A 60,948-nucleotide genomic window follows, 5' to 3' on the forward strand; every position below is an offset into this window, starting at 1 on the left:
TTATGAAAATAATTGAATTTTGGGTGAATTTTATCAATTTTTTTTAAATAATTCAATTTTTTTGCGAAATTTTATAAGAATGATAGATATTGAAAATAATTGAATTTCGAATATTTTTTGAAAACAATTAAATCTTTTTAAAGAATTTGATTAAATATTTTTTAAGAATATATTTTTGATTTCTAGTATTAGCGAATTTAAAGTAGTGGAAATTCTCAGAAAAGAAAAAAAAAAAAAAAAAAAAAAAAAAAAAAAAGTAAAGTAAAGTAAAGTAGCTTTTAGTGGATGAAATTTAAAAAAAAGTACCGAAATAGTAGCGTAACGTAAAAAAAGTAGTAAATAGTAGGTTTTAGATATGGGTGCGAAGTCTGCAAAAAAAGTAATGAAATAATTTCTTTAAATCAAAGAAATTTTTCTTTGACTATAAGAATGCTCTTTCATTTATGATTTAACTAAAATTCTGCAGAGTATTCACTAGCTTTTTTATTCTGTTTTTGATGATCTGCAAAATAATAAAGTTCTGTTGAACTTTATTTTTGAAAATTTATTTTTATTTTTGAAAATTTTTTGTTGCTATTTTTTAATAAAAATTTTAAAGAATTTATTTTAACAGTATCATTAAAAAAGTACATTTTATCAACTTTAGTTTTTTGTTTCGTCAATTTAATATATTTTATTTTTAAATTTAACGCTATTCTTTTCTTCAGTAGGGGATTTTTTTGTTTTGCACTATTATTCATATTCTGAATTTGGATAGGAGATGAAATATGAAGAAGAGGCAACTTATCACTGACAGTTGTGCATGGAACAGAGTACAAAACTATAATGAAGAAGAAAAATGGGATACATTCCAAGTGACTTGTTCATATGCAAAAGAATAAAGAATCTCCTCTGCATTATTCGGATTTTGATTTAGGTTTTTGCTACATAGCTAAAACAAGAGTTTTAAACTTAAGTTTTCAAACTTAAATTCAACCAATTTTGATAGTAAATAAGTCTGTCCTCATATGAACCTTGGGGGCCGACTTTGTTGACATCGTGAATTCATCCTCAAAAGTGGACTGAAATCAAGACTTTAGTTTTTTTGTCTGAAACTTCAGTGAAATGCAGTAAGAGTTCGACCGAGTAACTTCTTATTGCTTGGGGGCTAATTACTACAGTCTTCAGCTGAAGGCTTAAATTTCTGGTTTCGAAACGTGCCTCGCAGAATCGTAAAAGTCGAATTTCGAAAGTCAATTTTCGACAAACGGTGAAGGAAGTAACTGTAAATTGTCACACACTAAGCTATTAAAATTGAACAAGTTTTTTTTTCTTTTTTTTCGTTGAATACAAAAGTATTTGGAGCTCAAGTTAATTTGGTAACGGACGCATTACAAAATTATAGTTTACTAGGAAAGGGAAAAACCTTTTTTTTTATCTCGCACTCTATTAGAAAAGTTCATTAAAATGAAAATTATTTTTTTTACATTCTGCACTTCATGTTGCACAAGAGAAAATTATTGTCTAATCCAAATGTGTGATCATTATTTTTTATTAGATATAAAATTGCAAAAAAATAAAAACAAATTAATGTTAATTACTTTAAAAAAATTATTAGAAATAAAAGAAATTAATGTTTTCATTTATCAATACTAATTTTTCTAATAGTGTCGAGGTTGAAATTGTACCTATATGAATTTTTTTTCTTCCAAATAATGTTCTGAAATTGCCAGCAAAAAGAAACGTTCTTTTTGTGGACCCAATATACATAACAGTTATATAACACATTTATGTCAATTACAATTTATAGTGTAGCATCTTACTGGTTTGTTCAGAAACAGTTTCTATCGACAAAATTGCACTAGACTTGAATTCTCGTACAAGTGACATGAAAATGATATGCGCTTTTTTTAAATTAAAATTTTAATCAGAAGCAGTTCTTCAAGTAAAGAAAGACTTTCTGTCAGCTGATAGCGCCAAAACACGACGTTCACTTTCTGATGATATCTACGTAAGCCGACAAATTTTCGTAAATCCATATGTTGCGTACCACGCTAACGATTTTACGCTTGACCTCGACAATTTATCCGCAAGCAAGTAGTGGGAGTCACAACTCGTTTTTTTATATTTGAATCTCCAATTTTTTCAAAAATCGTTATAATTATATAAAGATTTACAATTTTTAAATTAGATTATTAAAAGTGTAATTAATTTCATCAAAAACTATTTTTATAACTAATTTTCTTTCATTTCGTCTCAGCAAAGCGTGAATATCACAGTTGATATTAGGAATTAGTAACATTACAATAAAATAAAAATTTTTGTCTTAAAAACAGAATGCAATTCAACAATGAATCATTACAAAGTAAATTGTGAGGTATTAAAAAGCGTTGCAGATTAAATTAACACCAAAAGGATTAAAATAATCCATTTTGATGTTAGTTTTTACTATGAATGAAATTTTACTTTAAATCAAAACCAAGTCAACAATTACTAACAACTAACTAACTAACTTACTAACTTACTAACTACCTTACTAACTAACTTACTGAATAACTTACTACCTAACTTACTAACCAATCGACTAACAAATAACTTACTATAACTAACTAGCTAACTAACTTACAAACTTAATTATTAATTAACTTACTAACTAACTTACAAACTGAATTACTAATTAACTTACTAACTAACATTATTAGCTGACCTTTTTTTTAAATGTAAATTTTTCGCCCCAGGGGGGTCATGACCCCCATGACCCCCCTTGGATACGCCACTAACTTCGGTACTTACTACCTTATTAAGTTAGTTAGTAACTAAGTTAGTAAGCTAGTTAGTTAGTAATATAATAATCTAATAATTATATGTAGTATAATAGTTAGTAAATTAGTTAGTAAGTAACTAAGTTAAGTAAATTAGTTGGTTAGTAACTAAGTTAAATTAGTAAGTTAGTTAGTAAATAAGTTAAGTAAGTAACTTAGTAAGTTAATTATTAATTAAGTTTTTAAGTTAGTTGTTTGATTCGTTAGTAAATTATTTAGTAATTTAGTCAGAAAGCTAGTTAGTAAGGTTGTTGGTAAGTTAGTTAGTAAGTTAATAAGCTACTTAGTAAGTTAGTTAGTTAGTAAGTCAGTAAGCTACTTAGTAACTTAGAAAGTTAGTTAGTTGTTAAAAGTTAATTAGTAATTAAGTTTGTAAGTTAGTTAGAAAATTAGTTAGAAAGTTAGTTAGTAAGTTTGTAAGTATACTAACTTTATTTTCATACAACTTACTAAAGTTAGTTAGAAAGTTAGTTCGTAAGTTTGTTAGTTAATAAGTTAGTTACTAACACTAAGCGGACGTCCATCAATTACGTAAGACATTTAGGGGTGAGGGGGGATCAGCAAGTTCTTACGAACAATAATAGTAAAAATAGCGCTAATGTATGTAAAATATCTTACGATGGGGGGTCAAATTTTCCAAAAAAAAATGTCTAACGTAATTTATGGACAACCCCTAACGATTTTGGCAAATCGTTGACTTGGGATTTGATTTAAAGTAAAATTTCATTTATAGTAAAAAATAACACCATAATTATATATTTTAGAAATGTTAGGGTACAGTTATTCTAAAACGTAGGTATTTTCTAATTTTTTATTTTTTTAAACCTTTTTTTCAAATAATTGTGAATTTTCAAAAAACTTTTTTCTAATGAAGATGATTTTTGTATGAAAATGATACAAATTATTATTTCTTTTTTTCAAAGAAAAAAATAATTAAATGTTAAAAAATTATGACAAGAAATAGGAATTTTATAAAAAATGTTCTTCCTTTTCAAACAGAAAATCATAATTTTGTGATCAGAATTGTGATTGAGAAGCAGAAAATATGCAAAATAGTTTCTATTTTATAATATTAATTTTTCAACAATTTTCTAACTTTTATCAAAATTATGGAATTCCATAAATTTCAAGAAAATAATTATTTAAAATCATAACTTTTTAGAAAAACTCTTTTTTAGAAATGAAAACTTGTTATAAAAACTTTTTAAGAAAACAGATTTCATTGGAAATCGCTTTTTTTAGACAAAAAGGATTAGAAAATATTCTTTAGAAAATGTGACCACCTACCATTAGAAAAAATAGATTCAAATAATTTCAATAGAAAACTTTTTCAAATTAATTCCTACTGAATTGTTAGTTAAAAGTACGAAAAACTCAAATTTTCAAAGATTTTAATTTGAAAACTTTTCAAAATTCATATATTTCCAAAAATTCATGATATAACGCTTTTAATATTCAATTATTGTCTAAAATTTTAACTATAAAATTCATTTTTAAATCAATTTTTATTAGAAAAATCAACAAGAATTCAGTTATTTAAATACAAAAATAAATAATTTATTGAATGTTCATTTTCAATAAATTATTATTTAACCGAATTTTTATAAAATTTTTAAGAATAATTACATTTTTCGAAGAATTCAATTTATTGTATTAAAAATAATTAAAATTTTGCGATGAGTTTTATTATTTATGAAAATAATTGAATTCCTAAAAAGAATTTTATTATTTATAAAAATTATTGAATTCCTAAAAAGAATTTTATTATTTATGAAAATAATTGAATAACTAAAAAATTGTATTATTTATAAAAATAATTGAATTATTGCGAAGAAATTTATAAAAAATTGAATTCCAGTGAAATTTTTATTATTTATGAAAATAATTAAATGTTTGCTTAGAATTTTATTAAAATTTTTTTAAATAATTGAATTCTTTTGGGAAAATTTTATTAAAATAGTAGATATAATATTAAAAATCATTGAATTTTTGAAAATAATTGTATTTTGAAATAGAATTTTATTATTTATAAGGATAATTGAAATTTTGACGAGGATTTTTAAAAATTTTTGAACATAATTGTATTTCTGCCAAGAATTTGATTACTTTTGAAAATAATTGAATTTCTGCAATCATTTGTAACTTCTTCAAAATTCAATTTTTTTTAGTGTTTTCAACTAAAATTCTTCTATAAAACCATTATTTTTAATAATTAATTAAATATATAAGTTAAAAAATTTAACTAATTTCAGATGAATTTGAATTCTAAAATTTTTTCAAAAATCTAAGTTCTTAAAAATTTCTAATGAAATTTAATCAAAATTGAAAGTTTATAAAATTTCAAATTACAAGCTTTTGAAAGTTCATCATATTTATGAAAATTGCACAGGAAAAAAAAAGTCTGACTCCGTTTACACCTTAAATTCAGCCCATGTATTTCACATAAGTCTGTCCTTGTTTAATGGGGCTGACTCCGTTTACACCTTAAATTCAGCCTCGAAAACAGGCTGAAAGTAAAACTTTTTTTTTAGTGTGTGTAAACGCACCAGTTTTAAAATTCAACTAATTCTAAAATGTTTAAGTAAAATTATTTAAATACTTTCTAAGCAATAGAAAAATAAATTTAAAACTGAACTTACTAATGAATTGACAATTGTTTCGTGAAAAATTCTGGGAAAATTCAAATTCTAAGTAATAATTTTACGATAGTTATTCAATAGAATCAAGTTATTTAAAAAGAAATCACTGTCAGAAATGGAAAAAATTGAAAGTTTTGCATCAGAATTCGTGGAATTTTTACAGTTTATGAAACAAACAAAAAAGTCACTTAAATTTAGAATTTTTTTTCGAATTCTAAAAATTTACTTTTTTTCTGTACTTTTAATAAAAATCCCTGACTTTTCCCCGATTTCCCTGACCAATTCTACTTTCTCTGACCGTTTCCTGAATTCCCCGACCTGTGGCAATTCTGTTTTAATTTATTTAATTTCGTTTTATTGACTAATATTGTAAGTATTTATGTATCTTTGTTTAATTGTGTAAATATCATTAAAAATTAAATTTTTTATAGTTTTTATTATTTGTTCTTTTATTTGGAAGGGGTTTTGTATTTGTATTAACCGTTTCCGTATGAGAAATTCAAGTTCAAGTTCGGTTAATTAGATTAGATTATAGATTTAAACTGTTTATACTGAATAAAAGGATTAAAGTGCGATAAAGTAATGTATGTTTAGATTGCAATTATTAGAAATTCTGATTTTTATGAAATTTAGTTGAATATTTCAAATTTTTTTTTTTTTTGAAAAAAAAAATTAATTTCATCCGCTGACTATTATATTTTTAGCACAATTGAATGAAAGGTTTGTTTTAGAAAAAACTTGTTTGAATTAGACTGGTAACTAATTGATGACGACTGAGTGAATTCACATTATTACTTTAGCGCCGCACAGTTCATTGATATTATGTGTATGATTCCATAAAGTGACCCATGACGGTCATAACAATCTCTTGGCAAATCACAACACAATACGTCATTTCATTAAAGTCCAAGGCCTTTAATGAAATTACTTTTTGGGTTAAGGCCTGTATTTACGTCTTTCCAGGTTAGTTCATCTCTGTCTCTAAAATACACTCGCTCATGGTGCCAGTGTGCTTAAAAGGTAATTTTTATTTAACGTACTTATACTTCATTAAATTCCTTTGAATTTAACAAATTTTAGAGTTGAAAAATCAGCAAAGGAGAGTATTTATCATATATGATAAATACGTTTCTCAAAATATTTTCTAAATTTCTAACTAATATATTTACAGATTAATATGGTGATGAAATAAACTTAAAACTTTCAAGAGTTAAAAAGTACATCAAAACATATTTTTTTGGAAAAATTTAACTCTTTATTCTATTATCTATACAACGTATGTGTTTAGATTTAATTTCGTATCATAAAAATTAAATGTAATTAAATGTGTCTAAATGGTTTTCTTTTCTTTCTTACGAAGTGCGAAATGATACTACCGAAATCACCAAAAATTGGTCGAACAATGACCAGTACTGTCTTTTAAGGTCTCATTAAGCCACACTGGAAAAATAAGTATCTTATGTTTAAAATCTTAAAATATATCAAAAGATAGTAAAACGGTATCTTCTTATAATAAGATGTTTTCTAAAGTATCTTATTGATATTTAAGATGCTAACGTCGTAAATATAAAGATTTTTAAATTGCAAGCACACATTTTATTTATAGACAATTATGTTAAGAATAAATTTAAAAATCGTAGTTTTTCATGTAAATCATTTTCCTTTAGTGCTAAAAGAATTATAATTAAGAACTTCTGAGGAAAATTTTTTTTATCAAAAATTCAAACAAAATAGGTTACTAGTTAAAAAAATAAATAATAGGTTACTAACTAGATCGAAACTCATCTTGGATAAAATGAGGCAATAACAATCTACGTTTCACGAGACCGAGACAAGAAAATATTAAATATGAAATAAATATATTTAATATAAAATGATAACTGAAAAAAATATTTTAAGCCAAATCACGTAATAATTATTTTATATAGTTAACAAATATGCGAATTGTCCCAGAATATATATAGAAGAAATTTATTTATTGTTCGACGATAAATCAACCCATAAATATATTTTTTAAATAAATTTTGAATAAGTCGAACCATATATTCTAATTCAGAAAGATTTTTAAATAGGAATTTAATTAATTTAATCTTCTTAAATAGAGACCACTGATTTTGTGTCTCCCATGAAATCTACCGAAAGAGAAAAGGCTCGTCAAATTCATAACTCGAATTGACAAAAATGTGTCCTAAATTAGAACTTGAGAATTCAATAATTTTTTTTAGAATACAAAATTGAACCTAATAGTTTACGGAAAAAAAGTAAAATTATAATGAAATTTAATCATTTATAAAAATTACAATTATTATCCTTCCTAAATTCAATTATTTTTTACAATTTTCAACTAAACTTCATTTCTAAATCAATTATCTATATTAATTTTTAATAATTTTCCGAAAGTTCTTCGAGAGATCAAATATTTAAATAAAGAAATTCAATTTTTTATAATAATATTGTAACTGTTCATGTTTTTTTATTAAGTTATTAAAGTATAATATTTTCAAAAAATTATAATAGAAAACTTTTTACAATTAATTTTTTAAAAATATTTCTAAATAATTTTTGAAAGATAATAGTTTTTCAATTATACACAATTAAAAAATTTCCAAACAATTGAAATTTAGTAAAATCTTTTCAAAATAATTTAATTTTTGAAAAATATAAATAAAAATAATCAAACTAGCAAAGTCCTACGCGCGTAAATGATTTAAAGAATTATCACGGTAGCAATCTGCCTACCTGCTTTCTACAGAAAAATTTAATAATTTCAATTTATATTCTTGCATGTTTACAATAGTTATGATTTTTTAAAGAATCTCGGTATTTCAACTATATTATCATTTCCACGCCTCAGAAGCCATTTAAAAAAATTGCAAGAAGATCGAAGGCGGGGAAAGCAGTGATTTTTATTTTTTGTCACGGATTTTTCAGAAATCCTAAAATATAAAATAAATCAAAATCACTGCTTTCCCCGCCTTCGATCTTCTTGCAAAATTTTTTAATGACTTCTAAGTCTAACATTAAAATAAATAATTAGCAAACGAAAAAAATTGCTTCCAAGGGGTGGAAATTATAATTTAGTTTAAATACCGAGATTTTTAGAAAATCCTCGAAAAATCAAAATTACTACTTTTCTTGCCCTGGATCCTTTTGCGATTTTTTAATGGCTTCTGTTATTAAAATAAATATAATTACCAAGTGAAAAAACATGCCTCTACTCAACTCAAGTTTCAAATGTAATTTTTATACATGTAATTTTCTCATGAAATCCCTCAAACATTTTTTAAGCTCATATAAATGTAATAAAATTCAAACTCAAAAGATTTAAATTATAATTTCTGCAAATATTTTAATTTTCATTCTTATGTTTCTAATAATGGTTGGGGTACAGTTTTTCTAAATCGTATTTTTAAAAATTTTTTTTTTCTAATAAAGGTGAATTTCTAAAAAACTTTTTTCTAATAAAGGTGATTTTGAAATTTTCTGTCTTCTAATAAAGCTAATTTTCTAAAAATTTATTTTTCTAATAAATGTAATTTTCAAAATTTTTCTTTTTTCTAACAATATTCTATTTTTGTAATCACGATCAATAAGTACATATGATTAAAAAATAAAATTTACGTAAATTTGTTAATTCTTTAAAAAAATACTTGATATTTCGTTAAAAAATTATAATAAAAAATAGAAATTATGCAAATTACTTAACAAAATTTTTAAATAATCTAGTTAAAAATCGTAATTAACAAATTATAGGGATTTTTTCCCTAAAGATATTCAAAATTTTCTAAAAAAATTTTTTATAAATATATTAACTTTGAAAATTTAAATGTAAAAATGATGCAAATTATTTTTTTTCAAAGAAGAATAGAATTTTGTTAACAAATTGTGATAAGAAAGATTGTAGGACAAAAGTTCCAATTTAAAAGTTCCAAACCAGAAGTTCCAATCCAAAAGTTCCAATATACAAAATGTCCAATTTAAAAAAGTTCCAAAGTGGAAAAGTTCCAAAATAATAATTTCCAATATAAATAATTTCCAAATTTGAAAATATTAAAGTACGCAAGTACCAAATTAAGCATTTCTAGCTGCATTAATTTTTTCACATTTTCACTCCAAAGTTAGAAGCTTTGGCAAAAAAAGGTACAAAAAAAATCAAATCTGAAGAACTTTTCTAAAAATTAATTATTAATTAACGAGTTTGACACTCGTTACTTTGGAGTCGTTTTTCTCGAAACCTTTTTTTCGGACCGTAAGTCCCTTTTAACTTTCCCTGGCACATATTTTGAAATAAATATAAAAATTTAATACATATAAATAAATAATGCAAATAATAAAAAGATATTACAAAATCGAAAATCACATAAGAAACAGAAGAAAATTAAAAGGTTAAATTAAATTAAGAAAATTAAAAGGTTATATTATAGCAACATGTAAACAAAATATTAAAATGCAGTGAATGCATCTTAAAAAAGTTTTTAAACTCGTAGTTTGAATTTTACAAAAAATGTTGGACATTTTGATATTTGGAAACAAAAATAATTGGAACTTTTGGCTTTTGGAAGAAAGAATTATTGGAACTTTTGGACTTTGGAAGAAAGAATTATTGGAACTTTTGGACTTTGGAAGAAAGAATTATTGGAACTTTTGGACTTTGGAACAAAGAATTATTGGAACTTTTTTTCTCTGGAACTTTTTTTTGGAATTTTTGTCCTCCAACCATAAGAAATAGTAATTTTATAAAAATTTTTCTTCATTTTCAAAAAGAAACTTATAATTTTGTAAACAGAATTGTAATTGAGAAACAGAAAATTTAATCTTTATTTTTAAACAATTTTCTAATTTTTATCAAAATTATGTAATTTTAGAAAGTTTAGGAAAATAATGACCATCATTTCTCAAAAATTTTAAAATGTCTAAAAAAAGTAAATTTTTATTAATCTTTATTTAATTTGTTCGAAGACAATTGAATCTTAAAAAATTATGAAAAAATAATTCTAAGAATTAGTTTTTAAAAATATTTTAATGTAATTTTTCAAAAATAATTAAATTTTAATTAAAAATTTTGAACATGAATTTTTTCTTCAAAATGTTAAATTCATTGTTATTGATTTTTGTATGTATTTGAATTTTTGATAGTTCAATTATTTTAAAAATTTGCAATTAAAATTCTTCAAAAGTTGTTTTTTAAAAATTATACCAAATTTTTGAAAAAAGTAATTATTTTCAATTTTTACAAAATCTTAATTATTCAAAGAGATTTTTATTGTAGATATATTTAAAAAAATTCAATTATCTTAAAAAATGATTCAAAAATAATTTTTGAAAGATTTTTTATAGTTATTTTTTCGCACTATAAAAATCGAAATAAGTTACAATTTATACTAAAAAATATGGTATTTTGTTGCAATATTTGGAAAAAAGTCGAAAAAGTCGCAATTTCTGAAAATAAGTAAAAAAAAATCTCAATTTTCTAAATTTCCCTAACAAAAAAATCGCTAAATTTTTGAAAAATTTTGATTATTGCAATAATCTTTGTATTCTTTTATTCTTTAATTTTTTTTGTCTGTCCACACTTTGAAGTTACTTTTTGTGTGTGCTTTTGTTTTTTCTTTTCTTTAAAAACTATTGTTTGATATTTTTCTCTTTTTCATATTATAAAATTTTTTTTAGAAAATTGTTAGTTGTTAAAAAATTATGATTTCATTAAGAAATAGGAACTATACCTATTTTATGCATAATTTTTATTTCTCAATAACAATATTGCCCACAAACTCATTATTTTCTTTTGGGAAGAAAACATTACATATTCCCGTTTTTCTTAATATTTTTGTAGAAAATTCTCAATTTTCATAAGGAAATAATTTGCATCATTTTTATTTCTTAATTACAATTGCTTTAGTAAAATTCAAAGTTTTTTAAAAATAAAGGAAAACAATGTTTATAAATTCCATTTGTCAATTACAAATTTCAATTGAAAATAAAACTGAAAATTTCTAAATTTTTAAAAAATAGAGGAACAAATTTTACTCAAAAAAATGATTTGCTACGTTTATTTACGAATTTCTTTTATTAATTGACATGTTTTTCAAATTTCAGCTCAAATGTCAGGTTTCTTAAATGTTTTTTGAAAAGGCGCACATTTTTCTCGACTAGTCTGAATTGGCACCTTTTTGCACCCAACCGACGAAGTATTCTGGTTAGTTAGACAATTATAATATTTAACTTACATATGAAAAGGATGGAGAAATAAGTAATGTATAATTCAATAAGAAATGGGAAACCTTGTAAATTGTGAAAATACAGTGAAACATAACCTAAAATATATGAAAAAAACTGAGAGAAAAACCTGATAAATCCTGGAGTATATATATGTATAAGCCATCCAATAATAAGTTATTATTTCCTTTCATAATTTTGACTGTCCATTACAATCACAAACACTTTTAAAATATAATTGAAATAATGACACTGACATGGTTACGTTTTTTCCATGAAGTCTTCTTCCTTCAATCCTTCTTCTTCTTCTTCTTCTCCATGAAGTCTGTTTTCTTTTACAGATCCTATAGAGCGAGAAGTGAGTTACAGGGATGGGTCGTTTCACGTGATTTCAGATTCCAATCAGAAATTCAGAATAGAAATTAGAAACGTTAGGGTGGAGTCCCATGGCAGCGTTTTGCGTTGCGTTGTAATGAGAGAGAATGCAGCAAACGTATATTTGCGTCTTTTTCTCTCCCATTACGACGCAACGCAAAACGCTGTCATGGGACTCTAACCTTACCGGAATCGTAAAGTCCAACGCACAATATAGGTTCGCGAATGAGTTACGAGATGCATGAGACAGAAAAGGACAAAAATATATCTCTGTCCTTTTCTAACTCATGCTTTGCGTTCGAGAACGACTTTAGGGCTTAATCGTACGGTACGATTAAGGCCAAAAGTCGTTCTCGAACGCAAAGCATGAGTTAGAAAAGGACAGAGATATATTTTTGTCCTTTTCTGTCTCATGCATCTTGTATTAGTACCGAAACCGGAAGAATGAGATAGAGAAGGATAAACAATATAGAAGGATAGGTATCCTTCTCTATCTCATTCTTCCGGTTGCGGTTACGATTATGATTCCGGTAACGTTTTTGTTCTGCTTTTTTTGCCAAATAGTATATTAAGCAACAAGAGGAGAAAGGCAGCCATTTCTTTACGGTGATTTTTGTGACACGAGTGGAGGTCGAGGGCGCCCTCGACCTCTACTCGTGTCACAAAAATCATCGTAAAGAAATTGGCTGCCTTTATTCTCGTGTTACTTACGATATTTTTAATTCCTAATGCACAAAAGCGGCGATTTCAGATAGCAGACGACAGGGAGTAAAAGTCATTCACTTGTTCGATTTGTATGAAAATGGCGGCCGATTTCTCCCTTGGGCAAGAAAAATGCATGTGAACAGCTAATTTTCTTGCCCTTGGGAGAACACGGCCGCCATTTTCATACGGTCGAAGAAATGAATGACTTTCCTCCCTGTCGGCTGCTATCAGAAAGCGCCGTTTTTGTGCATGTGGGATAAAAAAGCATTTTATGGCATTTAAAGATTTGAGGTTATGCTGTTACTCTACACTAAAAAAGTTGAAAATCAATTTAATTGAATCAAGAAAATTATACTTTGTTGAAGTAATTATAGCGGAATTGAATAGCAGCGAGTAAATTATGGTTTTGGATCAAGAAAATGATTTTCTTGGCATAGTATACTTTTATATTGATGAGGGAGAATATTTGTTTCTTGATTCAAGAAAATATGCGGAATTTCGACCAAGAAATTATTCAACATGTAAGAACTGTATAGAATATATTAAGTCAAGATCATTTTTATATCAAATCAAGAAAATATATTCTCCGATCGAGAAAATATTTTCTTGATTTAAGAAAATTAACAGATTTTAATAAAAAAAAAATAATAATATACATTTATATACGATGTATATAACAAATAATTATTATTTCACATATATATTTATATTTAATTAATACCGTACACAAATACATCACAAATATACCTTGAAAGAAAATTTTCCACGGTCGGAGGAATTGGCAACGTAACCTGTTAAATATTTTTAAAAAATTATTTACGGAGAAGTAAAAGATTTTCGGTGATAAAAACCCTCAAATTGAAATTAAATTGTATAAAATAAAATTATAGGTATTTCAATTACAGCCATTTCGAATTTCACTGGAATGACCCACCTACGAAATGATAACAAAAAACCAAGACTGGCGAATGCTGAATGGAACTGTCTGTTCCTACTACAATATCTACTTGGTCAGACTAGATCTGACCAATAAGGGAACTAGAGTTTAGTCTACTTAACTGGAAGTAGATAATATTGCTGTTGGGACAGACAATTTAGCTCCTATTGTACTAACAGATCTGTGTACTACTGCATGGGCACCTTCAATTTTTTAAGGTCTTTACGGACCAAAAAATAAAAATTAGGGACCATTTACGGACCACTTACTGACAAAATTATCATCAGTCTCCAGGTCAAATGAGATAACATTTTACTTAAACCTATAAATTAAATTTTGATAAAATCATTATTTTATATTATAAGAATATAACTATTCTTCAAAATTCTTCTGCAACTTCTTCAAAATTATTTTCATCATTTCAATTCAATTCTTATTTTCAAGAATTTTCAACTAAAATTCTTTATTACCTCAATTATTTTTAATAATTTTCGAAAAAGTTCTTTGAAAATTTTCAAAGCGGATCAGCTGGATTTCTTTAATAATTCTTTGTCTAGTTTCGTTAGCGATCTACGTAAATTATTGTTCTTTAATAATAATAATAACGCAGCCTCATGTTTACAATATCTTTATAACTGTTAAAAACTTTTAGTACTTTATGTACGAATGGGACTCAATGCCCGTAAATAAATAAATAAATGGTTTCCATTTATTTACAATATTCAATTTTACAAAATTTCAATTATTTGTAAATTCTTCAATTATATATTATAAATTCATAATTATATATATAAGAAAATAAAAACTTCAAATAATTTCAAAAAGAAATTCACTTAAACTTTTTCAAAAAAAATTATTCTGCAGAATTTCAAAGATATTAATTTAAGGGGATTTGAACCTTGATGACGTCACAGTTTGTGCAAAGCATTAGTTTTAAATCTGTGACGTCATCATGGTTCAAATGCCCTTAACACCTTTTGAAAATTCAATAATTTCTAAAAATTCACGCTTTTTAATATTTAATTATTAGGGGAGAGTGGGGCAAACCGAACCCCCTAACGGTTTTTTGACTCTTGTGACTAAACGAATCAACCGATTTCATTTTTCGATGGCTTATTTGAAAGATCATTTAATTGCGCAACTTCTTCCCAGAGACACCTATACTTTATCTTTTATTGTTTAGTTGCTGTGTTAACTTTACAAAATTTTGCAAACGGACCCATGGGCAAACCGGACCGTTTGGTTTTTTATTTACAATATTGCATTTACATAATCTACAATAATAAAAAACAAGTTGTTCATTTCATGATCATTAAGCTTTCTCAATATAATATATCCCAATCGTTTAATTTTTTATTTTAGAATAATTATTTTAAAGTGTTAAGATAAAATTTCAAAAAATACAAAATTTCAATTTTTTGTGAAAAATTAAAATATTTATTAATTCTATAAATTTGAATAAAATATATACTTTATATACATGAATTAATTCGTTTTTATGTCAGGAATGCAATTTTGCCAAGAATTAATAAAAATTTTAATATAGAAAAAAGTTATTTCAAAAAATCCAAAAATTAATTTTTTCAAAAATTAAAAAATTGTTGAAAAATTTTTTTTTTAGATATTTTCGAAAATCCTTCTGTCTGATTTTTGGTATTCGTGACCGTAATACACCTACAAAATTTTATCAAAATCCGTCAAGACGTGTAAGAGAAAATCTGTCCACAAGAATCGGTGACATACACACACACACATACATCCGGACATTTGTTCCTCTCGATGAATTATATATACTACACTTGAAAATTTGTAAAAATAATTGATTTTAAAAAATTCGGAAATCGACATCACTATAAGGCTTCCTTTAAGAGGAAGCAAAATGTTTGTCATTATCAGAGAAACAATATTAAAGAGTCCAATTCTCATTGGAAGACAATTATTTTTCATTGTAAGTAAATATTTTAATGAAAGAAACATTTTATTTAAAAATAATTTTTATGAAACTTTAATTCAATGGAAATATCCTATGGCCGGTTTGCCCCACCGAAAACGGTCCGGTTTTCCCCACAGGCCCATTTTGAGAATAAATGTTTGTCAAAAAGAAACGCTTTGCAAATTCATCAAAGTTTTTGGTGGTAAATATTCTTAAAGTGTGTACCTTCAAAACCTAAGACCTAATATTTGGAAACATCACACGATTTCCTCAGAATTTCCTTAAGAAAAAATTCGTAAAAGTGTAGAAAAAAACTAAAAAAAAAACTTTTGCTCCCTTAGTCGCACAAACGCAAGCTAAAACTGTCAGATTGAAAAAATAAAGTATATACTAAACATGGTTGTTTTAAATTTATAAACAACACTTTTTCCAATTTCGCCATTTCGGAAATATTGAGAGGGGTCCGGTTTACCCACCGGTCCGGTTTGCCTCACTCTCCCCTATCTAAAATTTTAACTAAAATTGCACTAAATTAAATTTATTTTTTAATGTTTTTAAATAAAATTCTTCTATAAATCCATTATTTTTAATAATTTTTTAAAAAGTTCCTTGAAAATTTTTAAATTAATTTATTTTTATTTCAATTTTACAAAATTTTAATTATTCGGAAATTCTTCAATTAAATATAATTATATTAAAAAATAAAAACAAAAATTATTTCTTCTACAGAATTGTTAGTTAAAATTATGAAAAATTAAAATTTTCAAAGATTTTATTATGAAACCTTTTCAAATTTCAATTATACTTCTAAAAATTTACGCTCTATTATGCTTTTAATATTCAATTATAATCTAAAATTTTAAGTGAAATTAATTTTTAAATCAATTTTTATTAGAAAATTTTACAAGAATTCAATTATTTAAATACAAAAGTAAATAATTTATTGAATAATTCAATATTTCTTAAAATTGAATTCTTTTGACGAATTTTAATAAAAGTTTTAAGAATAATTACACTTTTCTAGAAATTCCATTAAAATTTTATTAAAAATAATTGAAATTTTGCATTGAGTTTTATTATTTACGAAAATAATTGAATTTAATAATAATTTTTTAAATAATTAAATTCGTTTGGAAAATTGTATTATAAAGTATATTGAAAATCATTGAATTGAGGAATATTTTAGCAAATAATTGAAATTTTGACAAGAATTTTATTATAAAATTTTTGAAACTAATTGAATTTCGGAGAAGAATTTTATTATTGCTAAAAATAATTGAAATTTAAAAAAAATTTTGAATATACAATTGATTTTCTGCGAAGAATTTTATTACTTTTGAAAATAATTTAATTTCTGAAATCATTTCTAATTTCTCTCAAATTCTCCTTATATTACATCGTACAATTTACAAACTTTTCGTCCTTTTTCTATCAAATTATGAAATTTACGGACCTTTTTTCAAAAAAACTGATTTTTACGGACTTGAAGTAAATATACGGACCTTGTTCGAGCCCTGTAGTTGATTCAATTTTTTAAACTTTATTTTCTTATAGCAACATTTTATAATATGGAGAAATTTTTTAAAAATTATTACAGTGATTATTCAAAATGATTGTTTTGAAAGAAGTTTCAAATAATTTCCATTTTTTAGATGTTAATACATTTTTCTTGAATATTTGCATCATTATCCCATAATATATACAGAATTCACACTTTCTGGTGTAATTCGATTTCAAATTTTTAACAGTGATTGGAAAAGAGTTGACTGAGGTTGATAAGAAAATTAGATAAACTTTGTATGAAAGTTGGCGAAGGGAGACATGGATGAAAAATCTAGAAAGTAAGAAAGGCAAAAGTTATGCATAGGAATAGTAGAATAGAGACGATGGGAAAAATTAATTAATTCTCATTAATAATAATTAGTTATTAACAATTTGTATAACACTGGGTTACAAAAAAATGGTCATATCGTGTTTATTCAAAGTTTCCTGTGTTTATTGAAAGTTTAGGTGTCACTGAATAAGAATATACCAGAAAAACATTTTTTCATTCGGTCATTCCCTTAAAAAACGAGTTTAAAGTCTCAAAAGCCGTATTTTTAGCACTTTTTGAGGCAGCGTAACAAGAAAACGCAACATGATAAAAATCTCTACAAAATCTTAAATAAAAGACTAAACCTTCAACTTTAAGGCTCACAACTGAAAAGTACTTAAATAATCATTGAAAACCTCCTTAATCAAGCAGTCGCTACCTGAAATTGTCAAAAAAAGCTAGAACAGGAAGCAATTGGTAAAAATCGATTTCCCTAACCGGATTCGGTTGCAACTTGTTACTTGAGGTTTTTTAAGGTTTCTAATGACGAATTGGAACTTAGATTTAAAAATTTTAAAATGGCGGACTAAAAATAATTAATTCACTCAATTTTTCAAAATTTGCGTTGATAATTTTAAAAAATTGAGTCCGCCATTTTAAAATTTTTAAATCTAAGTTTCAATTCGTCATTAGAAACCTCAAAAAACCTCAAGTAACAATATGCAACCGAATCCGGTTGGGGAAATCGATTTTTACCAAGTGCTACCTAACCCAGCTTTTTTGATAATTTCAGATAGCGACTGCAGGTTTTCAGTGCTTATTTAAGTACTTTTCAGTTCTGAGCCTTAAAGTTGAAGGTTTAAGCTTTTATTTAAGATTTTGTAGAGATTTTTATCATGTTGCGTTTTCTTGTTACGCTGCCTCAAAAAGTGCTAAAAATACGGTTTTTTACACTTTAAACTCGTTTTTTAAGGGAATGACCGAATGAAAAAAAGTTTCTCTGATATATTCTTATTCAGTGACACCTAAACTTTCAATAAACACAGTAAATTTTAAATAAACACGACATGACCATTTTTTTGTAACCCAGTGTAATCATACTATAATTATTTTTACTATTGCTATCTATAAGTATGGTGCAAAAGTGAATTGAGCAGTTTAATTTACAGAGCAAGATAGAATATCGAAATTAGTGAATCACTACTTATTGAAAGTAGCTATCATGTATAAATTTTTTTTCAATTTTAATATTATTTTAATAAAAGAAATATTACGGTTAATAAAATAAACTGTTAAAGCTGTCCGTTATTATATGTTGGTCAAACAAAAGGATGATTGGTGTACGACTCTTGACGAGAACCCACTGAGAGTAAGCGTCTCTTTTCTGCTGATGTTGCATATTAATTCATAAAAAAAATACTTAACGTAAAAGATGACCACGATCAACCTAAAATTTCACTGTAAACAAATGTTTACAAAATGACTTTAATCTTTTTTACGTTCTTCTTATATCAGAAGCATTATTTTTCTTTTTTGTCACCTAACTTACCTCCTGCAATTGCTTTTGTCTTTATTTATGTATTTTCCTTTCTTGCTATCTTTCTCGTGAGTTCAATGACCGACGATTAATCTAAATTGTACTTATTATATTACCTTTCAGTCGCTACGAAAACATTCAACTAAGCAGAGTACGATGGCTTTTTAACTCGCATTATTATTTTGACAAATGTTTGTTTATAGGCAAGCTTTATAATTATAACTGTTATCATTCTCCAACATCTTTATAGAAATTAATCAGTTTATTTGTTTTAATTTATCTATGTTTAATTTACCTTTTTTCACGGGAAATGTTAATATTTACGAATTTTTAATTTATTTACACCTCGCAGTAATAATTAATAGAGTTCACTAGTAAACAAGCTTATAATAAACTTAGTTAAAATTAATAACTTAAATTGTATCTACTTCTTAATAAAATTACGAATTAGTACAAAAATTGGTACTACATTAGTACCTTTCTTTTTACAGTGTACATGTTTTACATATAAATGGACGGTTCATTCACCAAAAATTTTATTATTTCAAATAAATATTTTTCTAAGCGTAAGCCATTATTTTTTCTACATAACTTTTAATTAGTTTAATTCAAAACAATGGCATATTTTTCATCTTTACGATTTTACAATTAAAATTTAGTAGTTTAGAACCAAATTAACCTTTATTACGTATGGTTGACGTGTATACACGTCATAAAAAATCATCCCAAAGAGTAGATGACGTGCATACACGTCATGGACATATATGGAAACAACTGAATGTATCTTTTCAAAGTTTGGTAATAAGGGGTATTTTGGATGGCTGAATACGAATCTAAAATCAAATTTTAAAAATTTTGAGTTTTTAATCCAAAATAGGCGCCAAAAAGTTTAAAAAAATTTTAGTGTCGATGAATTTTAACGGAATTTGGATTCCGATGAATTTTTTGTTCTGATTACGAATCTGAAGTCAGATTTACAAAATTTTAAGTTTTTGACCCAATGTGGCAGCCAAGAATTTTGAGAAATTTTAAAAACCAATAGATTTTCATTGAATTCCTGCTACGAATTTTATTATTCATGAAAAAATTTAAATACTTATAAAAATAAATTAATTCTTGCGAAGAATCTTATAAAAATTTTCGAACAATTGATTTCTTTCAACTAATTTTATGCAAATTCTAATTTAAATAATTAAATACCTAAGAAGTTTTTATTATTCATGAAAAGAATTGAATTCTAAGAAGATTTTTACAAAAACTTGTTTAAATAATTGAATTCTGTTTAAAAATTTTATGAAAATAGTTGATATTGAAAATTATTGAATTTTAAAGGATTTGATTATAATTTTTGAGAATAATTGAATGTCTGTGTGGCATTTTATTACATTTTTTTGAAAATAATTGAATTTCTAAAAAGCATTTTATTATTTATGAAAATAGTAGAATTCTTGCAAACGATTTTATTAGAATTTTTTTAAATAATTGAATTTCCAAGAAGAAATTTATTACTTTTAAAAATAATTGAATTTTTGTGATGAATAATGTTATTTATGAAAATAATTTAATTTTACAAAGAATTTTATTAAAATGCCTCAAAATAATTGAATTCTTGGGATGAATTTTATTAAAAACTAAAAGAATAATTGAATTATTTCAAAAAAAATGTAATTAAAATTGTATTTAAAATAATTGACTTCTTTCGAACAAGTTCATTAAAATATTTGAAAATAATTGAATTTCTGTAAAAAATTCTAATATTTTTTTAAGTAATTGATTTTTTCTAGGAATTAAAATTAAATTTTCATGAATAATAAATTACATTTTTTTGGCAATTCCTGTAAAATTATATTAAGAATAATTGAAATCATGCGATTTTTGTATTAATTTTTGTAATGTAATTACACATTCTTGATTTAGTTTATAATATTTCAGCTACACACCGAAGGGGTCAATTCATATTATTCATGTTTTTAGTTATTATCTAATTTACACATAAGGTTATGCTTGATTGTAATAAAATTAAATTCGTAACATACAATCTAAAACATTGCTTTTTGAAGTCAATGATTATACGAATAATATGATGCCCGATTTTCAAAATTCAAAATGGCGGATCCAAAATGGTAGACGATGAAATAAAAAATCTTTCAAATTCGATTGAAAGTTGTAACTTGGAGGTTTTTGGGGTCAGGTTTTTAAAATAATCAGCTACCTCAATAGTTACCAAGTATCAATTTTTAATTCACTTCCCTCAGAAAGAAAGTTGATTTAAATTTTAAGTAAACTGTTCTACACTGTAGTATTGAAAAAATTAAATGGAATTCAAGTAAATTAAATGATTTCTACTTCTTTTTGCAAATTTAAAAAAAAATTATTGTCATTTAATAAATAATGCCATAAATTTGATGCCCGAAAACTTCTATTGTGCTAAAACTCAGAGTTTGCTTATCTCACAAATGCGAGTGATGTTTGTTTGTCAGCAGTCTATTTTGTATTTTGATGCTCTTAACTGAAAATGTTTACGTACGTAAATTTAACTGCATGAAAGAAAAATGTGAAATTATACTCCGCACGCACTCAAAAGTTGGATTCATTCATTCTTTTGGTCTAGACTATAATCTTTTATCTTTGTTCATTTCTTAAGCCAGAAAAAACTTGGTTGTAAATTTTTCCCATAAAAATTTACTTTCAATTTTTAATTGTAAATAAGATAATTAAATAAATGTTAAGACATAAATTTGTTTATAAGAAATTAATAAAGTGGAAACAAAACTACAATTCAAAAACTGCATAATTGTTTTACATGTATATTTATCTATAAAAATATAAAAGATTCGTAATTTTACGAACATTAACTTAAATTTGAAATTTTAATAAACATTTAATTAACTGTTATAATAGTGTGTATATTTAAAAAAATAATCTGAGTCGAAGACTCGGAGTGATCGATTTCTTCATGTTTTATAAATAATTAAAAATGACCGACTGATAAAATCATTATTTCATACTATAAAAATATTGTTACTCTAACTTATTCAAAATTACTTTCATTAATTTCATCACTTCAATTCAATTATTGTTTTCCAGAATTTTTAACTAAAATTCTACTTGAAATTAATTATTTTTAATAATTTTTGAAAAAGTTCTTTGAGAATTTTCATATTCCGCAGGTCTCGAACCAGTGAAAGTATTTAAAAATAAGGACATAATTATTCCAAAATTAATTGAATTTTAAAAGACTTACGTTTACAATTTTCATAAGTATAAATGAATTTCAAAAGATTTTAATTTGAAATTTTGTAAAATTTCAATTTTCAATCGTCATAAAGAACGTAGATTTTTGAAAAATTTTAATTATTCCAATTCTTCTGAAATTAGTTATATTTTTTAATATATATTTTTAATTGATTATTAAAAATAATGGATTTATAGAAGAATTTTAATTAAAAACACTAAAAGAAATTGAATTTTGAAGCAATTACAAATAATTGCAGAAATTCAATTATTTTCAAAAGTAGTAAAATTCTTCTTAGAAATTTAATTATTTCCAACAATTTTAATAAAATTTATGTCAAAATTTCAATTATTTTCAAAAACTTTCCTCAATTCAATGATTTTTAATAAATCTACTACTTTAATAAAATTTCCCAAATGAATTCAATTATTAAAAAAAATTTTTAAATTCTATGCAAAAATTTCATTATTAAATAAATTTTTATTAATTCAAATTTAGAGAGTTTAATATTCAATTATTATCTAAAATTTTAACTGAAATTCATATTTAAATAAATTTTTATAAGAAACTCCTAATAGAATTCAATTATTTAAATACAAAAATAAATAATTTATTGAAAAATTGAATGTTTTTTAAAATTGAACTCTCATAAAGAATTTTATCAACAAATTTTTAAATAGGTACTTACAATTCTTTTGACGAATTAACATTTTTATGTATAATTTCATTTTTCAAGAAATTAGATTAAAATTGTATTAAAAATAATTGAATCTCTGTAAAAAAATTTGATTGAATTGAGAAAAGTTTTTGAAAATAATTGAAATTTTGCCAAGAATTTTATTAAAATTTTTGAAAATAATTGAATTTTCAAGACAAAGTTTATTATTTATAAAGATAATTGAAATAATTGAATTTTTTAATTATAAATTATTGAAATTAATTAAATTTCTACGAAGAATTTTATTAAAATTATTTTGAAAAAAATTGAATTGTTAAAAAGCGAATTTCATTAAAATTTTTGACAATAATTTAATTTTTTCAAGAAATTTAATTAAAAATATATTGACAATAATACTTAAATTCTAATAAATAAATTATAAGAAGGCTTTTTAAAATAAATGAATTTCTTTAATGAATTTTAATGAAATTTTTAAGAATAATTACATTTTTCGAGAAATTCCATTAAAATTGCATTAAAAATAATTGAAATTCTGCGATGAGTTTTATTATTTATGAAAATAATTGAATCTCTTTAACAAAATTTACAATTCCGTTCAAATTCACTCTATAACAATTGATGGTAATGCAGGTTTTGGTGTTTTCATATTGTATTTGATGATAAGTAATTTTTTCATGCCTAACGCTGGCTCTTGCGATAAATTTTTATTTTGAGCAATTCCAATGGTAAGTGATTATGTTTTCCGTCCGATGCGGGATTTAAATGACATCAGGGCTCAAATTTAATTCAAAAAAATTAATTTCAAAATCCAATTATTTCTAAAAATTCACGCTATATTGTTTTTAATACTCAATTATTATTATTTCAAATAACAAAAAATTTTTTTTAAATAAATTTTTATTAGAAAATTCTACTAGAATTCAATTATTTAAATAAAGAAAATGCAAATAAATAATTTATTGAATAATTGAATGTTTCTTAAAATTAAATTCCCATTAAGAATCGTTATCAATAAATTTTCAAATAATTGAATTCTATCAATGAATTTTAATAAAATTTTTAAGGATAATTCCATTTTTCGAGAAATTTGATTAAAATTGTATTAAAAATAATTGAAATTCTACAATAATTGAATTCCTAAAAAGAATTTTATTATTTACGAAAATAATTTAATCCCCGTAAAAATTTTATTATTTATGAAAATAATTGAATGATTGCGAAGAAATTTATAAAAAAAATTTGTAAATAATAAAATTCCTGTAAAATTTTTATTAGGGGAGAGTGGGGCAAACCGGCCTCACTAGTTGCTGCGTTAACTTTAAAAAATTTTGCAAATTGGCCAGTTTGCCCCACCCCCTGGGGTAAACCGGCCACCTACGTTTTTTATCTATAATATTGCATTTGTATAATCTACAATAACAAACATAAAGAATCATGTGAACAATGGTTGTAATATTGTAAATATAATAATACAGAATTGAATTTTAATTAAATAAATAATTTTTTTTAATAACAAAACAACAATGTTTGAAATTATCAGGGAAACAATATTAAAGGGTCTAATTCTCATTGGAAGATAATTATTTTTCATTTAAAGTGAATATTTTAATGAAAAAAACATTCTAATTAATAATAATTTTCGTGAAACTCTGATACAATGAAAATATCCTATGGCCGGTTTGCCCCACAGGCTCATTTTGAGAATTAATATTTGTTTAAAAAAACCGCTTTGCAAATTCATCAAAGTTTTTGGTGGTAAATATTCCTGAGGTCGGACTATTTTTTGAAAATAATTAAAAGTTTGTGTAGAATTTTATTAAATTTCTTTTTAAATAATTGAATTCTTTTGGAATATTTTATGAAAGTAGTAGATATTGAAAATCATTGAATTGAGGATAATTATTTACAATAATTGAAATTTTGCCAAAAATTTTATTAAAATTTTTGAAAATAATTGAATTTCGGAGAAGAATTTTATTATTTCTATTTTCTAAAGATAATTGAAATTTTGACGAGAAATTAAAAAATTTTTTGAACATAATTGAATTTCTGTGAAGAATTTTATTACTTTTGAAAATAATTGAATTTCTGCAATCATTTGTAATTTCTCTAAAATTCTCCAAATTATATATTATACAATTTACGAACTTTTCGTCTTTTCTCAATCTAATTGGGGACTTTACGGACCTTTTTTTTTAAAAAACAGACTTTTACGGACTTCAAGCAAAGTTACGTGAAATAGAATTTTAAGTAGGCAAAAAAATATATATTTTTTTAATTGTTCTTGGATAATTACTCAAAAAGAAATAACATATTTCCCAGAGAGGGGAATTATTTCAATAGATTATTCAAAATTACGGAACGTTTATCTTCGACTATAGATCGTAGTACACCGGCAATGATGCTCTCACAAACATTCAGCGAGGAAAGCAACAAAAGGATGTATCCGGGATACATTCCATTCCTCTACATCGAGCGGTACACCTATGGATTGCCTTGGGAGCAAAACCAATCAGAAAAAATATAGAAGAATCATAACTGGTCTTTCCGAAGATCACCAAACTCAACGCTTAGGCCTACCATTGGGTGGACCTCCCAATATGACATCCAGTTCACCTAACTCAAGACCAACGTCAGGATTGGCTCCTACTACCCTACTAAAAATAAAATCAGGAATCGTCATGAATGGTCAGAATTTCTGAACATTCCTGAACAGTCTCACCACTTCTGACGTTTTCGAACGTTTCTCACCATTCCTAACCAAATACTTTACAAGCTCCTCCCACTTTACTCCCACCATTTTCGAAGCTGTGACCATTTCTGAAATTCCTGATCATTTCTGAAATTCTTGACTATTTCTGAAATGTGTGAACACATAACCTATAAAAATTTTGGTACATCTTTCTAATTTTGGTAAAGTCTCATGAAAATTTATATATACAAATCTTTCAAATTTATTTTTTACATTTCAGAATACATTATTCTATTATAAAAATTGTTCTTTTAACTTAACAAAAGTTCTCATTTTTCAAATTGGTATAATTATTGAATTAATTATACAGCAAAAGTAGGTAAATAAATCAAAACATTCGGACCATTCTTTTAACATTATTTAATATATTTATTTAATGTATATTTATAATATATTAATTTAATATATGTATATTTACTTGTAATTATTTAATATAGTTAATTAATAATAAATTTTGATTCATAATATTAGTAATTTACTATACCAGTCAGTACTTATTATGAGAAGTATTTGCATTATAATTGAAATACAGTTATATTTAAATTATTATTAATCATTAATAGAATAATTTCTTACTATAATGATTATTAATAATTTAAATTTAAAATTTATAAAAATTTCAATATTGCATTAATAATTCATTATTATTATAAATTATAATGTTAAATTAAATTAATATTAAATACTAAATTTATTTTAAATGCAGATATAATAATAATTATTATTAATCTGTATTCGTATTATAGTTTATGAAACATTCCAAATTGTAAAGTTAAGACTTAATTTATTATTGATTCAATTAATAATGTTAATTTTTATTAATTCACATAACCTATTATGACTAAATTGAAATATAATTAATTAATAAAAATTATTTGACAGTTTATTCTGATTTATTGATAATATTGGTAATTGAATTTTACTATTTTACAGTTGCTCTTTATATAGACAGTTGAATCCAGAAATATGTAAGTCGGTTCGGTAGTCGCAGTCGTTAGGGCAGTTAGTTTAGGCACTAGGTTAGGCACTAGGTTAGGTCATGCGTCGGGGTTCGATCCCCGTAGGGTCCAAATTTTAATTTAATTCCGGGAATTAGTTTCAAGTTGTTCCGTATGTAAACAAACTGATATTAATTAATAAAATATATTTTTTAAAATTAATTTGTTGCAACTTTTTGCATATTGTTTAAATAAATAAAACAGAAGTGGCTTAAAAATATGGTCAAAAATGAGATACAAATGGTCTCAAATAGTCACCAATTATGGGCGGGGTCAACAAAGAGGAGGGGATAGTAGCAAACTTGTGACCACTTTAAACTTCCTCCTGATCAGTTGTGAGAGATTTCTGACGAGATCCATCCAGAATCGTAAGAAAACTGGATTAAAGTGGTCAGGCGGCCTGACCATTTGTCTGATCATTCCTGATTTTATTTTTAGTAGGGTACGGAGAATAAAAATGACCCGTTGTCCCAAGTATTACCAGTACAAGATCTGATGGATAGCAAAATCTAAGTAATAGGCAGGGTAACAACAATAACAACAACTACTGGCATACTGAGGCAAACTATGTTCCAGATCACCTTATCTACGACAACTCAAATCTGAGTCGAATGGACCCAATTGCCATAGGAAAAATGATGTCGAAATACATAACTGGAGACAGGAAAATTTACGTCAGTGGTCAGAATCAGATAAAAATACAATGTGATTCAATAGAAGATGCAAACAACGTGCTATTATCAGAAGAACTATACAATCTAGGCTACAAAACATTCATACATGACATAATAATAATAATCTATATCTAGCAAAAAAGGATTCATTAGAGCTAACCCAATTTATACTGTTCCAGAAGTGGTTGGTTTTATAGATGAAAAACGAGGGATATATTGATTTCGGCGAAAAGAAGGATACAAAGAGGAAGCTACATCCCTATGAACATAATCGATCTAAATTTTAGCACCAAGAACATTCCAAGATTGATGTTCATTTACCAAGTAGTACACACCATTACACCTATCATACCCCCTCCCAAAAGATGCTTCAAGTGTTAGGCTTTTGGTCACGTTAAGGGGATGTCAAAGTCGATGCGATTTTCCCATTGAAGCTCAATGCAAAAATCCAATCGACTTTGACATCCCCTTAATGCTCAGTGCAGAGCCACACACTTTACTTGCGAGCACTGTGGAGAAGGACATTAGTCGGATGGCTGTGAAAGTACAAGATTTGACAGCTACTGTATCAATTGTGCTGGCAATCATAATCCTATCGAAAATTCTCACATCGGAACCCATATAGGAATCAATATATAAAACTGCAATGGTATCAATATGATAAATAATAATTGATATTATATTGGAAACTATATTGGAACCAATGTTGGAATTTGGGACACGTTCCTATATAGTTTCCAATATAAGTTCCAATCTACTTCATCTCCGTATTTAAATTTATTTTAAAATTTTTAATATTAAACTGTATATTTATATTAAAGTTATGTTGAAATGGAAAATAAGTATATATTTATATTTCTTTCTAATGATTAAAAAATAATACATATGAAAATGAAAGGGTAAATTATATATAAGATAGAATGAGGCATGTAAACATTGTGTCTTTATTAAGTCTTATAAATTCAAGACAATTTAGAATTTTTATAAACACTTATTTTTATATTATTACTTTGGAACAAACTGTAGATTAATAATTGTTACAAATATCTATTAATAATAATGAACAAACACTTTAAAATTTCATGAGAAAAAACCATTTCCTCGCTCTTGTTTAGTTTTTAGATACGAATTTGAAGTTATCAGAGAGCGCTATATTTACAACCGTACAAGAGAGAAGGCAATAATCATCTTGGGCCGAAGGGCAAACAACTAAGGATTTTAGTGTACACCTAATACAATAATTAAGGATAATTCAGGATAATTCTTAGTAATTCATGGTAATTCACAGTAATTCAGGATAATGCATAGTAATCGAGGGGCAAACAATTGAGGGTACAGTCATACGATCAATGCATCTGCATGATGCATGCATGCACAAACATTTGACTGTTCACACCTCAATTTTTCGCTCTCGAAAAATCATTTTTCTGGCGGGATATTTAAAATTGATTAAAATTTAAAAATAACGTATTACTAATTATTACAATAAAAAATAAAAAAAATTGAACGTTTATTATAAGGAATTAATTGTAAATAAATTTCTCTTAATTAGTGGCATATTTTAAATTATAAAAATTCACAATATTAAAATATGCCACAAATTAAGAGAAATTTATTTACAATTAATTCCTTATAATAAACGTTCAATTTTTTTTATTTTTTATTGTAATAATTAGTAATACGTTATTTTTAAATTTTAATCAATTTTAAATATCCCGCCAGAAAAATGATTTTCGAGAGCGAAAAATTGAGGTGTGAACAGTCAAATGTTTGTGCATGCATGCATCATGCAGATGCATTGACGTGTGACTGTACCCTAAGGATTTTGGTGTACACCTAATACAATAATTCAGGTAATTCAAGATAAGTCAAGGTAATTCACGATTAAGTTCTACTCCTGAAAATAGAATTGATAATTCATTGGACAGTTCACGTAGTCCATCAATCTCACAGCATGACTCTACAAATAACAACTTTAAATCCTTACCCAATTCAGATACTAATACAATAACCGGAGAAAAAAATACGGATAAGGATTCGACAATAAACAAAATGGGTGATGATCAAACATCACAAGGATCAAATCCAAAAACATAGCAATCCATGTCTCTTCACGAAGAACAGAGCATCAAAGATAAAAACAACTTAGAAGCAGAACCAGAAGGGGGACAAAAGCAAATTGATAATCAGTTAAGTACCTAATCTGAACTCTTCGACATAATTTTCCCTGCAATATTATACAAAATCAATCTAGCCATTCTGGGGGTAGCCCTGATTTAATTACCAAACTAGTATTATATATTATATAATATTATTATATATTGTTACATATTATATATTCCAACTTACAGATCTAATCATGGTTCTGAGAGTGTTCTGGACCTGGTTTTTGTCTCATCTGTGTAATTCATTCACATTGGGTGAGAAATACAGCAGTGATCACTTCCCTGTCATGATGGAAATAGCCTGCAAATTCTCCAAAACTTGCGAGAGTTCCAACAGGCTAAGATTACACAACTCCATGAATATTTGTATAAGGACTCTGACTGTATAAGGCAATATGATTATTATAGCAACTCATTGGTTGAATCGTTGCTGGAGTCTGGAGCTTATGTACCAAGTACTAGGAGCAGTCAGTCTCCTGTGAAACCTCTTTGGTGGTCTAACAATTTGCAAAGAGGCCATGGATAGGAAAAGAGCAGCGAGGAAAGTTTATTCAAGGTCCCCCAGTAGAGAAAACTTTGAACTCTACCTCCAAACTGAAGCCGAAGTCCAGAAGATTCTTATAAATGAAAAGAGAAAATCGTTCAAGGAATTCTGTGAATCCATTTCGCCTAAAATGGGAATGAAAAGAGTTTGGAGTATTATAAGAGCATTTAATGGCAAAAATCCACCAAAACAAAACTTGTCTAATGATCCAAATTCTAAGGAATTAAAAGTCAAAAAAGATGAACTAGTCAGAGAAGACATACAACCAATTCCGACGCGTTTTTTGTTTCCAGTTGACGAGGCAGACCCGATGAATCTTCCCTTTACGAAGAAGGAATTTTACCTGGCTTTATACAATTGCAAGAAAAATTCTGCACCGGGATCGGATCAGATATCATATGAATCTATTAGGAATCTCCCATTAGAAGGTCTGGAAACGCTTAGAAGTATTATGAACGAGTGTTTCAGATCGTCATCATTCCCGGATTCTTGGATAAAAACATGGGTGAAATCCATCCTTAAACCGAATGAAAAGAGATTAAGACCAATTTCTCTTACATCCTTGGTCGGCAAGCTGATGGAATGATTGGTGCATAAAAGATTAGAACATCTGATTGAACATCGGAGACTCATTCCTCGATACCAGTTTGGGATCAGAAAGGGAAGATCAGCACTGGACTGTGTATCAGTACTGAATGCGGATATAATTAAGGGATTTTCGGATGGGAAGGGAACAGCAGTTTTGGCTCTGGATGTTAAAGGAGCGTTCAAGCTCTATTACCCAATAAAATCTTAGATGAACTACAAAGAATCGGAACGCCTGCTAGTATCTATAACTCTATTTCTTACATGATTACAAGAAGGGAAATCTATTTTTTTTTATTTTTATGGGAAACCACATGGGAAACCACATGGGATCCTATGTCAAAAACCATGTAAAACCCTACTTCCATGAAGGAAACCACGTGGTTTACCATGTGGTTTCCCATGTCAAACCATATGGGAAATTGAGACAGGATTTTAGTTAGGAATAGACATGGGAAATTTGAACAGTTTATCTATGCATAAAACCATATCAAATCCCACATGTTTTTCCCAGTCAAATCCTAAACCGAATCCCATGTGAAAAACAGTATCATTTATTTATAATTATTTTCCCAAGTCAATCCCCAAGTGAAAAACAGTATCATTTATTTATAATTATTTTCCCATGTCAAATCCTAAACCAAATCCCATGTGAAAAACATTATCCGCCTTATTGAATATCCCTACATGGGAATCCACTTGGAATTTTACAAGGGATTTCACATAGGATTTTATATGGGAATTGACATAGGATTTCATGCAAGATTTCACCTAGGATTTAATATGAGATATCACATAGTATTTTATTAAAGATCCAATGAAGAAATTTTCAAAGGATTAAAAATTATTTAATAAAAAATTAAATAATAAATAGTATTAGTGTTACAAGTCATCAAAAAAGTAAAAAAACGATCATTTGAAACACGTCCTCTCCGCTACAGGTTCTCAGCTTTTATATACTTCCAGAATCGTCTCAACAGCGAGAGAAGTCACTTTCGCCACCTAGCGGTGAAAGTATAGGAGCGACAGTAATCTTTAACATTACTAAGGAAACCATGTGGAATACCACGTAGGATTCCATGTGGTTTCCTACGTGGGGATTTACATGGGATTTTACTTAGGAATTCATTTGGGAATTTATTTCTACTTAAATTCCTAAGTAAAATCCCATGTAAATCCCCACGTAGGAAACCACATGGAATCCTACGTGGTATTCCACATGGTTTCCTTAGTAATGTTAAAGATTACTGTCGCTCCTATACTTTCACCGCTAGGTGGCGAAAGTGACTTCTCTCGCTGTTGAGACGATTCTGGAAGTATATAAAAGCTGAGAACCTGTAGCAGAGAGGACGTGTTTCAAATGATCGTTTTTTACTTTTTTGATGACTTGTAACACTAATACTATTTATTATTTAATTTTTTATTAAATAATTTTTAATCCTTTGAAAATTTCTTCATTGGATCTTTAATAAAATACTATGTGATATCTCATATTAAATCCTAGGTGAAATCTTGCATGAAATCCTATGTCAATTCCCATATAAAATCCTATGTGAAATCCCTTGTAAAATTCCAAGTGGATTCCCATGTAGGGATATTCAATAAGGCGGATAATGTTTTTCACATGGGATTTGGTTTAGGATTTGACATGGGAAAATAATTATAAATAAATGATACTGTTTTTCACTTGGGGATTGACTTGGGAAAATAATTATAAATAAATGATACTGTTTTTCACATGGGATTCGGTTTAGGATTTGACTGGGAAAAACATGTGGGATTTGATATGGTTTTATGCATAGATGAACTGTTCAAATTCCCCATGTCTATTCCTAACTAAAATCCTGTCTCAATTTCCCATATGGTTTGACATGGGAAACCACATGGTAAACCACGTGGTTTCCTTCATGGAAGTAGGGTTTTACATGGTTTTTGACATATGATCCCATGTGGTTTCCCATGTGGTTTCCCATATGGGGATTTTCAATAGGGATCTTCACCACGTGTTTGCGACGTGGGAGTCCCTCAAGGAGGTGTCCTGTCACCGTTATTGTTTAATCTTACCCTCAGGAAGATTTACAAATGTCTTCCAGTGGGAATTCGCATTCTGCAATTTGCCGATGATATATTACTGTACATAATATATGATGATTTAAATGAGGCCCAGGCTATCTTGGAGGACGCGGTGGATGCTATTACCGCTGACTTATTGGAGTTTAGGCTTTCAATCTCACCAGGGAAGACTCAATTCTGTGTATTCAGTAGGAAAGACAATGATTCACTTCCGGGAGACATTAGGATTGGAAACATTATGGTCAACAACTCAGCAACACTTCTTTACTTGGGAGTCACCCTGGATAGGAAACTCACTTGGGAGTCCCACATTAGGGATATATCAGGAAGGGCAGCATTAGCCTTAAATGCCCTTCGTGCACTGGAGGGAATCTCGAATGGAGCCAATCCAGAAACATTACTGATTGTCTATAAAGGACTGATTAGAGCGATACTAGAATGGGCCTCTATATTGTTTGCGAACGCGCGCGAATCTTTGCTTGCAATGCTTGATAGGGTTCAATAAGCGGCAATTAGAATAATTCTAGGCTTCATGCGGTCGACTCCTATACCTATTATACTCACGGAGGCAGGAGAGCCACCTTACTAGTAGAAGATCCCTTCTGCTAAACAGAAATGCAAGAGACTCACAAGTTGGAATGACATCCCTGTTCTACCCCGATTGCTGAAACTTAGAAGGTTATCGGAGGAACTCCCAAATATGTGACTGGATTTCCACTTTTCCAATCCTTGAATTCGTTTCTGGAATTGCAAAAAGGCTCAAAAAAACGAAATAGGCCTAGTAATTTTGATGTTTCATGGAATGATCTGATCTTTGATCTGGATTTAATACTATAAAACTCTGAGATGGGTGGTGAGATCGGGATGTCTGATTCGCCAGACATACTCTTAAATTGCAGACTGTCTACGGAGTTTCCTAAATCAACTGTGTTTTACACAGATGGTTCATATAAAAAATCCACTGGAAGAGCGGGCTTTGGAGTATTTGCGCTAGTCATCAACTTTAAACAGGGAACTAGATTGATTGGTTGCAGTTCGGCCTGCATGGCCGAACAGATTAAATAAAAAAGTCGACTTTTTTCAGTTTACAGATCATTGAGATTTGTGGAGGATAAAGAGATCAGGAAGGCGGTAATATGTACAGATGCCTTGAAAATTATCAATGATCTGAAATCCAGAATCAATGGCAAAGAGATGGCTCCTACTATATATGGAATAGCAGAAATTACTGTAAAATTATTAAAGGCAGGATATGAGTTGAATTTCGTTTGGATTCCTTCCCACAGAGGTATTTTTGGAAATGTTGAGGCGGATATTGGAAAATATATGGATTACTTGGCTGCGGATAACAGATCAATCGTGGATGAGGATTTCAAAGCAAGTATGAGACATCTTTGGCCTTTTTTCCCGGAAGTAAGACTGAAACAAAAATATTTTAATTATATTTCAGCAAAATCGGAAAAACCTGGGTTCCATAAGTTGGATCTATCGAGAAAAACAATATGCCTGATTAACAGGCTGAGATCTGAACATCCCTTATTTGTGCAAGTGTGGGTTTGAAACTAGTTCGTTGCAATATTATATTTATGACTTTTATTTTTATTTATTTAAAAGAAAAAATTGACTTTTAAAAAGAAGCTAATTTTTAAGGAATGAAAAAAGTGTAACCTTGAGTGGACCACTCCTAATTAATTGCAAAAGTTATTCTAAATTCTTTAATGTATTTAATATTTCTGATATATTAAAACAAAATTTATGCTTATGCAGCTTCAGACCATGTATGTGTTTGCAATGTTTGCAAGTGAAACCATTTTTAATAATTTTGGCACATATCACATCAATTTCACAAAAAAATTAATAAAGAACATAAATCATAGTTAACTAATTTATTGTCAATTTATATCTAAAAAATGGTAAACTAACATTAAAAATGGAAAAAACAGGCAGTCCACTCAAGGCGACATGCAACTTTTTATGGCAGCCACCACAATTTTTTTTAGTCAAAATTATCACTTAATTATACTAAGACAATCAATTTGAATGTTCAAAGTAGTCGGAAAAAAATAAGTAACCTTTTAAAACTTAAATTTTACACTACTTTTACACTTCCGAATCACTTTACTCATTGTAAGAGCGACTTTTTTTTTGGTTTGTGATCATAAAAACTCGTTACATCAAACGGTAACGTATATGTCTATCGCGGAACTTAATTATATAGCAAAAATTATAGCAAAATACACTATTTGTTTATGCTTTTTTTATGTGGAATTTTACATATTAAGTTTCAATGAAGTATCCCAGAAATATTTTTTTTTTAAATTTAATTTCTAAATTGTTCTAAATTGTTTATTTATAAAATGATATTAAAAAACTGTGTTCTTCATTGTCTTATATTTAGAAATTTTTAAATAATTTTTTTTAATCCATTAAGAAATAAGTTAATTTAACAATAAATTTTTATGAAATCTTTGAATAATAAAAATAATTATTACTTTCTATAAATAATAAATAAAGAGACTGTGAAGTTAAATGCTTCAATCGTGTATCGTTTTTAATAAAGAATACTATTTATTTATTATTTTTTCTTAACTGTTTTATGCACTGAATGTATGTAGAATATAAAACAATTCTTTAATATTTTTTACATGAAGAACACGATTTTTTATTAACATTTTATAAATAAATAATTTAGAAAAGTAACAAAAATAAAAATTTTTAAAGATAAAAATTATTTTTCAATACTACCTAATTAAAAAGTAAGAACGCCTGCGCATAGGCAATCCCTGTATTGCAGGACTAACGTCTTATTCAGGGAACCCATCATTTGTTTATAAATAACTTTAAACGTTTAATTTCAAAAAAGCAATATAACACACTTAGCCAAAACTATTCTTAACACTTTCCAAAAGTGGAACACTTTTGAATAGAAGAAAATATGCGTTAAAGTTAATTAGAAATTAAAAGAATTGCGCTTGGAATTTTAGGTCAAAGGAGGACAATTTACCACTTTTACAATTTTTTTTTTCATGGCAAAATTTAGAACTAATTTAATTAATTTAGAGCTAATTTACTGCTCTACAATAGGATTAAAAAGAATTTTCCAAAAAATACCTACCGAAAATAAATATTTAAACTTGTGACTTACTTACAGTTAACATTTTTTATGAATGTGTTGAGAAAATTCATCATTTTTTGTCCATCAATAAGATAGTTTTCTTTTTTAATTAATAATTCTACTTTCATTTTGAGGACATAGAAAGTAAAAATATCATAATTATTATAAATAAATGTTACTATGGTTACAAATTAATTAAATTGATTTATTTTATTTGTTTAGAACAAATTGATATGGGTATATAAAGGGATTAGGCAACAAAATATTACATAACATGTTTACCAATTTTACTAATATAAATTTTGGTGACCATAACCGGAATTGCCAATTGAGCTCCTGGATTTTATAACTGCTACTGCTCGCGGTCCGGAAGGGATAATACCAGTCAGGTAGCAGTGAACTAATTTTATATTAATAAATTAATTTTTAAAATTAGATTATCTAATAAGCCATTTAAATCATTTTAAAAAATATTGATAGTTAAAATGTTCCTAAAGATAAGATCTAAAGCTATAAAGTCCGTGCATTCTTTTTTTTTACTAAATTCGCTTGAAAATTGTTACTTGGGAGTTCAGGGGTTGCTGAATACGAATCTGATGTCAGTTTTCAACAATTCAAAATGGAAGCTGCGACATATGGGACAAAAAATCAAAATCTAATTTAATTTGTTAAACACCTTGCTCCTTTCGTTACTAACATGATTAGATTAGATTTACAATAATAAAGTAAACAACAGTAGTATCCAAGTGAGTTTACTAGATTTAAAATGTATTTGTCAAGAGTTCCACTGTGATGCACAAGGTTCATATAGTAATTTTAAACCAAATGGTAATTATATCAAATTTGCATTGCTTTTACTTATGAATAGTGATTGTGAAACAAAGAATATTTTAAAAAACTTTCAGACATTTCGAAGCCCTAGTCGTGGTTTGAAAATTAGACGATGAGGTTTAGGCGAAAGAGTGATTCCACAATCTCCTTCTATATCAAGCGATGCGTTTGGATGACTGGATATGGTAAATGATTGCAGTATTCGAGATGTAAAGAATAATAATATCATCCTTGCAAGTTCGTCTCCCACACACATTCGTTTACCTAATACAAAAAAAAATATTATAATTAATAATAAAACTTTAGAAATATTGAACAATAGTATCAATAGTATCATATTTTTGTGTTTTAACTCACCACTTTGAAATGGTATGAAAGCTTCTGGTTTAGCTAGACTGCCATCTTCAGCCAAGAATCTTTTTGAGTTGAATTTTTCTGGATCAATCCAGTATCGTGAATCCATGTGGACTGCCCACTGCAAGGGAATTATCATGCTTCCTTTGGGTATATCATATTCACAAATTTTTGAATCCTGAAACATTTAATGCCTATTTGTGACCTAGTCAGAAATTTGCACTTGGTGCACAATGTACTAATAAATTTGTTCCAAGGCATAGGGAAATTAAATATTTCAAATATGATTTTAAATTAAAACCCGGATATGTCGGAAAAGTCGAACCTTGCAAAAATTAATATTTTCTTTATTTTTAAATCTACTGACTTAATTTCATAAAAATTTGTAAACATACACACTTTTATTGATCCGTGAGGAAATCCTAAAGGTACAATTGATCTTATACGTTGAGTTTCTGCAATAGCTGCTTCGAGTTTCGGTAAGCTGGATCTATCATTCAATGTGATCTCTTGATCACCTATAATGGCTTCTAATTCTTTTTGCATTTCTTCCTTAAAAAGGTATAAATTAATGTTAGAATATCTAATTAGGAATTTTATAAAAATTTAAATAATATTTTTAAATTTGTTTTATATTTATAATAAACCTGCTCTTCTGGGTGCAGTGCCATAAAAAGTAGAAACCAACGCAAAGTCGTTAGAGTTGTATCAACTCCAGCTCCGAACATGTCAGCCAATAGGTAATATATTTGAGGATGGGCAAAAGATGAGATATCATTAGTATTCATTCGATTTTTCAATTCAAGTAAAAAAGCTGCTAAGAAATTGTCTGAAGTTTTTGGATCATTTTGATGATCTTCTATTATCTTTTGGTATATGTTATGAGTCTTTTTTTGTCCATCTGTGACAAATTTCAGCATATTCTTGTACTGAGGCAAGTACCTATTATTATAATTTTTATTATTTTTTAATTTATTAATATTATTATTATCAGCTATTCTCGAATCATCTTTAAATTCTACTATGGTTTAAAAGATGTAATCAGTAGCACAAAAAGAATATGTTAGTTGTTCACAAAACTTGTTAGTCTAATTTTATTTCAGTTACCTGAGGAGAGGTAGAAAATTCAAAGGACCTGCAACACCAATGTATTTTAGACCTTCGTCCTGAAGTTTCTGCAGCATGATCCAAGTTTGATCAGTTTCTTCGTAAGTAATTCCAAACACTAAGTCATTTATAAGATTTCCTAGGCAATGGTGCAAAATGTGAAAGGGATCTATGCCATCTACTGAACATCCTTGTTCTTTCAGTTTCTAAAAGTTTAATCTTTATTTGACACTAAATCCTAAATATACTAAATCCTTCCCCACTGCCTACCATTTCACGGACATCAGTATTTAAAATATATTCATTTTAAGAAATATTAATTCATACCAAAATCGCCTCATTTGCAGTGATCGAAATCCTTTTTTCTAATTTTTCCCTTTTCGAACATGAATATTTTAATACACCAAAATCTTTTAGACATTTTACCACGAATTTTCTTTGCTCTCTCCAAGATTCACCTTCAGAACAAATTAAACCTGAAATAGTAAAATAAAACTGTCACTGAATTTAACAATTTAACTTAACTGCTTAAATTAATTTAAATTAATTACTTAAATTAATTTAAATTAATTACTTAAATTAATTACGCTAGTTTTAATATTGTGACTCATTCAAAAGACGATAAATTATTGAGGGCAAAACTTTTATTCTTTCAGACTCTTGCTGCTGACATTCAACTATTTTTAACAAAATTTCAATTGAATAATCCTCCAGCACCATTTCTATACTCTGAGATCATTTTTATCTTGAAATTCGCTTTTAACTGATTTATAAAAATAGATGTTTTAGAAAGAACTAATTTCTTAGATGTATATGGTGGATCCAATAAAGATCTTTTTGATCCTACAGAAAAATATTATCTGCACTGTTAAAAATCGGACTCCAACATACACCGAAAGATTGAATCTTAAAAAGTATGAATACTTTCATTTGATTGGATTCACTAAAAACTTTAAACCAATGAAATGCAAGCATTCACAGTTTGCGAGATTGAAATAACATCATTTCAATCTTTTTGGTGTAAAGTTGGAGTCCAATTTTTAACTGTATGTACATTCTGTAAACCTATAACTTTTCGACAATTATTCAAAACAGTTTTCTAGATTTTTAGTAATTTTTATTTTAAACTAAATTTTACAAATTAGACGCGACTTCAGAGTAACATATTTCGTGAATTTTTTAAAGGAACAAATCGATAAGTTTAGTACAAAAAATTTCTTACAAATATATTGATGTATAAATAGCACTTCTGTTAAGCGATTGCTATTCTCTACAAAGAAAAATAAAAAAACTTTTTGAAAAATCTTATTTCATTGATATTTTTTGCTGAAATAAAAGTTTCCTATTCTTAAATCTTTTTATATAAAGGATAAATTGTTAATGCGTCATAAAAGAAATAAGAGGGATTGATGGTAGAAGTTTAAAAAAAATTGACCATGATAGTTGAACTAAGAAGACATTGTCATTTAAAAATTTATTGCCGTAACGTAAATGATGACTGGGCGAGCGTCATATGCACGTGTAAAGAATGAATTCACAAATCAGGTGGTGGGTTGGTTGGTTGGTTGGTTGGTTTGAGTCAACTACCCATGAAGCGTCAACGTGACTAAAGGAAAAGAATTACAGGAAATTAATTTGGCAAAAAGGCTGGGCATTACGGAGTAGACATTTTCGGAGATAGGATCCAACGTTCCAAGGACAAGTAATACCGGATTTGCATAATGCATCTAGCCCAGTTCCCGTGGCGAATGCGTATAAAAAAAGGTGACAAAAATCCTTATTCGGCCCTGACATTCGAGAGTGAGTCTGAATTCACACGAGTCATTCTGACGGGAGGTTAGCCAGTATTTTTATGATTCCATTTACATGCTTGCACTTAGAAAGAAACTAATTTGTATCAACGAATTTTTCGTTGGATCAAATCTGTTGCCATAATTCAGATACGTTCCTATGACGTACGTATGCTTAAATTTATCGTTCTCCTAATTGACATTTTGTTTCTTTTTACAAAAACATATTTCATATTTATAATCTTTTCTAATCGATAAAATAAATTATTTATCTTCAATAACTAAAATTAAACATAGTTTTTGAAACAACTCTAGGTATGATTTTGACTGCCAAAGAGAATAATATAAAATTATAATTAAATATTACTATAAACGTAGATACAGACATGTCTTACTGCATGAAAAATTAAAAATCAAAGTAGATTTCATATGTTGAGCAGACATCATGAATATTTTCTTAAGATGACATATATAACAATTTGTCGAAATTTGAGTTTTTATAAAAATTAATTCTATCAATAAGAAGTAATGGTAAGTTTGAAAAAGTACTTACCATAGCCTTTCATAATACCATGTGTGAGATATAATGGAGCTCTTCCGGAGAATTCTTCTTTAACCAAAACCTGCTTAATAATATGATGATCAGATAGCACAACAGTATAAACTGAACCCATATTTATTCCAAATATTGGTCCATACTTCTTTGCTAAAGCCGTTAATGTTAAGTAAGGATTTTTAGCATCGATAAATGGTAAATATCCAAGAAAAGGCAGTTGCCACGGACCAGGAGGCAATTTTAATTTTTGTCTCTTCTTGTTGAAAGTGTACATCGCAATCAAAAAAACGAAACAGAGCAAGACGTGTAAAATCAACATTATTTTATTAAACAACCTGAAAAATAATTATTTTATTATATTTTATTACACACAAAGCTTAAATTATATAGGGGAGACCGGGGCGCTATGGATAGGTAGCTTTTACTCTTTATTGTTTTACTTTGCCATTTTTAAATTATTTAAATGTTTATTTTAATAGTTTTGTTAAGATAATAAAAATGACTTTTTTAAAAATTTACAAACCTGAAAAATTAAAATAACCGGAGATGTAAAAAAATTCTATATTGAAATAATTTTCAAATAATAGCTACGTTCGGGCTGTCTTTCTCAACCGCAATATCTACTTCGAGTTATTTAGAAGCGGAAAGAATCCAGTCTTCTTATTGGTCAGATTTAGTCCCCACCGCGCAATTCAAAGTAGATATTCCGTTTGGGACAGACAGCCCCAGCGTAGCTTCTGTTATTGCACCAGGGTTGCCACGCTTTTTGCTCACATGGCTCACATTTCAAATTCCCTGACTTTTCCAGGTTAAAAAACCGAATTTTTCCAGGCTTTTTAAAACGAAAATTATTTGAAAAACAGCAATAACTTTATTTTTAAATAACTATTTAATCATTATTTTTTTTATAGAAATTAAGATATTCAAAAATTTGAAATTCATTAACATATGAGAATATTATTATAAAACATGAAGAAAGCGGAGTGATCGCTTTCTTCATGTTTTATAATAATTGAAACTTACTACTCTGTTACTGTAACTTGTTCAAAAATTATTTTCATCATTACGATTATTCATTTCTAGAATTTTCAACTAAAATTCTTCTTAAAGTCAATTTTTTTAAACAATTTTTAAAAAAGTTCTTTGTGAATTTTTAAATTCTTTTGTTTATAATTTAATTTTACGAAATTTCGATTATTCGTAAATTCTTCAAATTAAATATATTAGAAGTTAAAAACTTCAAATAATTAAAAAAAATTCCATTAAACTTATTGAGAAAAATTGTAGAAGAAAATTCTATAGAATTCTTAATTAAAAGTATGAAAAGTTTAAATTTTCAAAGATTTTAATTTGAAATTCATTTTTAAATCAATATTTATTACAAAATTCTACGAGAATTCAATTATTAAACTATAAAAATAAATATTTATTAAACAATTGAATATTTCTTAAAATTGAATTCTCATAAAGAATTTTATCAACAAATTTTCAAATAATTGAATTCTCTTGACAAATTTTAATAAAATTTTTAAAAATAATATTACATTTTTTATTAAAATTTTTGAAAATAATTTAATTATTTAAAAAATTTAAAATAAATTGTAGCAAAGGTTTTTAATATTATTGAATTTTTTTGATAAATTTTAATACAATTTTTAAGAATAATTACATTTTTCGAGGAATTCCATTAAAATTGTATTAAAAATAATTTAAATTCAGCATGGAGTTTTATTATTTATGAAAGTAATTGAATCCCTGTAAAAAATGTTATTATTTATGAAAATAATTGAATAATAATTTATGAAAATAATTTGTAAATAATTGAAATCCTGTGAAATTTTTATTATTTCTAAAAAAGAAAATTTTTAAAAATAATTAAAATTTTGCCAAGAATTTTATAAAAAATTTTGAAAATAATGGAATTTCTGAAAAGAATTTTACTACTTTAAAAAATAATGGAATTTCTGAGAAGAATTTTACTACTTTTGAAAATAATTGAATTTCTGCAATCATTGCTTCAAAATTCAATTTGTTTTAGTAATTTTAACTAAAATTCTTCTATAAATATACTATTTTTATTTTTAAAAAATTTTTTAAATCTAAGTTTTTTCATATCTTTAATTAAATTCATTTAAAATTAAAATTTTACAAAATTTTAAATTAAAATCTTTTGAAGTTCATCTACTTATGAAAATTGTAAACGCAATTCTTTTAATATTGAATCAATTTTGAAATATTTAAGTGAAATTAAATTTCATGAATAAACACAATAACTGTATAAAACAACAATTTTCCAGGATTTTGATCAAAATTCCCTGACTTTTTTTAGGTTTTTTCAAGGTTTATAAAATTTCATGACATTTCCAGGTTTTCCGGGTTTCCAGGTTGCGTAGCAATCCTGTGCACGCTGAGGCTCAATTATAATGAAAGAAGTAAAATTACGGCTTATTAAACTGAAAGCGAGATTAAATTAACACCAAAAAGGATTAAAATAATCCATTTTGGAGTTATTTTTTACTACAGCTGAAATTTTACTTCAAGTCAAAATCAAGTCGATTACTAACAACTAACTAATTAACTTAGCTACTAACTAACTTACTAACTACCTTACTAACTAACTTACTAATTAACTTACTAACTAACTTAGTTACTTACTACTTTAATAAGTTAGTTAGTAATCTAATAAGTTAGTAAGTCAGTTAGTAAGTTAGTAAGTTAATTAAGTTAATTAGTAATTTAGTTTGAAAGTTATTTAGCTAGTTAGTTAGTAAGTTATTTAGTAAATTAGTTAATAAGTTAGTTAGTAAGTTAATTACTTAGAAAGTTAGTTAGTTAGCTCGTTAGTTGGTAAATTTGTTAGTTAGTAAGTTGGTTAGTTACTAACTAACTATTGTACTTGGTGAAGCTAAATTCGTCAAATTTTGACAAATCGTTGACTTAGCGTTTGATTTAAAGTAAAATTTCATTCATAGTCAAAAACAACACTAAACAACACTGGTGTTATTTTAACACCTCACGATTTACCGCGTTATTTATTACAGATAAACTTTATTTAGTTCAAACAAAAACTTTATTTCCTCAAAAAGAAAAATTTATTGCAAATATATTATATTTGGTTCAAATAAAACATTTCTTTGGGATAAGCAATGTCCTAGTGTTTGCAACGGAAAAGTTACTGCAGCGCAAGCGCAGTTGCATCTCAGTAGTTTTCCTATGGCAAAATAGTTGTTCAAAATTCAGCCTCAGAATTTTCCATACTTTTGTGTTATAAATATGGCAATCCTGATCTATGGACTAAACAACAATTTGAGAACAAATCTATCAATTTCTGCACGGGGAAATATTGAAAAAATAATTTTAGGAACTATGAGTTTTATTTGAGTGTATTCAGAAAAATTATAAAAAACCTAGTGTGACTTTAAAGTGCTGACTTACCTCTGAAATTCGAATCTTAGTTCTGTTTTCAACGGTTTCAAATCACTTTGGCTCTAAAGTTATACTCTTACTACCAAATTAACGACAAAGGCATAATATTCCAAGCTCCGTTATTCTAAAATGTGTCCTGATACTTTTAATGGGAAATAAAATCAGAGCAAAAATAAAACCTCGCACTTTTCTATACAAAACTTTGAAGGACACTAACTTCACATAAACGCATGAGTCACTTATTCAGGGCCGCCAACTTCTTATCTCAAATCTTCCTAACACAAAAAATCAGTAGGTCATATACCTGCAAAGAAAAAAATAGAAACCTAAATGTCCACTAAAAATATTTCGCACTCTTTAATATCTGCTTCACTTTTCAATAATTCAAAAATTTTTGAGAATAAACAATTTTTTTCAAAACTCAAATTTCATGTTATACCTGATTTGTAATTTTAATGGAAAATCAGAAAAATGATTTGTTATATGTTTAGCTTAACTAATACTGTGAAGAATCAGAGAACACAAGAAAGATTAGATACAAAGTGTTGAACACCTGAATCTCACAAACATAACTGTGTGAAAGCTTTGTTTCTACAAAAGAGATTCAATATTTTGAATTTCAAATAGTACTATTGCTTAGTCAAATACTTATTGTGAATCTATTTACGAAAGCAAAGAATTTTTAGAGTATATCTTTCAAATTTTATAATATTGAAAAATCAAGTTCTTTTTTTAAATTTGTTGTTTTAAATTGTTTTACAAATACTGACTCGGAATTAATTTATCCACCGAGTGATGATATTTAATAATATAGTAATGATGTTAATATTATAATAACGATATTTAATTATATAGTAATGTGATAAGTAATAATAATTATTAAATAATTGAAAATTTTCCAAGAATGAAATGTATTTACTGTAAAATATTTACAACATTGATTTACGCGAAATGCTTCTAATATTTACCATCTTACATTCATGAATTTGTTCTAAAACGTTTTCAGGAAATTTTGCGGAAGCGCATGTGCTTATTTTTAAATAAGTCTAGTGCTGAGTCCCATACTGACTGCAATGTGAGCAGAACGGCGTGGATCGTTTCATTTAAAACTTAATGGAATAAGTAAAATCTTTGAGTAACCTATATTATTATTTTTGTTAGTCAAAACATTCAGATATCTTATACTTATTCATATTCAATTTGAAACTAAATATATAAAATCTAAAAATGAAATGATTAAAAATATTAGAATTAGTGTGCATGAGCAAAAACTGTAGTAGCTGCAGCTACGCTCGGGCTGTCTGTCCCAAACGAAATATCTACTTCGAATTACGCGGTGGGGACTAAATCTGACCAATAAGAAGACTGGATTCTTTCCGCTTCTAAATAACTCGAAGTAGATATTGCGGTTGAAAAAGACAGCCCGAACGTAGCTGTTATAATTGCACGCTGCGGCTCAATTCTTTGAATTTTAGAAACTTCTCTTGGGGATTTTTATTATATTCTTTAGATATATAAACATCGAATCTCTTTAAAAATTAAATTTTTGGGTCGCTGACTTCGAATCCGAACTCAGTTTTACGTTATCACGTCAAGTTTCTTCAAAATGTTGGATCCAATATGGAAGTCGAATTTTTAAAAAATTTATCAGATTTGATTGAAACTTGTTACTCGGGAGTTTTTTGGGTCACTAAATACGTATTTTACCTTAGTTTTTTAAAATTCAAAATGGCGGATCCAATATGGCTGACGAATTTTTAAAAAATTAATCAGATTTTGAATTTTTGAAAACTAAGATAAAATTTGTACTCAGCGACCCAAAAAAAAATCTTAAGTATAACGTTTCAGGTAAATCCAATAAATTTTTTAAAAATTTCTCGGCTATATTGGATCCGCCATTTTGAATTTTTGAAAACTAAGGTGAAATTCGTATTCAGCAACCTCAAAAACCTCCCGAGTAACAAATTTCAGGCGAATTGTGTGAATTTTAAAACAATCGACGCCATATTGGATCCGACATCTTAAATTTTGAATATTTACGAGTTTCTTTGATTGTTTAACATTATATAATGTTTTTTCAGTGTTTTAAAGTTTTTTTCTAATAATAATAATTCCTTTACGAATTAAAATAAATCAAGGAATTTGAAAGTACTCACACAAAAGAGAATATTAGCGTTTGCTAAAATATTTACAACTGATTTTAATTGAAAATCATTCCTAAACTTTTTGGGATAAAAATCTAAAATTTAAATATTTAATATTCCTTCCTACGACAATAGAAATATTTTATGCTTCTAAATCACAATTTTGTCCACAAAATTATGAATTTCTTTTAGAAAAAGAAGAAATTTTTAATAAAATTTCTATTTCCTTTTTACAATTTTTTAACGAAATCCCAAGTATTTTTTTTAAAGAATTAAAAACTTTTCATAAATTTTATTTTTTAATCATATACCTATACTGATCGCCATTACAAAAATGAAATATTGTTAGAAAAAAAAAATTTTTTTATTACCTTTATTAGAAAAAGAAACTTTTAGAAAATTACCTTTATTAGAAGAAATTTAATTAGAATCACCTCCGTGAAGAAAATTAAGAAATTAAGAAATTCACCTCTATTAGAAAAAGTTTTAGAAAATATATTTTAGAAAAACTGTACCTCAACCATGTTTTTAAAATATTTATTCAATAAAATAAATAATAGTAGATTGTGCATCAAGGGAGGGAAATGGATGATTTCCGACGAGTGTAGTTTGCAGTTCGAGGCGTAGCGAGCAAACGAGCCGAAGGCGAGTGCTTGCGAGCGAAGCCGAGAACTGTAAAACACGAGTGGAAATCAATTTTCCTCCCGAGTTGCACATACTATTTTTTCTAACACACGTATACCGAAAGTACAAACGCGGCAGTTTGATTGTTACTTTTGAATGTATAGTTGTAGCTGGGGGCGGTATAGTTACAACTGTGGTAACTGAAAGTTTGTGAAAAGCTTAAAATAACTAAACTAACCCAAAGAGCGTAGGTTTACGCAAGTAGCGTAAGTAACGTAAGTAACGTAAGTTACGTAACTTACGTAAATCATTTATTATTTGTAACTCGAAAGACTAACATAACTACACCATTTACGTAAGTTACGTAACTACACCATTTGCGTAACTCGCGTAAGTTACGTAAGTCACTTAGCTGACGTAACTCACGTAACTGATTCATCAATGGTCATACTTTGATAATATTACCGAGAAAGCAAGTTACTTTTCCTCCCTCACAGGGAGGGAATGTTACATTCCCTCCCGGTGACGTCACTAGCCGGGAGGGAATGTACATTCCCTCCCGCTCGCAGGGAATCATACACTTTTCTCCCGCTAAACACGTAGGAAATGGTGTACTTTCGGTGCGTGTGGTAGAAAAAAATATTTATTCGGTAAAATGTTGACTTAACACATTTTTTAATTATTGTAAAATCTCCCTCGGGCAAAAAACCATGTTCGTTACAAAAACGTTCTTAGAACGTTTCATGTCTGCCAAAATGTTCCAAAACATTTTAAGAACATAGATGTTCAAATAAAAACGTTTAAAGAACGTTTTTGGAATAAACATGGTTCTTTACCCTGAGGGCTATTAATGCAAAAATTAAAATTTATTATAAAGTTTTGAAACTTAACATTTTATAAATTTTTAATATAATTTCTCAAAAATGCGATAAATTTATTCAATAGTTTTTTTTATAATAAAAAAAGCAAAAGATTTACTTAGATAGATAAGAAAATTATTTTTTTGAAAAATGAAATCAATAGAACATTCAAGAAACATAAGATACAATATACATTATTTCCGATCTTGTCCTACCAGAAAAATAAAAGTCATCCGATTGCCTTGAAAGTTTGGGGATCTGTTGTCCTTTGTAAGAGTAAATGAAATATTTGTTTACATCGTCAGTCGTGTGAAAGTAGAGTAGGTTAAGGTTTTGACGTTTAAGGGATTATTTACATTCTTAAAATTGTATATTTTCATAAAATTTATAAGTGTATTATAAATGTACAGGGTTTTGGGATTTTCCATGTACTGCTTAATGCTTGTAAAAATTTGTTTATGTATTTTAAATCTTTTCATTTATATTATATACAAGTTTTTATTTGTTCAAAATAATTTACATTCCCTTATAAAACAAGTAATTTTTACATTACATGTCACATGAAAATTAATGAAAAAGTCAGAAAATTTTGTCAAAAGTGCTGGAATAATATTCAATTTCAAGAATTCATAAGAAAATTCTGAATGTTATTCTTGAGCATTGAAAAGATTTTATATATTTCAAACTCTTCCTGTCTTTAACAATAATTAGACTTTACAGATTTAAAATTAATTTTCTTAAATAATTAAATTTTTGAAAAACTATCGAGAAAAAATTATTTTTTATTAATTATTTTGGAATAATTTTTTATTTAAAAATTAAAAAAATAATTGAATTTTATGAAATTTGTATTTAAATTTTTTTTATAAATAATATAAATAAGTAGTAAATGTCACGCCTGCCAAACAAAGTATTTAATTTATTATTATTATTATTATTATTATTATTATTATTATTATTATTATTATTATTATCATTACTCAAAAGAAATTCGATTATCTTTACAAAATTTCAATAAAAAATTCTTCGAAAAATTTATGAAAAATTACAAAAATGTTATCTTTTGAAATTATTACAGGTGACAGCTAAAAAAACGCGCGTGTAGTTTCTCCTAGTATTAATAGATAATTAATAATAATGCCTATTAACAATAAAAACTGGTACTTAATCACTTAACTATACTTAATCACAAAAAATAATTAAAAAATTTTAAAAAATTTCGTTAAAAATTGAAATTTACAAAATATATCACTGCTTTGCTAACTTTGCATACACAGGAAAAAAAAGTCTGACTCCGTTTACACCTTAAATTCAGCCCATGTATTTCACATAAGTCTGTCCTTGTTTAACGGGGCTGACTCCGTTTACACCTTAAATTCAGCCTCAAAAATAGGCTGAAAGTAAAACTTTTTTTTTAGTGTGTAAAATTTCATATTTGTGCCTTTAAAAAATGAATTTAAAAATGTCTTGATAAAATTCTTTATCAGACTTAAATTTTAAGAAATTTTAATTATTCAATAAATTATTTATTTTTGCATTCAAATTATTGAATTCTCTAATAAAAATTTATTTCAAAATGAATTTCAGTTAAAGTTCTACATAATAATTGAATATTAAAAGCATTATAGCATGAATTTTAAGAAATTATTAAATTTTAAAATGGTTCCAAATCAGATTCTTTAAAAATTTGTATTTTTCATACTTATAACTAACAATTCTGTAGAATTAATTATTTTAAAAAAGTTTAATTGAATTTTTTTCTGAAATTATTTGAAGTATTTATTTTTTAATTCGTATTTAGTTGAAGAATTTCTGAATAATTTAAATTTCGTAAACAAATGGATTTTAAAATTCTCCAAGAACTTTTTTCAAAAATTATTAAAAATAATTTATTCCTGTGGGAAAATAATAATGATTAAAATTTATTTAGAAAAGAAGTAATTGATGTTTTTAAATAATTTTAGAATTAAAGAAATTCGTAAATAAATGTAATGGAACATTTTTTGGAGTATCTAATCATTTTTAGAGAGAATCAGAATATTCTTTAGAGTCAAGGAAGAAGTCAAAATTTTGTTAAGGGGATTTGAACCTTGATGACGTCACAGTTTGTGCAAAGCATTAGTTTTAAATCTGTGACGTCATCATGGTTCAAATGCCCTTAAGTAATAAAGTTTTTCATATTAAAAAAAAGAAAATATTTTACAGGATTTACATTTGTTAATTTTCTAAAATGTTTGTTACAAAATGCTAATTTTTTAGAATCAAAGGAAATAATGAATAGTATAATAATATTAATAATTTTTTTAGATTAATAAAAATATTTTTTAATTATTTGAGAAATAAAAATAATATTATTAAATCAAAAAAAAAAATAAAAACGAAATAAAGAAATGTAATATTATCTATCAAAATATATAAAAAACAAAAGCATAAATTTTGTTAAAAAATCGTTTTTTTTTATTTTATTTCTATTTTCTATCAAAACGAATAAAAAACAAAAGAATAACCATGACTAACTTCAGGTGTGGACGCAGACTGGACAGAATGAATACGACGATTATTATTAGACTATTGAGTTTAATTTTTAAATAAAATATCACAAAAAATATCCATCTTGCAATGGAAGTTATTGTAATACATGCTTTTAAAACTTCTTTTTTAACATTCAAGAAGATGTGATATGTAAAAAAAATGTTGTAGACAGAAATATTGATGTTTTTTTTAAATAAAACTTTAAATGCTGTTTTTTCAAAACTATGTCTTTTTCAAACTGATTTTTCTCGCAGAATTTTTAATCACATTTTTTTGTGTTACGTATTGACATTTATAAAGCAATTTTTTCAAACAACTGACAATTCTTAAAATAAAGTTGATTCAAATAATGTCGAAAAATTCTAATAAATATTTTTTTATTTTTTAACGAAAAAGGGTTAGAATTTTTATATTTATCTATAGAATAAAAATTCTCAAGAACATCATTTTAGCAGAATATATTATTGTTAGAATGTAAATTTTGGCAGAATTGTCATTAAATCGATTATCAATGTTGTAGAATTTTTATTCGTAAGAATAGTAATGGGACAAGTTAAATTCTATTAAATTGACTTTCTGCCAAATTATAATTCGGACAAATAAATAGTTCACTAAATTAGAATTCTTTCTAGTTTTCTTTCTACGCTAAATTAATATATTCTTTTAAATTTCTATTCTGTTTAATTTATAATTTCAACCAAACAACTTTTCGCAACATTTAAAATTCAATAATACATAGGGGCCGTCCATAAACCACGTAGCCCCATTTTTTGGGAATGTTGACCCCCCCTCCCCCCATGTAGTACGCTATTACATGTATTAGCGCCATTTTTTACTCTTGTCGTAGTCAATTGCGTGACCCCCCCCCTCCCCCTCAAGAGGCTACGTGGTTTATGGATGGCCCCATATTTAATTTCTGACCCATGACTATTCTTACGAATAAAAATTCTACAATTAACATTGATATAATCGATTTAATATGGAAATTCTGACAAACTAACATTCTAACAATTATATATTCTGCTAAAATGATGTTCTTGAGAATAAAAGTCTATAAGATAAAAATTCTGTCAAATTTAGTTTAGAGCCTTTTTGTGCGCCTCGAATTTATTTTAAAATGTAGATCTCATCGGGGAACACAATATCAAAAGTCTTTAAATCTTATTCATCAAGTGTTTTTCTCGCAGTTTGAAATGTTTCATAAAAGGTTTTTTCAAATATTTTTAAAAAACAATACCGATGAGACATTTTTTCTTCTAATTTGAAGAGTTTTTTGAGACACATCTTTTCATAACTTATTGAACATTCTATTCTGCCATCTAATTAGCCAAAGTTATTAACATTTTAGAAATTTTAAAGAAGGTACTTTTTATTAAGTTTGTTAACGCTTGGATTTGAAGTTTTTAATAAATTGCATTGGAAGCAAGTGGAATTTGACAAATATAGGTGCCCCAGATTATCGTATAACAAATTTGCAGTAACATTCAAGAATATTATTGTTAGTTTCATATTAATTAATATTAATTGATTATAGTTAAGCAAATAAGTCGAATTTTATTTTAATTGAAAGTAATTGCAGAACATATCTATTGAGAGAGAACAAGTTATGAGGGAGACTTACCATGTGCATCTGGCAGCCAACGAAAAAAGTTATATTAACTTAATTTTAATCTTTAACACAAAATCAAGTGCACAGTTTTAACACTACAACGAGAATAAATGAAATGGCCGATTTATTAAGTAAATCAGTATCGAATAAAGCGACCTCTATGCTTGATAAGTTATGTAGGAATTTATTTTACCAAGTTGGCGAATATCTAATAATCGGTCGCAGATAATTCTTACTCGATCGCCGATATGGAAGTAAGCAGATTTATCACGCGGTGCAACAACCATCATTTTGTCAAAGAAATTATTAACTTCGCATTCGATAATTAATTTTAAAAAAGTAGCAAAAAGTAGCTTTCAAACTGAAAAAAGTAGTAAAAAAGTATAGCTATCGAAAAATTAAACTTGACGGCAAAAAACTCGTTTTAAGGTACACTCTCACCTCACTGCCTGCCTGCCTGCACAGGCAGGCGCCATAAGAGTGAGAGAGAAAAAACATTTAATTTGAATTTTCTTACTCTCTTACTCCTATGTGTTACCATGTCAACCTGCAGGCAGGCAGGCAGGCAGTAGGAGCTGTGCTAGCGCCTTTAGACACTTCACAAAACTGACAAAAATTCCATTCCAAATTTTTTATTTTTCTGACTTTTTTCTAATTTTTATCAAAAATATTTACTTCTTTCTTATCTTGATGCTAATGCAATATGAATTCCTGTATCGTATTTTATTATTTATCAAAGAATTTAAATATTTGTAAAAATAATTTAATTCTTGCGAAAAATTTTATAACAAATTTTAAATAATTGAGTTATTGCGACTAATTTTATGCAAATTCTAATTTAAATAATTGAATTGAGTCGCAGCGTGCAATAACAGAAGCTACGCTGGGGCTGTCTGTCCCAAACGGAATATCTACTTTGAATTGCGCGGTGGGGACTAAATGTGGCCAATAAGGAGACTAGATTCTTTCCGCTTCTAAATAACTCGAAGTAGATATTGCGGTTGAGAAAGACAGCCCGAACGTAGCTGTTATTATTGCACGCTGCGACTCAATTTTTGAGAAATTTTTATTATTCATGAAAAGAATTGAATTCTTGCGAAGATTTTCACAACAAATTTTTTAAATAATTGAATTCTGTTTGGAAGGGGCCATCCATAAAGTACGTTACACTGATTTTCGAGCTTTTAGACCCTTACCCCCTTTTTGTTACATTTGGTTACAAACGCGACATTTTTTATACCCCCTCAACAATGAAAATTATTTTATTTTATATACTATAGACTAAGTAGATGTTTCTTATTTGTCTTTCATATTTATTATTAATGATAGTTAACAGGAAATAAAAATATATTACATAATATTATGTTTGAATATCACTTTTTAAGATAATGAGAACATACATATATATATATATATATATATATATATATATATATATATATTTAATGTGTAACGTCACAATTGCAAATTGCCTACCCCCCCCCTGTTACAAACAGTTACATTTTTCGAACACCTACCCCCCCCCCTAATCGTGTAACGTACTTTATGGATAACTCCGGAAATTTTATGAAAATAGTAGATATTAAAAATCATTGAATTGCGAAAAGTATTTAAATAATTTTTAAATTTTACAAAGAATTCTATTAAAATTTTTGACAATAATTGAAAGTCGACTGTTTGGTATTTTATTAAATTTTTTTGAAACTAATTGAATTTCTAAAAAGCATATTTTATTATTTATTAAAATAAATGAATCCTTGCGAACGATTTTATTAGAATTTTTTAAAATAATTGAATTTCCAAGAAGAAATTTATTACTTTTAAAAATAATTGAATTCTTGGAATGAATATTGTTATTTATGAAAGTAATTCAATTTTCCAAAGAATTGTATTAAAATGCCTCAAACTAATTGAATTTTCGGGAATAATTTTGATATTTATTGACAAAATGGAATTCTTTTCAAGAATTATTTATATAAATTTATTAAAATATTTGAAAATAATTGAATTTTTCCAAAGAATTAAAAAAACAATAAAAAAAAAAATAAATAAATAAAATTTTTTATTTATTTATTTTTTTTTTATTTTTATTTATTTTTTTATTTATTTATTTATTTTTTTTTTTTTTTATTGAATTTTATCAACTTTTTTTTAAAATAATTGAGTTCTTTTGCGAAATTTGATGAAAATACTAGATATTGAAAATAATTGAATTTCGAATATTCTTTAAAGTAATGGAATCGTTTTAAAGAATTTGATTATAATTTTTGAGAATAGCTTTTTGATTTCTAGTATTACCAAATTTAAAGTAGTGAAAATTCTCAAAAAACAGAAATAGTAGCTTTTAGTGACTGAAACCTAAAAAAAAGTACCCAAATAGTATCATGACGTAAAAAAAGTAGTAAATAGTAGGTTTCAATAGATGAGTGCGAAGTTTGTAAAAATGTTGCATCTTAATTTAAAACTGCGTTGAATAATTAAAATAAGACTTTCTTTTTCTGTGTTAGGTACATATCAAATTTATCTACCTTTAATTTTTAAAAGATGGAGTCAAAAATATTAAAAACTGCAATTTATAAAATTAATCAATTTTTCTAAGGCCATGTTTTTAATTCCACTGTGCAGAGGTTTAATGACATTACTTTCAGATATTTTTTATTTTAATTTAAATAAAAACAGATTTAAAAACATTCGTAAATTTTAATGATAATAACAATTAAATATTATTATTATATTATTAAATATAATATTATTAATATTATTAAATTAATATTATTATATTATTAAATTAATAATTAACTTTGAAATATTATTAATTAATTTTTACAATTATATAATTAATATCAGATCTATGATTATATCAATCATCGAGAATTGTCAGAATCAGTCAGAATCCTAATATGGGTCATTTTCAACAAACGCGTAAATTTTTTTTTTATTATATTAACAAAAAATTAATGTTTTCAATTTTTTTCCTTGATACATTTATATATGGTTTAATTAAAAATATATTAAAGAACGTTTGTTAAAACGCAAGTACATAATATACAATTAAATAATTAGAAAATTGTCAAAATCTACTAAAAAAAGTACTTGAGTTGTTCACTGGTTGAAAGAATGAATCAGAAATATAATAAGTATTAATAATAATATTGACACGAGAATTCGCTAAGAAACATTTGTGATCTAATTTTGATTGAGGTTAACGGACTGTTATCTTTTCAAATAAGTCATACACCTCATTCTCCATAAGACGAACGACCATAGTAGCTTATAACAGAACGATGGAATCATCGAAGCTCAACTTATAGTTTATGAACGAACATGCCTACCTTATCCATGTTAGAGTAATGTGAATATTTTACTATCGAATCGCTTTCTCTCAATGAACGATATTAAATTGCAAAATAACCTACTAAGTTATAGAACAATATCGGAACAAGATTTGTAATGAATGGAAATATTTATTCTTAGTACAACAACCCTCATATGGCTGGCTTAAGGTATTATTACTTGGCATACTTTAGGCAATATTATACGGCAAGTTTCAAACAATATTGCATGGTAAGATAAAGGAAACATTGAACTACAATCTTTGAATAAATATTGAAGCAATTTAAAAAATACAAGAGAAAAAATAAAAGTAATTTTTAAATAGAGACAAAAAAATCAGTATTGTGTTATTGACCCAATATTATCTGATGCTTGTGATATTCATATTGACATAAGTTAATCTATATCCAAATATTTTTTAGTGATTTTAAATAAATATATCTATGTCTATTGCATTCTTTAATTATACCTGCCCAATATGGGTAACTTTTCCAAAAGTGGCCAAGATTCAAATTTCCCAATATACTCAAAACTATTTTTCTCATTGGAAATTGGTTGTCTATATGTCAAAGATCTAAATCAAGGTTTAGATTTGGTTTAGAATTGTTAAATACAGATGACAAAGTTGTTTGACTTCATAGATGTTTGTATTTGTCATTCTTTACCCATAGTTTCTTATAAACTAACAATAAGTAAGTTTATGAGTAATTTTAAGTCTTTAATTAAAAATCTGTTTTTTATTTTTTTTCACTTGGTCTTTCATACAATTAAGTATTAATTAAAAAAATATTTCTAAATGTCTATTATTAAAGTAACAGGATTCAATTCAAACCACCGGGAACATTATACGAGGTTTTTGCAACTCATTTACGTTCCCCATGTCTGAAGAATTTTCAGCCAAAGTTTCGCGCCAAAACTAATAGTGCCTTCCAATGTCATTCTCAATAGCAATCTGCTTATAATAAAAGAAGATAAGAATGTGAAAAAAAGAGGAAAAGAAGGTGGACGATGAAGGAAGATATGTAGAAAAGAAAAAAAATGAGAGTTGGAGAGGAAAGGATTCTAATGGCTTAGAAGGGAGGGAGGGAGGAAGAATTCTTGCACCCGAGTGAACCCATGCACGTCAGAGGGATCGATGCAACCCAAGATTCATTATTCTCTCAACAGTCTCGACAAAAATCGTGCCTACCTATTTGCCCGTGTGGCTACAGTCTACAGGTAAGTATACGCACGGTCGTGCAGTCAGGAAAAAAATTTGTTTCATCGAACCCGGAGTAGTCGTCCTTACATTGAAATAAAAATAATTTCATTACCCCGGGAGCCACCTCGATCAGGAACGGATCTATAGTCAAGCTTTTCTCAAAAACTTGCTTAAAAATTCTTCTCTGGAGTTTTTCCTGTTTCTATTTTTCGACATACTATTTATAGACATTTACTAAATATCAAGGACAATATCGACTTGTATTAAGTGTATTAACATATTTATATGTTTCTTTATTTATATTAAAGTTTATTTCACAAGGAGAATATACATCTCATTCTTTTATTTGCAACAAGGTTTGATTTAAAAATTTAACTTGAAAAATTAGAAAAATATTTTTAACGACAGAGATTATTTTTGGAAATTATTCCCCTTGTGTGGAAAATTTGTTTTTTAGAAAGATGAATGAATTTAAAAATGATTACAGCCCTGAGTCTCGAACCTCGGGGTTGGTACCCCGGTTCCAGGCAGCATCCAGTACATTCCCCTTGCGTTCAATGCTCGCAGACGATATCTAGATGGCTGCCCGGTGTCTGCCGTTACCGCGAGAATCCGGCTTCCACTTATACGCAGGCAGAGTGGGAGGAAGTGGAGACCGTAAATAACGGCTTTACCTGCCTGTCCCTCCGACCTTGTTGAATCACTTTCTTCGACACTTCTTAGCAGGTCCCACCCTCTGATCTCCCTCTCACCCTTCTCTACTAATACGCAAATTTTAACATTCAAAGGCTGACTCTTATCATCCAAAATTATGCCTTGATTTCTTATATTCTATTTAAAGTATAAGGCCTGTAATCACTTTTACTTTCCTAACAATAACAGGCTTCGCACTCATCTACTAGAACCTACTATTTACTAATTTTTTTACCTTATGCTACTAGTTGGGTACTCTTTTTAGATTTCACCCACTAAAATCTACTATTTCTGTTTTTTTTTTAAATTTCCAAAGCTACATTAAATTCGCTAATACCAGAAATCGAAAAACTATTCTAAAAAATTATAATCAAATTCTTTAAAACGATTCAATTTGTTTCGGAAAATATTTGAAGTTCAATTATTTTCAATATCTAGCATTTTTATCAAATTTCGCAAAATAATTCAATTATTTAAAAAAAATTGATAATGTTCATCCAAAATTTAATTATTTTCATAAATAATAAAATTTCCACAGGAATTCAATTAATTTAAAATAGCATTTTCAAAAAATTTCGAAAAAATCAATTATCTGTTTCGTGTCCCTGGGAAACACAGCCAGTGGACTTTATTGAAACTTGTTACTCGGGGGGTTTTTAGGGTCCCTAATTTCGAATCTTAAGTCAGATTTTCAAAATTATTAAAATTCAAAATGTCGGATCCAATATGACGGACAAATTTAAGAAAATTCAACGATTCACTTGAAACTTGTTACAATTCTGAAGTCGGATTTTCAGAATTCAAAATGGCGGATCCAATATGATTATATTGAATCCCCCGCCTTGGATTTTTAAAAACTAATTCCAGATTCGTTATCAGCGACCCCGATAACCCCCGAGTAAAAAGTTTTAAGTGAATCGCGTTAAATTTTTAAAAATTCGTCCGCCATATTGGATCTGCTACTTTGAATTTTTGAAAACTAATAGCAGATTCGTAATCAGCGACCCTAAAAACCCTCGAGTAACAAGTTTTAAGTAAATCCGTTTAATTTTTAAAAATTCGTCTGCCATATTGGATCCGCCATTTTGAATTAAAAAAATTTTAAAAATCTGACACCGAATTCGTATTCAGCGACCCCAGAAACCCTGTATACAATAGCGTTTATAATATTTTGTCTATTATCCTAATTGCGTGACTGAAAGGGTTAAAAAAAATTATGAAACCTACAATTGTTCGAAATAATTTAATTACCTACTTTCATTAATAATATTTTTCATGGAAATTAAAATTTTTTAAAAACTTTTTGCAAAAAATTCTAAGCAAGAATTCAATTATTTATATAAATAATTCTTCGAAAGAATTCAATTTTATTATATATATAAAAATTTGTTTTCTAACTATTGAAATATTATTTCAATATTTCATCACCAAAACTATACAAGTCACTCATAGGTCTTGCCACATTTTTTAGTGTGTCAAAAAATTTACATTAAAATTTGAAAGTGCTCATTTAAGTTTATGAATTAGATTTTATCAATTTACTCTTAAATTCAGTATATTACTACATAATTGTTTGTTAGGGGATTATACATTTAGTAAGGTCATATAACCCAGTAAAAAAAGAAGTATTGAGTGGAGCGTTTAGGAATTGAGTGAAGCTCTGAGCCAATACGGATTCGAGTAAAAACCGTATTGGGACGTTTGACTCAATCTTTTTTTCATCCGCCGAATACGGTCTTATTTTAGCATTAAAATTAAAATCACATGAGCAGCGTACACATTATAAATTGAAAGCACAATTGTCCTGGAGTGTGAAAATGCCGATTTCGATAAGAAACAGTGAATATTTGTTAAAAATTGGTAAAAGCAAAGTTTGACAAGCGCGACTGAATTTACCATGTGAATAAATGAAGTGGTAACCCAGTAAGAAACGAAAAATTGAAAAGTATTAAAAAGATTCTATTCTTTTGAATGCCATTTCTGTCCAATACTTTTCTACCCAGTGAGAGCAATATGAAAAGTAACGATATCAATCCTCTTGAATACCCAGTAAGAAAGCAAAGATTTAGAAGCATTAAAAAAATTCTATCCTTTTGAATACCATTTCTGCCCTATGCTTCTGAATTCCGCGACAGTAGTATAATAATATAATACTAATATTATTGACATATAGAATGTTCAATTACTTTCAAATAACTGCACTCATGAATTTATTTGCTATTTTAAAAAGGAATAATTATTAAATTATCAGTTAAGAGGGTTAAAAGTGTTTAAAGGTCTCTGAAATTTTTAGGTTATGATTTATTGTCTAACAGAATAACGGCCCTGACTCGTTTAAATGACGTTAAATTGGTAAACAATCAATTTTTCAGCAAGTTTTTCTTTGAACACAAACACTTTTTACAAAATCTGCCACCGTATGTATCTTATAAATTACAAAAATCCAGAAGATTGCTTGAATGCATGCAGAAACGCGGTTCCAATGAAAAATTGAAAAGTGATATAATGACAGGCTGTAATAATTTCGGATGGGATTGGAAAGCATTCAGAAAAAAATTTTGTCTGTGTTAAAAATTACAAAAAGAATTGAATAGCATTCATTTTTAGACGAAACGTGGTCCTATCATGGTATAGAAAAGTATTGGACAGAAATGGCATTCAAAAGTATTGGATAATTTCTACTACACCATACAGAGTTTGAATTATTTCAATCCTTTTCAATTTTTCGTTTCTTACTGGGAAGTTTAAATGGACGAAATGGACTGAAAGAAATCTACTGTTACCGACAGAAAGTTCCTAGAGAATTGTGGTAAATTCAACAAAACAATGAAATTTCATTGTTTTACAATTCTCTAGGAACTTTCTGTCGGTAACAGCAGATTTCTTTTAGTCCATTTAAACTTACCACTTCATTTATTCACATGGTAAATTCAGTCGCGCTTGTCAAACTTTGCTTTTACCAATTTTTAACAAATATTCACTGTTTCTTATCGAAATCGGCATTTTTACATTCCAGGACAATTGTGCTTTCAATTTATAATGTGTACTCTGGTCATGTGATTTTAATTTTAATGCTAAAATAAGACCGTATTCGGCGGATGAAAAAAAGATTGAGTCAAACGTCCCAATACGGTTTTTACTCGAATCCGTATTGGCTCAGAGCTTCACTCAATTCCTAAACGCTCCACTCAATACTTCTTTTTTTACTGGGAATAATATCCACTCTAAATCGGAATTAGTAGATTTCTTCCACTAAAACGTAAAATTTTACTAATTGTTAGTAATTTTTATAGATCACTTTTCCACTTTTTGATTAGTAAAATATTACTAATTGCTAGTAGAATTTGACTAATTGGTAGTCATCTAATTTACTAAATTAATTTTTGAAACTGGTTTATTGACTTTTAATAAAATGGTTCTACCTAATTGTGACTAAAATTTAACTTACAGTTAATCAAATTTAATGTTAAATACAATGGTACGTCAATTATCGCTCGGAACTAGTTCAAGCAGGACCTTGTTCGTATAATAGAAATATTGCAATTTTTTTTGTTTTATGTTTATAAATGATTGTTTATTTTATTATTAAATGTCATTTATGTTTTCTTTTAGGTATTTACATTAAAAATCAGAGAAAAATCAATAAAATAATTAATTGCTACAATATTATTACTATAAATTAACTTTGAATAATAAAAATTCTTTATTTGGCATTTTATATTCGTTTAAAATAAATAACAAAATTTTTAAAAATTAGCCTAAAAACGGTTTCAGATGAATAACGCTTTTTCTATATTTGTTTTCGTGAGTTACGTGTTTTATAATTTCTGTCGCGAATAATGTGTTTTCATTTAGGAGCCATCGAAATAAATAAATATTGAAAATCATTGAGTTGCGAAAAGTTTTTAAAAATAATTAAATTTTACAAATAATTCTATTAAAAATTTCTGCCAATAATTTATTGAATGTCTGTGTGGTATTTTATTAAATATTTTTAAAAATAATTGAATTCCTAAAAAGCATTTTATTATTTATGAAAATATTTGAATTCTTGCCAACGATTTTATTAGAATTTTTTAATATATAATTGAATTTTCAAGGAGAAATTTATT

At 26.9% G+C, this 60,948-nt stretch overlaps 1 protein-coding gene across 2 annotated transcripts; it reads right to left on the reverse strand.

Moving 5' to 3' along the window:
• Nucleotides 1-36,523: 36,523 nt before the first annotated feature.
• LOC122502917 (cytochrome P450 306a1) lies at nucleotides 36,524-51,691 on the reverse strand. 2 transcript variants are annotated; one of them, XM_043613254.1, is made up of 9 exons: nucleotides 44,280-44,429; nucleotides 43,850-44,144; nucleotides 40,412-40,749; nucleotides 38,396-38,544; nucleotides 38,069-38,274; nucleotides 37,609-37,903; nucleotides 37,361-37,513; nucleotides 36,965-37,139; nucleotides 36,524-36,871 (listed from the first exon to the last, which is right to left on the reverse strand). In XM_043613254.1, the coding sequence occupies exons 3-9, from the start codon at nucleotides 40,731-40,733 to the stop codon at nucleotides 36,678-36,680; spliced, it is 1,494 nt and encodes a 497-aa protein (XP_043469189.1). In that variant the 5' UTR covers nucleotides 40,734-40,749; nucleotides 43,850-44,144; nucleotides 44,280-44,429; the 3' UTR covers nucleotides 36,524-36,677. The 2 variants fall into 2 exon arrangements, with proteins under 2 accessions (XP_043469189.1, XP_043469190.1); XM_043613255.1 differs by lacking the exons at nucleotides 43,850-44,144; nucleotides 44,280-44,429 and adding an exon at nucleotides 51,622-51,691.
• Nucleotides 51,692-60,948: the final 9,257 nt, after the last annotated feature.

Source organism: Leptopilina heterotoma, unplaced genomic scaffold (genome assembly GCF_015476425.1).
Source record: "Leptopilina heterotoma isolate Lh14 unplaced genomic scaffold, ASM1547642v1 Lhet_24, whole genome shotgun sequence".
NCBI lineage: Eukaryota > Metazoa > Arthropoda > Insecta > Hymenoptera > Figitidae > Leptopilina > Leptopilina heterotoma.

Excerpts from the sequence above, each read along its gene's own strand:
- LOC122502917 (XM_043613255.1), bottom strand. The coding sequence starts at position 40,733 with ATGTTGATTTTACACGTCTTGCTCTGTTTCGTTTTTTTGATTGCGATG. Across the intron at positions 38,275-38,395 it reads CTGCAAATGAGGCGATTTTG|AAACTGAAAGAACAAGGATG; the intron begins GTATGAATTAAT and ends TTAAACTTTTAG. Across the intron at positions 37,904-38,068 it reads AATTTTCTACCTCTCCTCAG|GTACTTGCCTCAGTACAAGA; the intron begins GTAACTGAAATA and ends TTATAATAATAG.